General features: G+C 40.8%; 1 protein-coding gene across 4 annotated transcripts; it reads left to right on the plus strand.

The window, feature by feature from the left end:
• Nucleotides 1-298: 298 nt before the first annotated feature.
• Nucleotides 299-49,274, plus strand: CCSER2 (coiled-coil serine rich protein 2). 4 transcript variants are annotated; one of them, XM_087963839.1, is made up of 12 exons: nt 299-407; nt 6,007-7,425; nt 8,565-8,770; nt 15,733-15,823; nt 18,390-18,552; nt 19,397-19,586; nt 23,762-23,845; nt 24,942-25,028; nt 25,312-25,410; nt 32,583-32,667; nt 36,910-36,949; nt 44,231-44,444. In XM_087963839.1, the coding sequence occupies exons 2-12, from the start codon at nt 6,051-6,053 to the stop codon at nt 44,292-44,294; spliced, it is 2,484 nt and encodes an 827-aa protein (XP_087819965.1). In that variant the 5' UTR covers nt 299-407; nt 6,007-6,050; the 3' UTR covers nt 44,295-44,444. The 4 variants fall into 4 exon arrangements, with proteins under 4 accessions (XP_087819965.1, XP_026530006.1, XP_026530004.1 ...); XM_026674221.2 differs by lacking the exon at nt 36,910-36,949 and having other exon boundaries at nt 44,231-49,274; XM_026674219.2 differs by lacking the exons at nt 32,583-32,667; nt 36,910-36,949 and having other exon boundaries at nt 44,231-49,274.
• Nucleotides 49,275-72,089: the final 22,815 nt, after the last annotated feature.

Here is a 72,089-nt window from a genome sequence, read left to right on the forward strand (position 1 = left end):
CCTCCCCGCTCAGAGAACATCAAGGACCCCGCAGACATCTGCCTTTATGCCTCCCTATTTAATTTTCCCAGGGTGGCGGCTTAAGCATTGGGCGCCACTGCCTTTGGACGAGTCTGCATGGAGAAACATTAAACTTCTCGATTTGAATCCGAGCGGGAAAAGCCGTTGCGGGGAGGGGGCGGGGCCAATGGAACGTTCGCTGGGCGGGCGGACGGGGGCGGCCAAGCGCCAGTGCGCGTGCGCGTGCGCCGCGGGTGACGCGGCATCAGCTGTCAGCGGGGCGGGGCCAAAGCCGGCAGCCAGTTCCGGGGACGGACGAAGGCGGCTCAGCCGAGGGACGGACGGACGGGCGGGCGGGGCTCTTCCGAAGACGGTTGCCGGCTCGCTTCGCCTGCTCCGCTCCTGCGGTGAGTTGGGGCGGGGGGTGGGGGGGGTAGCTGGCTAAGTTTCCCGGGAAGGAGCCCTGGCTGGATGGGGATGGCAAGGGCCCCCTTGGCGGGCGGGAGCCAGGAATGCCGCCTTTCGCCTTCCCTTTATCTCTCCCTTCCTCTCTCTCCCCCTCTATTTACCTCTCTATCCCTCTCTTTATCCCCCCTCTCTCCCCCTCTATTTCTCTCTCTCTATTTCTCTTTTCTCTCTCCCCCCTCCATTTCTCCTTCTAACTCCCTCTTTCTCCCCCCTCTATCCCCCCCATTTCTCCCTCTCTCTCGTCTCTCTTTCTCTCCCTTGCTCAGACCCGGTTCATAGTCTGAAATATTCAAAAATACCTTCTGAATACTAGGTCATCTATCTGTCTATATCCTCCTTTTCTCTCTTTTCCTATGCCTCCCTTCTCATCTATCTATACCTACCCATCTCTCTCTCTCCCTCCCTCCCTCCCTTCCTTTTTCTCCATCTCTCTATCCCTGTATTTATATCTCATTTTTGAACTGCCCATCTCCATGAGACAAATGCACGAAAGGAGCCATTCCTTTAGGAGAGAAAGAAAGAGGCCCCCCTGGTCTTCCTGGGGCTTTGCTCTCCGGCTCCAGTGACTCACAGAAATGGCCGGGGTGCCTCTCTCCCCCCCCCACCCCACCCCCATACCTCTGCAGAAGGGGAGCCTGCTGGGATAGGCAGGCTTGGCTCTGGGGGGGGGGGTGTCTGCTGAGAGGGTCTCCTTCGCCAGGGCACAGGGAGGGTCTCCTTTGCACAGCTGGGGAGGGGGAAGCACCCGCCCAGCAGAAAAGGCTTCTCCCTCCAAGGATGAATTAAAGGCAACCTTTCCATTGAAGATTCAATTCAATTCTGGCCAGTCACTTCCGCTCTTCCCTGCCTTCTTCCCCAGGTCACAGGGAAGAAATACAAGCGAGGGGAAGAGGGGTGTGCATAGCTCCGGAACACCTTGGCAAAAGTGTGGGGTGGAAACCAGAAGGGAATCCTTTGCTGAAATTAGAATAGCTGAGTAGCCAAGGAAGGGCTTGTCTTCCTGAATAGGTGGTGATGGCTAAATACAATGCGACCTTTCGTGTCTACGGCAGTATTAAGAGTTATTACAAAAGCTGTCCTATTGTTTTTGGAAAAAACATGCATGCAGCACCCCACTGTTTCAACCCACTCTGTTGTTTGGAAATTTAGTTGAAAAACCCCATGAGGGTTTTGTTTTTTTTTGGCCTTTGTCGGGTTTTTTTTTTCCTTTGCAAACTTTTTGCTTCTCATTCAAGAAGCTTCTTCAGTTCTGAAGAAAAAAAAAAACAACTTCAAAAAAGTCCATGTATCTTTTGGAAAAACCAGCTTTGGCTCAACCATGATCTGGATGACTAAGAAGCTCCTTAGTAGACAATAGTTGAGAAACATCATTTTACTCCAACCGCCTTTGATATCTCTGCTTCTTGCCTTTAAAAGCCTTTAGAGACACTGGGATTTCCAGAATCCAAAGGGGCTTTCTAAATCATGGGGGAGACACTCCTTGGTTTCTTCCCAGTTTCTCAGAAGATGTCTCTGTGCTGTCTGGAATTAACTCTTCCATGAGTTCCCTAACGTAGGATCCAAGCTGTAGTCCTAGAGTAAAATCCACACCTAGCCCACAGATTAGTAGATACCTATTCCGTGACAAGGTATAATAGTTAACAAAATGTGGCTTCCTGAGTGGGAATCTTTCCATGCCACAGGTTTCTCTAAATCAATAACCAAGTGAGAAGATTTCCAGGGTAGCATAGCACAGCTCCTATTGCAGGGCCAAATAATCCCTCTACTAGATAGAGAAGATCTTTAAGAGGATTAAACATTGTTGTTTTTTTATTCTTCTTATTACAGTACTTGGAAGTTGCCTTTAGAAGAGCTGCTCTAATACAATGTAGGTTAGAATAATAACAAGAGTCATCATTATCTCAGTTTTAAGAATGCCTATCTCAAAATAGACATCTCTTATGCTCCACTCAATAATACCTTTTATTTAATTAAAAGTTGTATCATTTTAAGGATATGGCAATTTCTTCTAATGTATACAAACTTCTGATCAAGTGGCAAGAAAGAATCATAGATTTATCATTGGCTGGTTGTAAAGTGATCAACGTCAATAGTAATTCTGATGATCATGGTGATATGATATGAATTGTCAGAGTGTACATTAATAAACATACTGTAGTCTACATTTCCTAGTAGCTTTTCTTGTTTTTCTAGAAAGTATTACTTTAAATTTCATGTTCATTCCTGTGTTAGTATTTAAATTGCCTCTTCTCCATCCAGTAACATAAAATAATGGCTAAGTAACTGACCTAATTAAGTACAGCTGTCTAATGTATCTAATCTGTTTATAAAATGGTTTAAGTGTTAAAAGTAGAATGTTGAATTAGAAAGTACAAATGATATCCTGATCCTAATTGGGAGTTATTTACTTCAGAAGATTTTTTAAATGAAAATCATACATTAATTGGAATAAAATAGCCGAGAATCTGAGGGTTTTCAATTATATTTCCTAATCAGATTTTTCCCCTTCCCAACATAATTTGTTCTCTTGCTCAAGCTTAATAACCGGCTATCTTTCTAAATAGTAACGGTTAACGCTTAAAATTAAGTGAAGAAGTTGATTTGAGAAGAAGATCTAGTGTAGGCTGTGCAGAGCCAGTTTGAGGAAGGTATTTCAGAAGGTGTGGGAATGTGAATGTTGCTCTTTAAAGCAGCTATGTCATTGTTGAACATCTATCAGTAGAGAAAGGAAGATCAGCATTGCAGTGGCGTATGAATGGCACACTTCAGTCTAGAACAGGGGTCTTGAAACTTGACAGCTTTAAGGCTTGTGGACTTCAACTCCCAGAATTCCTCCTCCAGTCATGTTAGCTCAGGAATTCTGAGAGTTGAAGTCCACAAGTCTTAAACTTGCCAAGTTTGAAGAGCCTTGGTCTAGGAATTTGTGGGTCTTACTTGTCCAGTCTGGAAGTGCTTTGAGGAAAAGAGCATAGGAGGTTTTAATGAACAAGGAATGCAGGCTGATTTCTCCTTCCTTGTGCTTTGGAGATTCTTCCAGTTAATGGATAGGAAACAATGCCTTAGTTGTCATGTCTACTTTGAAATCCAGCATGAGGCCATCACGTGGATTGTTTTTATTTAATCAAAAAGTTTTCCTGGGACAGTTCAACTTTTTTTTAATCACAGATGGGGTTTGTTGCAGTTATTAAGTGAATGTGCAGTCATTAAACAAATCGGACTCATTCTTTGATGGTGGAAGCAGCTGGGAAGGTTATAGATGCTGATCATATCCTGGTACAGTGCAACAGTGCAATAAATACATAGGCATTGCCAAGTGCACACATTTTTTTAGTGTATTTCATCGAAAATAAAATACAAAACAGTAAAATGAAACCGAACAGAAACATACCTTCAACCCCAACAACAACAACAACAATGAAAAAATAGTGTGCAAAACAGATGGAAAAATTGGCCAATTAAATTTAGCATTTAACATGTAGGATCCACCCTGGCTGGGTGATGAAAGAAAAAATGGTTTCCCGGAGTTTAATCATGCGGTTATGGGGATGCTGGTGATGGTCATAAGTGTGGAAAATAAGGGGTCATAAGTGATTATTACAGATTACAAATTAACAGTTGGAAGTGCTTTGGAAAATAGCTTGACCCCCTTCTTTCTGTGGTAGCCCTTCAAATACTGGAACACTGCTATCATGTTTCCCCTGGTCCTTCTCTTCCCTAGACTAGCCATAAGTTACTTCAGTGCTGGTATACCTGTATTTTAAAGAGGTTACGTTTCCAGCTTTGGAGACCAAGCATGATGGAGAAGTTAGTGGCTGTGTTACTGGGAACATGAGCAAAAACCTGTGAATATATAATGCTATTAATTTCCAGTGCCTCTCCATAATCTATATGTTAATGCGTATTTATTTAAGCTGCAATCACATAAATCGTATGGCTAGTTTTGTCATGTATAGAGTGCTTATTTAATAATATAGATAAAATAATCATCTGATTCATAAAATGACCACCAGTTAGGAACTACCCTAATATGTGGACAGTTTAAGAATAACAACAATAATATTGATATAATAAGATATAATTGGATTGTTGGATTGTTTGTGTCCTCTGAATGAGATTATTTTCCTGCAGGCTTGTCATCATCACACAATGTAACATCAGTAAAAATTGATGAGTGAAGTTTGCTGGTGCTTTGTTAATTGTAGTTGACCCTGCCATCTTGCTGGAGCATCACTTCTTCCTTGATGGTTCCTTGGTTAGGACATTGCTTCTTTCACAATTGTTTCTCTTATTGTTGTTCCTGCCCTGGGTATTGGCTGCTGGGGAACATATGCCCTGATTAGTTGTTTCCTCCCTGGGTTTTTAAATGTTGCGTAGATAGGCTTACCTCTGTGTTTCTGTTGATGGATGATTTGTCAGAATGCCAAGCTTCCAGACATCAACTGGTCATTGGAAGATATGATGAGCATTCCTTGATCGCTCAACGCAATAAACAAATGGAACCACAGTTTCATTTCTGGAATTGTTGACATGTTAGACTGAAGCGGATTGAAAAATGCCAGCAGTAATTTGAAGCATGGAAGGATGACAGGATATCAGAGAAAATATATTAATGGACATCTTTGATTTGCAGGTTACTAGAGTGTAGAACAAAACTTATTCCAGAAACTTTTTAATTTGTTGTCAATGAAGCTTCTCAGTCACCCAGGTAGAGTTGTCTGGAAGTTGAGTCAGGGCAACTGGATTTCTTTTTCTTTGAAACAGGTACAGAATTTGATAGTTTTCTGTGGTTTCTTCCCCAAACCCCAAAAACTTTAACCTTAGATTGTCTACTATTGACCTTACCCCTTTCCTAAGAGGTCTGTAGGGGGCGTGCATAAGCGTACCAATGTACCTACCATCCCTGTCCTATTGTTTCTTTTTATTTTTCTTATATGTATCCATGTATTCATAACCATGTTTATACTTATACCTGTTATAACTGCTTGACAGAATGAATGAATGAATGAATGAATGAATGTTTTACTGCTTATCCAAGAAGCTTTTCAGTTTGAGCAAGTTGGTTGTGTGTGTGTGTGTGTGTGTGTGAGAGAGAGAGAGATATGTCCTCCAGGCAAGTTTCAATTCTTACCTAATTTGAATAGGCTCCTTGAGTAGACACAGAGCCCTTAAAGAGTTCTTGCTCCTAAATCCTTCTTTGTTCTAATCTGTTCCTAATTTTTCAGGAAAAAAATAACCCACAGACTGCTGGCAAACCTTTCTGTGAGCACAATGGCACTACACATTGTCTTCTGTCTTGTTTTAGCTGGAGAAAGTCTAATAAATACCCTCCTCAAATAGCATTAGTGGGATACTGTGTGTTTGTTATATTTAGCTGATCTCTTGGTAAAGTATTTTTTCCCCATTCTACCTAATGTGAAGATATTCCACTTGTTTAAAATGTCAGGTTTATTCTAAATAACATACTATGTATTTCTCTTCAGGGGCATGCTCTTTATCAATAATATCTCCCCGTGTTTTGGTTTTTTTTTTCCCCTTCAGAGTCAACGTTGGAAGGCTATATCGCATGGAAGGACCTATAGCACATGGAAGAAAAAGCTCAGACCAGGATACCTTTGGTTTCCAGGTTGCCAAGATATGGAACAAAGCCTGCTGGAAGTACCTTACAGCCTGTTCCAAACGGGAGGGCTCCTCACCTTTCAGGGAATGCACAGATCATTGACACAAATTTCAGCAAGCACAATGGCACCAGTCGTCTGTCTTCCTGTAGAAAGCCTAACAAATTCCCTCTGGGAGATCGGATCGGTAATGAATATAACTCCAGTCAGGATCCCAGTGAACGAGTGACCGGGTCGGGACGATGTCCTCAGTCTGAAGGATCCGTTGGTCAGGAAGAGCTTAGGACCAGTTCAAAAACCACATTTTCAAAAGCAGCGAAACAAGCCACCATGTTTGTATCGCCCGTGGAAGACTTCAGTCAGAAAGGTTTGTCTGGTGTGTCTAATTCGAAGTATGCCAAAAGTTCTTTGTTAAGCAGGATGTCCTACCCTGGATTTAATGCGCCCAAACCCCAGTTGAATGGGATTTGTGGCAGCCAGTCGATGGTAGGCTTGCAGAGGATTAGAGGGAACCATTTTGTCACTCGGAGTAGCTCAGGGGAGAGCCTGGCGAGACCCACCGACAATGTTCCACCCGCTTGTGAAAAAATGGTCCGGTCTCAAAGCTTCTCACATTCCCTTCAAAGCTCTCTCTTGCCTCGCACATCTCTTACCCGATCCCACTCGTTTAACCGAGCGGTGGATCTGACAAGGCCTTACCAGAATCAACACCTAGCCCGTAGACCATCGCAGAGGCCGACTCTCCTGTCGAGAAGTGCCCGCCAGTTAGATGTGCCCAACGGGAACGAGCCTTCGAGGTACGAGTTTCCCAGGTCATTGGCTGCTTTAGCACCTTCTCACGTCAAGAAACAGCCCCTCTTAAATGGCTCGGGGGATGCGTCCCCTGTGAGGTTCAGATCAGGCCGCCCGTCGTTGCTGAAGCCCATGAACCAACATTTGAGTAGAAAGATCCCCATGGATGGCAGCGCCAGGAAAGATCCTGCAAATAGTTTAATGGAAGACCTGATTTCCACAGAGGTTAAAAGAGGCGATGCTGATGCCATAGAAACCCAGAGCAATGATTTTGTGGAGAGTAGCTGTAAGATGTGTACGGATGGCGACGTGGATGAAATATCAATATCTTCCCTGTCCTCTTCGGAGAAAAATGACCTTAGCGAAGATTTTAGCGATGATTTTATAGATTTAGAAGATCCCAGCCGAACCGTGCTGATTCAAGATGAGAAAGTTCCTGCTGAAAAGCTGGAAGATAGAAATGGAATGCCACCACATCAGCTACTATCTTTTCAGGAAAATGAGAAGTCGAACTATAATAACGAGGAATGGCTGCATATACATGTGTCAGGTAAATATGCAGGGTATGGTTTTTCAGTACTCATTTTATGCGCTAATGGAACCCAAAAGATGTTGTTACCTCTTCTCAAATAACGTTCCACTGTTTAACTTCTTTATTCATGTTGTTAATCCTGAACATTTGGCATTTGAGAGCCCTCACGTAAATTCATTTTTCAATTAGTTATAGAGAATGTTAAAATTCAAATTATATTTAATTTAATTGTGCAACTTGGACACTTTGGAAAGCTAACATTGTCAACTTAAGGTATGCTTAATGTCTGTGAAGGTTCTTAATCATCCAGGTTATGGTTATCCCAAAGATGCTTTTTGTGAACGAGAATGGGGAAGGGCACAGTCCGGCTGGGCATTCAGAGGAAGACCCAGGGCCACCCCCTCTTCATCCTAGGGCACGCAGGGTGGAATGGATAAGGGAGCAACGTGGGTTACAGGGGGGAGAAAAAGGCCCCGATTCCCTTCATTAGATGCAGCTGGGAAAACAGGATAAAACGGGTGCTTGCACACAGAACCTTGCTGGAAGCAAAGCGTGCATTATCTTTGTCATGTCTTGTCTTATCTGGGTTCTGGCCTCCTCCCAACTGTGTATGTTTTGTTACCTTTTGAAGTCTGCAATTCCTTACCCTGCCCTATCTCGTTAATTGCTGCACCATGGTTTGTGTTGGTTTTTATATATAATTTATATGTACTTTGGGTTAGGTTTGAATTTCTTCTCTTTCAAAAACTGTTCTTGGGAGAGTTTTTTCTCCTGCCGATGATAACTGGACATTGGGGGCCAAGTTGGAGGAATTAAAGAGACTTTACCTACTTTTGTGACTTTGTTGCCTTTGTGCCATGCCCTGGGTCATCACAGTAACTAAGACAATGTTCCTTAAAAGTGTGATTGTTCACTAGGGTAGTACATTGTGGGTTCACAGCCTTTGGCTTAGCATGCAGTGGAATGGTATATGAAGGCTGAGCTAATGTGTTTTAGCTTCCTGTATGGGTCACAGAATGCAATTTGAGAGCTGCTTTGATGTGATAAAAAGTTTTCTCTAGTGTCTTAGTACCAAAAAGAAAAGTACTGAAGTGTTAAATTAAGAATCTGTATACTGCATTGTATTTAGGGTTTTTTTTCTTCTTCTTTTATTTAAGAAGTAGATGACAAGAGTGGAACTGCCAAACTTCCCACTGGGATCAATGAAATTTCTTCGGAAATGGATTACAGAGCTGGCTCCTCTTTTGAGCTTTCTCCCTCTGACAGCTCGGATGGGACCTACATGTGGGATGAAGAAGGGTTGGAGCCCATTGGGAGTGTCCATCCGTGCGGCAGTTACGATTCTTCAGAAATTAACAGCATCGTATGTATTCTTTGTTTTTACATATGAACAGCATTGTTTGTATTCTTTGTATGTACCATGTTTCACTGAAAATACGACCTACCCCAAAAGTAAGTCCTAGCTTGATTTTTTTTACATGTGCACCCAATATAAGCCCCACCCCCCAAAATAAGCCCTAATTAAGACCCCGCCCACTCCAGGGTGCACGGGTTAAAAATTAAGCTAGGGTGGAGATGTGGGTGGAGCTGCCCTACTACTTACCTTTGGACAGTTTACCCCGACACCTGCCTCGCCAGCTCATTTCTTCTGCAGCCCGCAAGGTTTTCCTGAAGGCCTCTGGAGCTGATAACAGCTCCAGATCGATCCAGTGTTCTCTTATTGGCTGCAGAGGCCTTCAGGAAAGCCTTGCCAGCTGCAGAAGAAGTTATTGAAGGCCTCTGACAGTGAAAAATACACACACAGACACAATATTATCAGTGCTGTGCAAATATCTGTATTGCATCTCACATTAACTCCATCCTTTTCTGGAGAATTCCATGGCAGATGCAGCATGTGCAAAGATCTTGCGTTTGAAGAAGGCAGGAAATGAGACTAACTGGAGAACTTAGAAATAGAGGGGAGACTGGTTAATATAACAAGCTGCCTTTATAAGCTTGGTTGATTTTTCAGTGTGGAAATAAGTGCCTGTGCTTATATTGCTTTTGCAGTTCTAACTTATGGTACTGTTCGATTGTATTAAGAACTTGTCAGTGAATTCAAATACTGTAAGTGTTTGTTTGAAATATTTTAAATAAGAGGAGTTAAAACACAGAGGCCCTGCTCTTCAAAATTCTTTGGAAGTGTTTTTGTTAGCTCAGGAGCAAAAGTGGTCAGTTTTTTTCAAAAGTCAGTTGCTTAGGATGTTGTTGTGCGGGGTGTAGTTATCCAAGCTATGGAGGATATTCAATGTTGTATAATTTTGACTTTGACCAGTGGCCTATGGAAATTGAGGGTGCACTGGAAAGATTGTAAATGCTTGATGTTAAGCAGAAAGTCCGGGACTGATGTCTTGTGGAAAGTATAGGAAGTTTGAAAACTTTAATTCTTCATTTGATGAAGACTGCTGATATCCCATGCTGGTTTCTTCAAAGCCCCACAGAAGCCTCCTCCTTATCATCCCAATATGAATTTGTGAGCTGTCCTTTTCTTTCTTTTAAAAAAAACACCTAATTTAGTTGGCTTCTATCAATAGGTAGTCCTCAACTTGCAACTACAATTTTGTTGTTAAGTGAGACAATTGTTAAATGAATTTTGCTTCATTTTACAACCTTGTTTGCCAGGGTTGTTAAACAGATCACTGCAGTAGTTAACGGGTTAAGTGAATTTAATTTTTTTTATTTTATTTTATGCAAACAATCCATCTTCCATTTAAACAGTGTGTTGTCTGGGTACAAATATCTTGTGCAATAATAATTACAGTTGATATTCATTACTATAGTATTAATACTTTATTCTTACTTTATACTACTTTTCATAATATAGCTAACAATCCCCATCTTGGCGTATTTGATTCTTATTCACATGCTTACTATTTTTCACCAGTTTTCTTTAATTTCTAGTTTCTATATTTATTCTCTATTGATAAAGTAGTTCCCATATCATATAATATTCAGTGAATCTGGTTTCCTCACTGAATTGTCAGAAGATCGCAAAAAGACGATCACTTAATCCTGGAACATTGCAACTGTCATAAATACATGCCAGTTTCCAAGTATCTGAGTTTTAATCACGTGACCATAGGAATACTGCAAAGGTCATAAGTGTGACAAACAGTCATAAGTCACTTTGTTCAGTGCTGTTTTAACATCAAATGATGAACATCAAACAGATGGTTGTAAGTTGAAGCTAACCTGCAATATCTTCCATAGTGAAATAAATGGGAAAAAATGAGTTTTTCTGTTCTCTGTTCGTCCTTTCTCTAGTGCTTCCATTTTTATTGATTTAACAGTACAGCTACCCCCCATTCTTAATTGTTTTAGATATATATTTGGGGGGAAAAAATCTGTCATTTATCCTTATAAATATATGAAACCTCCTCTGAAGCCTGGAAATCACATAGGAGGGAACATTAATATGAGGACATTAAGATTTCTTAGATTAATACTCTGAATATTTTTCATTTTAAAGCCTATATTGGGATTCTTGAAGAGTCTAGCTATAATATTTTATCTCTTGAACAGTCAAGAATTTTTATTTGGATTTCTGCAAGGTTCATCAAGATTATATTTTTTTAGAGTGGTTCATGGTTTTTAGCAGTTGTACCAATTTTGTAACCCTGTTTTTGGTCTTTGACCCCAGTACCAGTAAAGAAACACAAACACACAGGTTGAAATTGTCCACTGAAGAGATAAATTTGCTCCCTTTGAAAAAGTCAACTTTGTAAACTTCTACTAACAGCTTTGTTACCATCCACTAACTTTTCATTTTACTAAGCAGGCTTAGAAATGTAGAGTCGACTAGAATTCTTTATTGACCAAGTGTCACACAAGGAATTGTACACACAAGGAATTAGTTTTTAACATTGTATTTAAGATACAATCTTTCTCTTTTGGGAGCCGAAATATAAACACTAATGGGAATGCCCTGCATTTGAAAAGTGGTGTGCTAAGCTGTCTGAAAAAGTGTGGGTGATTTTTGGTGCAACTTCCCTCTCCTTCAGAAATTTAAATACAGCTGAGGCTGTATGATGTTGAATATTTTAAGCAATTCTTTAGAAATGTTGCAAGTAGAGGCTAGATGGCAGCACAACAGTGTGCAATAACTGGTGTAAACATTCCACGTCAGACCAGTGTCATATTTCCTGTTTATGATTATGTAATTAACTTGGCAACTGTAGTATTAATATTCACAACTGTATTTATTTGTTTGTTCCTGAAACAAATGAAGCTAACTGTATGCTTCACAGATTATGTGTGCTCGAGTTTGTGCCAAATATCCTCTTGCCTAGAATTTAGCATACTTTGCATGTCTATTTTTCTAAATTATACCCTGATTAAAATGGCCTCGTTTGTAGAATTCTGACCTTAGATACAAAATGCCATTAGTGCCATTTTGTTTCACCTAGAAAGCAATCTATGTTGTTATCCACAAGTAATACGAATATAATTTTCACATAAATAGCATAGATGCACATGTCACTTGAGAAATGCTTTTGTATGTAAATTTATGCTTTTGTAATTAAGCAGACGTCTTAACTGCTGTGTCAATGAAATGGTAGTATCTGTATCTGCCAATGCATTATGCGTACTTTGTTACATTTTACAATTTTGTTCATTCAAAGGTGTCCTGTGTGTTCACAGTATTAAAATGTAAAAACATGCTGTGGGCATGAAATAAATGCTTTCTTGTATGGAGCATCTGCCTAAAAAGTAGAGTGTTCTCTGTTTAATTTTAGTTTTCATTCTATAATGCAGATAAAGAGTATACATTTTAAAATATTCTTTAGGTGCAAATTTATATAAAGAGGCATTTAATGATCTCCAATTATTCCCCTGAAAATATTAATGCTTTGTGCATTAAATAATCAGGGGAGGGGATTAATTTTGATGTAGGAAAATTTGCAAGAGGGCAGAATGATCAACACAGGACAACAACGTGTAATTATAAAGGAGAAAAGGGAGTTGGCATAATCTTTATGGCTTATTATTCAATTAATTGTTGTATGAGTGATGAAGTAAGGGCCAGGGCATCCATTTTCTCAGGTATACAGAGATGGCTGGTTACAACAAGCCAGTTAGACAAGTCAGATAATAATAGAATTTAAAAAGAAGAAGAGAAGAAACATGGCTTCTCTTACTTTTTAATCCTCGTTTTATTGGTAAATCATGGGAATCCTAATTTCAGAAAGCAGAAATTCATCTATCTATTTGACAGTAGTAATATTCCTAGTATAAAGCATTTTTAGAGACTTTACTTTGTGAGACAGCCTGCTGCTCAAAAATGCAGTACCGGTAGTAGTTAAACTGAGTCAAAAGTCTTCAATAGTTTTTTGAGTATTTATTCTCTGTGGCTGCTCAATAAAAACTGAGCACAAATTCCAGATTTAATCATGAATTGCACCTTATAAAATATGGACCCTGAGATTTTTTTAAAATGTAGTTTCAAAAGCATGCAAGAAACATATGTATGATTAAATCCGGTTACATTTATGGGTTGGATATCTTAATTATCCATCAGCTGCAAGGCCTCAAGCAAGGCTTAAGCTGGTTTTCTGGAGGTTTTGTTTTATTTTGTTTTGTTAAAAAACATGTATTGCTCTGCTGCTTTTCCACCTAGAAACCTGTCAACATTTTTGTTTTGAAACTATTAAAGCTGTACATTTTTCTTAATGTTTGAAGATTTGCAATAAGCAACTGCAGGATTGTAGAGGTCATTCTGTGTCACACTGAGCCAAAGCAAACCTATAAAGAGAATGTGGCTGGAATCACAGTCAATGGCGATCAGCTTTATTCAGAATAAAGCAATAAATTTGTTTTTAGAAATTCACCCTGGAGTTAGCAGGGAAGAATGAAGAGAATAGATTGTTTTTATTGTAAGTGTAAGAAGCCGTAATGGAGAATATTTTAAAGTCAAGAATATTTTAATGGACTTATTTATAATTCCAAATGCTCTGAACTATTATTTATGAATTGCCTATTAAATTGGTATTTTTACAATAGATTAACAAAGTAGTAGAAAAAGAGGAAAATAAAAAAAACCAATTTTAATGCAAAAAGGTGATGATCTAATCGCTTTAAAGAATATCAAGAACACAGATATCTCATTTGATTTTTTTAATGAGACAGATTTTTTCCCCTTATATCTGAGGATGTATATCTGTAGCAATGGAAATCCTGCAGTAAATGTAGAATAAATGCTGGAGTTATGGAGTTATGAACTCCATAAATTGAGTTATGGCTAGATAGGCACAGCATCCCTCTGTGGCATCCTTGGTGCTCTCTGAGCTTGTTTCCTTGCAGACATTTCATTACCTGAACTAGGTAACATCATCAGTGCTAGAAGGAAGAAGCATTGGCCCTCAACCTTCTAGCATTGATGATGTCACCCAGTTGGGTAAGGAAATGTCTACAAGAGAACAACCAAGCTTAGAGAGCATCCTCATTTCAACCCCGCAGTACCAATTTATTTATATCTCTGTGCTTAAACAGAAACACATTTCAAAAGTATGGGCCCCAAAACCATGAAGAAATAGACTGAAAGCTTGCCAAAGCTTGGTTAGAGGAGTGATTTCCAGAACTCTAGTTTAGCAAAAGTCATTGTGCTTTTTTTTTTTTTTTTTTTGGCTTCCTAGAGTCAATAAGAGGATGAAAGGCTGAGGCTCATAGTAGGGTTTGTTTTTCACCATGGCAACTGACCTCCCTGTCCATGTGATTGTTTGGTTGGCCCCAGGCAGACTAGCAATGTGGTAGCAGTGTCAGTGGTTGCACCTCTGTGATTGGATACAGGCCGGGAGGTCTCCTTGAATCCCCCCAGGGGTTGCTATGGCAACTGCAGTAATAAGCCTAAACCCAACCTCTGCCTCTTGTCCCTGCCTGGTCTCCCTTCATTGGGAAGTAGTTTATTTTAATCATCTTTGTTTTCTTTCCTAAAGGTATGGCACCTGCGTCCCCCTTCAGCTGTGACGTAATGTAGAAGAGCAGTTCTCTGTGTATGGAAAGGTTAAAAATCCAGCGCTATTTGATGGATTTTTGTAAACTTAAATATGTTGACTAAGTCCTTTTTGTAAAAGAAATACTGCCGTTTTGACGGTCAACCTTTTAAAAATCAAATTACACAATGTTTGTAAATTAGTGGGCGAGATACAACTATCTGCTGCTTCCTCACCCATTTAGTACAAAGAGCTTGGAATCTACAATCCGTTAGAATGAAAGGAATAGGAGTATTAATTCAGTTTACCCTTTCCTCTTAAGGGAAGAGTGAAATATCAATTGCGGTACTGTAAAATATTAGTGGGACTTTAGTAGTATTCCATTTCTACATACTTATTACATACTTTCTTATTAACAAATTGTAATCTGTAAAGTTAATAACAGCATTCAGAGAAAGACGTATCACCTGGGAAACCTCAAACGTTTTAATAACTTAATAAAAGTTTTCATAAATGCCTTTTGTCCCAGTACTTGGGTCTAGGCTTACAGACATAATTCTATCCATATGATTGGAATATTTCTTCAAGGCCAATAGTCAAATATATGCAAATCAAATGAATTGCCTTCCAAATCCTTGGTTTTGTACCTGGAAAATACGACACATCTAACCAGAAATTATGGCTCCCTTATGCTGCTTTATCTGTTTTTATGTCCTTTATTTGGCTTTCATAGCCCCTCCCCTATTTTAGTCCAATAATATTAAGAACTTTCATAGAGATGCTTGATTAATTGTGTGTCCTCAAGTTGCTTTCAACTCTTAGCAAACACCTAGGTAGATTTTTCTCCATGAAGATCCATCCCTTATTATTGTGTTCTTTCAAGTCTCCCACTGGTGTCCCCATTGCCACCCTACTTGAGTCCCTCCTTGTTGCTGGTCATCCTCTTCCACACTTTCCTAGACATATTTTAGTATTTGAATATAATTGTATCATGTTAGTCATTGTAGCTTTAAATTATGTTTTATCGTTTACAAGTTTCAATAAGTTAGTACTGAAATGGGTGTAATTTTTTCTCATTGTATCTTACGCTGGTCTATGGCTGAAATAAAGATCTGTTTTAGCCTGAATACTTAGCACATATTTTAAGAGGCCCGGGGTTAATTATAATTTTTTTCACTTCAATATTAGCTGTCCTGGATAGTTGGAAGCTGCTCCAATCGTTGACCATGATAAAGTTCTCTTCTATAGTTGCAGAAACTGCAATAAAGAGTTTCTTTCAAACTACATGTATGTTAGTTGGACTTAAAGAAACGTAGTCCCGTGGGCTCGGCTTGAAGTCATTTCTTGTGCCTTGCAGGATATCTTGAACAACCTTGAGTCGTGTGATCTTGAAGATGATGATCTTATGCTTGATGTCGATTTACCCGAAGACACACCCTGTGATAATGGTTAGTGAAAGGATCCTTCTGAAGTGTCTGGAATCTGCATTACTGTTGCTACTTGGACCCCACCTTTGATCTCTATTAAGCCAAGAGAACCAACAACTTATAGAGTGAAATCTGGAGGACACCAAAGCTGTGCATATATAGTGAGGCATTTATCTCAGGGTACAGCAGGGGTGTTCAACATTGGCAACTTTTAAGATTTGTTACGTCTATGGAGATTCTCAGTCATCTAGGTCAGGGGTCGCCAAACTTTTGGACCTCAGGACCACCAAACTCATAATTTTAAATCCTGCTGACCAGAGACCCTGAGAAAATCCCCCAAACAGTCTACAGGAAAATTCCCCACCCTGTTTTCCTAACGATTGATCATTATTTGGGATCACAGGATACCGTCTCCAGCTCCATTCTCGGGGAGAGAGAGAGAGAGAGAGAGAGAGAGACTTTTGGCTTCATGCAAGGAAAGCAGCAGAAGTCTTTCTTTCTCTCCCCCAAACTCTGACCGGTGGCCAGGTGAGGCGAGTGAGGCAAGTTGCCCCCTCCGCCTTTTCCTCCCTCCCCTCATTACCTCGTGTTGTTCGCAATGCAAGGGACGCAAGCCTTGTGTTCCGGTGGGCCATGTGGCGGTGCAGCCTTTTGTTCCCACACAGCCTGGATTAATTGCTTTGGGGGTGACATTTCCCTGCGGACCACCAAAATTTTCTCGCGGACCACCAGTGGTCCCTGGCCTAGGTGATGGTTGTCCCAAAGGTGCTTTTTCAAGAGGCTACTGGACTTTCTGGTTTTTCTTTGAAGACGTTTTGCTTCTCTTCTGAAGAAGCTTCTTGGATGAGAAGTGAAACGTTTTCAAAGCAAAACCAGAAAGTCCGCTTGCCTCTTGAAAAAGCACCTTTGGGATAAGATTTGTGGACTTCAACTCCCAGAATTCCCAAAGATGGCTGAGGAATTCTGGAAGGTGAAGTCTACAAGTCTTAAACTTGCCAAAGTTGGACACCTCTGCCCGTACAACTTCGTTTTATGCTCAAGTAAGGCCATTAAAATTATCCCCACCCGTTTAATTTTTCTAAAGTTTCTGAACAGAGCAGTGCTTTTGAAACTCTGTTTGTACAGAAGCCCATTCAGAGGTTTCTCCGCTTCCATTTCTGTCCCATTTTAGAGCCATCATTTTCAGCTAGTCTTTTTTTAAACGAGTTCTCACTGATACTTTTGTTATAACAGGGTTAAAATTACAGTGTATCCTTTTGTTTAAACAACAAAAGTACCATACCAAAATCAACTAGCCAGATAAGTACACAGAAAACCTCTCTGAAGTCTGGAAATTAAGGAACCAAAGCTGTTATGTTTAGATCCAGAGCAGACTGATTAGAATTCCAGTGGAAGGTTAGGAAAAAGCCGAAGAGAGCCAGAGTTTGACAGTAGGTGTAGGCCGAGTTTCTTTTTTACTGCAGACATTTAAGTCTTGCTTTAATGTGGGTTCAGAAAACAGGACTTGGATTCAGTGGCCGCTTTCACCTCCCAAGATTGTGTGATTCATGAATTCAGCAGTTAACTACATCTTGCCCAAAGGCTGATTGACCCCATCAAGTGCTAAAGTAATTCATAGGTTTATAATTTTCTGCCTCCCTTTTGGAGTCTGTGATGGAACTTGCCCTCTATTTATAGCAATTGTTTTGTGGCAAGAAGTATGCAACTTGGAGGATGGGAGTTGTAAGTCACAGGGTCAAACTGGGCTGCTTTCCCAACTCTACGCAAGCAGATCAGGAAGCAAGGCCTATTTGTCCCTGTCTTCTGCAAAACTATGAGTAGGCAGCCGAGCAACAGCTAGGAAAAGGGCCACGCAGCCGAGGCTTAGCCATGAGAAGAAGAACAGTTTTAGGTAAGTGGAAAGCTGAGCGGGTTTCTTTCAAACTTTTCTTCCCCAGCTGCACTTCTTGGTGCCTTGGTTTGGCTTTTAAGCTCTCCAAACAATTGCCTCATCCAGTTGTCAGAAACCAGTCTGTTGTTTTGGGAGGCACTGATGGATGTGCGTGTGTGTTTTTAGAAGTTTCATGTTGCATGGTAAAATGAGCGTTCTAAAACTTTTCCTAAATTAATAAAGCTCTCCAAAAATCATGTTTCATCATTGATTATATAAGTGCAGGGGAAAATCCTTGTGAAGAATAAGGGCTGTTTTGTCTGCTTTAAGTTGCATTTGGGGAGATAGCAAAGGAACAGCTTGGTTCTTTATTCCTCATGCAGCTTAAAGAAAGAATTTAAGTTATTGAACTGCAGTTTTACTATACTGGAAGCCAGTTAGTTTCAGCATAACTAGAATCGTATTTCTGTTGTTTGATGTGTTATGGAGAAGAAAACTGGAGTTTTACATTTATATCTTGCCTCTGATCATCACAATATTGTGAACTAAAATTACCTTTTCTGTGCCCATTCTATACCTAATTTATGTGCAATTCCCTGACTTCGTTATGGCCAACTGTGAGTTAATTAAGAGTGCCAGCCGATACCTGTTTTGGTTTTAGTGTTGATACTAGTTCTACGTAAATCAATGCTGCTTTATTTTCTTCTGTTGGTACAGAGGAATGTGACAATATGAACCGTTATGAGCGCCCGGACAGAAATATTCGACAGCAGAAAGCAGAGGGACTCTGGAAGAGAACACCCCAGAGGTGGAATACTCAGGATCATTATCATCTTAGTCCCACTGAGCACTACTCCCACATCAGAAATGATCTGAACAGGTATGATACTCTGAGGAGGAAAAGGTTGAAAGTTGGGGTTTGGGATTACTTCAGGAGCCATTAAGCATTAGAGGGTTTTTCCCCCCAGAGTTAAAAATCAACATTTGGACACGGTGATTCTTAGAAAGAAAAGACAGCAGTCCAGAGAATTCTAAAATGTCCCTAACACAGACAAAAACAACACTCTACCTTGAGTTTGAAATGGCTGTTTTCTATTTCTGATGGGCTACTTTAATCTTTCTGAAATTATTTCAAACTTGGGGCAAAAGAGTTGAAACGAGGCTGTTTCTAGTTGGAGGTGAAACGTTCACCTTCCCATTTGATATATACCTTCAAAAGCCTAAACAAAAATGAACCTCTTTCTGCGGGAGTTGAGTCATGGGTATAATTTATCAAAGATTGCTAATATTTTAAGATTGCACTTTGTGTGAAGATAACTGAATGACCTACGAGGCAAGAGCAAGAGTAACCATATTAAAAGCAAAGCAATAAAATGTGAATAGGACAGAACAAATGTGACAGAATAAATAAAAAATGTACATGTACTTTTCAGTACCTGGGAAAATAGAGCTTGATCTGAGGGTGAAATACCAGTGACACCAGTGAAAGTTAAACTCTTGAGGGAAACCCTTGAAAGTTGGAAAGTCACCATAGAAGAGATTCTCTCCACTACCCCAGCCAGACAGATTTTCTGGCACGGATTCAGAGCAGAGGACATCTATCTGATCTTGGGCAGCTAGAGAGAATACTGCATTGCTCTTAAATTCAATACAGAAGTTCACTTCTCCTGTGGAGACTTAATAAACGAAGGGTCTTTACTAACATCCTCCAAACTCTGTTTCAGGGGTGGCAACTATGTCGATACTCCCCCTGTCAGTCATCTCGAAGGCTATGGGGCATCAGGCTTTTATCCACCACTGAGGAGCTTGCCAGCAAATACTGTTTTATTGGACGAAATGACCCTTCGGCATATGGTCCAAGAATGCACAGCGGTGAAAACCCAGCTCTTAAAAATGAAAAGAATACTCCATCAGGTTAGTGAGGAGAAAAGTAGCACGTCCTTACCTTTTCTATTATGAAACTAAATATCTAATATTTAAAGTTGCTTGAAGTTGGCTGCTGAAATAGTAGTAAACCCTATGTTCTGGATTGGAGCATCTTGAATTGGAAATCTCTTGTTTTGGGTGTCAAAGGCACCATCATGAGCAATATTATAGCTGTTTTCAGCAAGTTTTGGAAGTGTACCACGTGCACAAGCACTATTGTGTATAGTACAAAATATTCTATGGCAGGCTTAATCCCTGTGCCCCGAAGAGTCTAACTTGCATTTCAGGTTTGGAAATGTTTTGAACATCCCTACCTTCTAGTAGTAGCAGTAATAATAGTAAATATTTCCATTCCTGCAGGATGGAGGGTTGAGAGAAATAGAATAGAATAGAATAGAATAGAATAGAATAGAATAGAATAGAATAGAATAGAATAGAATAGAATAGAATACTTTATTGGCCAAGTGAGATTGGACACACAAGGAATTTGTCTTGGTGTAAATGCTCCCAGTGTACATAAAAGAAAAGATACATTCGTTAAGAATCAAGAATCATAACGTACAACACTTAATGATAGTCATAGGGTACAATCAGCAATCAAATCATACTAGGAAACAATCAATAGAAATAGAAAGGCCATCATGTCTGAGGAATGTCTTTTCCCAAACTCTGGGAATTTGGGTTTTCAGGTTCACGGGTGTTGCAGTGAATGGGGGCAACCAGGGCATCACTTGAAATAGCAATAGCATTTTTAATTCATTAAAATTCAAAATCTTAATTCTGTTCTGCTTGAGATTCAGCTGGCTGGGGAATTTGGGAAGTTGAAGTCCACATGTGTTACAGCTGCCAAGGTTGAAGAGCCCTGATCTAAAACAAGGCAGTTTGACTGAACTCTCTTTGAAAAGTAGCTGTGGCAGGGTTCCTCACAGTCACAAATGCTTTTGGCCTGGGAAAAGAGGATTAAAGTATCACAGCAATATAAATCTGTTGGGTTCCTCCAGAGCTAATGTTGCCGCTTGCTGATTATGCTAATTGGAGTTGGAACATCAACTTATTAAATCATTCATGGCTCCCATTGTAGCCCCAGCCAGGGAGAGGAATGTGGCCTGTTAAAAACAGGTTGTGATGTCAACAATGATGCAGTCTGTCTGAATACCAAAGGTCAGCCTTTGTGCTTCCACATGCAGCTCCGTAGCCCACATTGCGGAAGACTGCTTCTTCCAGTTACTGTAGAAAATACATGAAGAATTCAATGTAGACCCAATAGAGGCAAAATAAAATCAGTAAAATGGGTTGCTGTGTAAATAACACAGTTGTTTAAACTTTTAAAAACACAATAGTCTCCTTTTGAAAACTGTTTTTCGTACAGATTGAGAAGCTGATTTTTTTCTTGTGAAAATTTAAAAGAATAAAGATCAGGGGGCAAAGGTTTTCTACACATTGGCTTATTGGTCTAAGATCTTAACATCTTCTCAAGGCCAAGAGCCTTTTAGTAGGCAGTGACTGCTTTTTTTTAGTATCAGGGCTGCCTTTTGTAGACACCAAGATAAAGACCTTGTTCCAGACCCGGCCTGGCTTTTCCCTCTCTGGGAGAACGCTGAGATTTCCTCTTTCTTTTTGGTTCTATTTTAGGATGTGTCTGTGTTGTTCTCCAGTCACTAAAAGTCATATCCAAATGCTCGCGATCCTATGGATCAGGCCACCCCAGGGATGGGATGCTACCGGTTCTGCCCGGCTCTGAAGAACAGCAGACACAGAACCAGTTCTGTGTCTGCTGCTGTTTGGCCCACTTGCCCGCCCGGGCTTTTATCTGTCCTTTATTTCCTGCTTTTTCAACCTTAGATGCTTTGCGCGGCACAGATGAGGTTGAAAAAGCAGTAAAAAAAGTGGCTTTTTGAATGCTGCGCACCTGTACGCAACGCTTTTCAGCTGTCCAGGCGGCACGGCCTAAGGTTTTTTTTACACACGTGCGTAGCAGTCACCAAACTGGTAGTAACACTGGTTGAATCCCACCCCTGGGCCACCTCCATCCTCCCCTCCTGGACTCTGCCCAAACTCAAATTCTCTGCTACTGACTTAATCATGTCATCTTCTGCCGTCCCCTTCACCTTTTGCCTCATCTCTGTACGTGTTGCTTAAAAATGGGCAGAAACAAATCTCCCCCCCGCACCATTTCCAACCATTATGTTGCTAAAAATCATGGGTGTGTCTGTGTGTGTGTGTGTGCATGAGCCCCACCAAAACAGATGAGGAACCTCAACTTAAGCCCTCCTGGATCTAAACACACCCCAGATGGCCTTGTGTTTTGTTTCATTTTATCATCTTATTTTATTTATTATTTTAATTTAATTTAATTTTTATTTATTATTTATTTGCAACACCACTTTTACTTATTTCTCTGCCTTTGATTCCTTCATAAAAGTATTCAGCCAGAAACTATACAGATGTATGCCCTACCCTGCCTCACCCATGCGAGAGTTCAAGCTCCTCCCAGTATTTTAGACTGAAAACAGAGCATAGTTTTTTCCAAGCTTTTCATAGACAACCCGACAGGCTTCAGGAAAGAAAAGGAAGGAGGTTTGTTTTCTCAGTCATTAGGACAATGGAAGGAGCAGATGCCTGAGAGGGCAGGACTAAGGTTAATTTTCTTCACGGCTGTGTCTCGGCTCGGCTCTTCTCAAGAAGAAGAAGAGAGACCTTAGTGGGCTCCAGCTTTTGGAGCTGAAGGTCCCTCAGAAAGGAGAGAAAAGCCAAGGAAGATTAAACAGGAGAGCTGTGCAAGGAGGCTGTGGGCTTATAGAAAATACCCAGCAGAGGTAGTCAGAAGGATCCAGCCAGCTAATTGAGAAATTCGGAACAGAATAGTTTCAGAAACCTCAAAAGGAGCATATTCCCCCCAGAGGCCAGGTTGGAGAGGCCTATTTGTTGCAGAAGCACAGTAGGAAAGTGAGCCCCGGAGCAGGTAACCAAGACAAGGCTTTAAGCACTTGGCAAGCATCAAAAACAAACAGTTCTTTATATACTTAAAAAGAGGCACAGGCCTTTGTGCCGTTGAAGATAGGTTTAGAGCAGCCGCCAAGAAAAGGCAGACGAAAAATGAGTAATTATTAGAAGAGTCTTAGCTTGCTCCTAATCTTGCTTAACTTGCTCCCAGTCTTAACCCAGTCTTGGATTTGGCTAGTCTGAAGAAAAGAAGAATTAGGCAGGACAACGATAGCAGTTTTTCAGTATTTGAGGGGCCGCTACAAAGAAGAGGGGGATCAAATTATTCTCCAAAGAAACAGAGGGCAGGACAAGAAATCATGGTTGGAAACTGATCAAAGAGAGAAGCAACCCAGAATTAAGGAGCAACTTCCTAACAGTGAGGACAATTAACCAGTGGAACAGAAGTTGTGGATGCTCCATCACTAGAGGCTCCTTTTAAGAAGACACTGGACAGTCACTTGTCTGAGATGGTATAAATTCTCCTGCTTGAGCAGGGGGCTGGACTAGATGACCTCCAAAGTCTTTTCAGGTCTGTTGTATTAGCCCATCTAGCAAAAGCCAAAGTGTAACTTTTGAAGGCCCAGGAGAAGGATTTCATGCTGGCTTGTAGTTGTAAAAGGCTCAAGAGAAGCAACGCATCTGGCAATAATGAAGAGCTTAATCAGCCAACCAGAAATGACCCCCAGTGATGGCAGCAAGCCATAGGGGTTGTGAGGATGGACTTCCCTCCAGGCTGCCCCTGAATTGACAAGGTATTGGAATAGGTTGCTTTATTTCATTGCTTTGGTCAGCAGAGGAGGGGAGAGAAAATGTAATTCTTGCAAAGATATCAAAAAGGCCATTACAGCAACTCTGGGCAGTTGTGTTAAAATGGTTGGTTCCTTTTGGTTTTGTTTTTTGTTGGGTGGCTTGTGGTTTGGATTTACTGTAGGATCTGTCCCTCATGGAAGAATTTGTGAAAAGAAGGCAGCCAATAAAGATTTCTCTGATTTTAGTTGAAAAAAAAAATGAAATTCCTGAGGCATTCTTCATGCAAATATCCCCTTACTGTCCTTCCTTTTGTTTATAGTAGGTTGTTCAACTAGGGTTTAAATTTTTTAAGCCTTAATTTCGCAAGTCTGGATATTTTTGTAAGATTTAAGTGCTCAAAACCATAACAAAATGTTGCTCTTTTGCAGAATGATGAAAACATGTCACTACACAACATCACATTCACAGTGCCATCAAGTCCAGAAGAGCCAGAACCCGAACCGCTATTTAAGGTAAAATGACTGTTGACAATTTTGGAGATGAGACCTTAGAATGGATATTGAAGAGGTTTGATTCTGCTAGGAAGATCACACCAGACAGACCACAGATATAGAGAATCTGATATCTGTTCTAAAGTGTTTATACGTCTTACTTAAATAATTCTAAGCTGTATGTTTTTCTCATTACAGAATTATTTTTTTTTCAGGGTTGGGATGCTTGTACTACCATCTTAAATCTCCAAAATAGATTAGGTGCTTAAATAAAACTATTTTAAAAGGAGCCATGTAGAGATGCAGAATTTAAGGGAATAATGTAGAATAGGAACAGACTAATTAAAATAAATGGGCATACAAAATTATTTAAAAACCAGATAATATATAACAGAACAGACCGCACTAATTAATACTTTTAAACATGTGAAAGAGGGAGAAATCAAAATACCAGAAGGCCTTTAAAAGTTAGATTACAGCATGAATATAAAAAAACATCACAAACAAGTAATTTAATAGACTTGAGTGGGGAAAATGTCAAATTATTTAATTAATAATAAAACTGTAAACTCTCTAAATGGAGATTGTATGTAGGCAATCCCTAACTTATGTAACATTCAGTTTTGGAAAGTATTGTATAATCCAGTTTTTCAGAATAAATTGAATTATGCTTCCTACATTTTTGGATGTGCTATGTAAATGATCATATTTAATGGGTAGCTATAGATGTGGCCTCCACAAAAATGGCATAACTTAATTTTTATGTAAGTCTTGTAGTATATGGACTACCTGAAAGATGGTAGCATTTGTAGAATGTTCACTACACATAGCAGTTATTTTGTGAATGGCAAGCATCAGAAAATGTATTCACTGATTGTGAATTGCTGAGGTCTCCCAGCGAGATGGATGGCAAACAAATTTAATAAATAAGAGAACTATGAGGGTATAGATGCCGATAATGTCTGCAATTTGTATTATTCTTTGGTCATGTGAAATCAATTATTCAGTCCTGGTTTCAAAGCCATACTTTTTCCTTCCGCAGAAGATAATTAGACATTATAATGTTTCTCAAAACCCATTAATACCTTAATTTATGGGTTGTTTTTTTTAATGCCAGACTGACGAATTACTGAGCGAGATCACACGGCTGAAAGACGATTTGAAAAAGAAAGACGAGACCATCCAAGAACTTGAACGTCGTCTTGTAAGTAATCATGCCGCGCATGAAAATAAATGTGATCATAATAATGGCAGAAAATGGGTGTGCACCTGAGCTGCACAAAGATTTTAGAAAAGAGGCACTTGCATTTTCTCACGGGAAGGTTGGTGCTGTGGCGGTTTTGGTCCACTCTTAGTGGATCTGTTTAATTTGAATTTGTATCTGCACTGCCTTTGGACTGAAGCTGGCTTTGGATCCCCCTGTGAGGTAGCCTCAATGTGGCTGTTCTTGGTCTTCACTGGGCTGTCTCTCTTCTCTCTGCATGAAGGCTGTTGGGTGTGGCTGTCACAAAGGCAGCAAGATGCCTGAAGCAACCACGTGCAGCTTTGCTGACAAATTCACCCAGACGACCTGGAGAAGAAATGCGGTGAGTCATTTACTGGAAAATATGCTCCTTGCATAGAGGTGCTTCCTTACGTTTGATATCTTGTCTTGGTGTTTTACTTGCAGTTGTATTATTGGGTATCATACTTCAATATACATGTAAGAGTGGTGCGATGGTCTGGAGGTGGAGCTCTTGCCTCACAATCAGGAGGCTGTGAGTTTGATCCAAGGTAGAGACAGATATTTTTTTTCTCTGGGCACAATGAGAATATATCTGCTCAACGAAACTCCTCATTGGGGACAGAAAGGGCATCCGGCCAGTAAACACTCTGCCAGCTCCATTCACTTGCCCAGACTCCGGGATTATGGGGTCGTTAAAAGAAGATGATGATACTTCAATATGCAAGTAGTCTTTGACTTAAAACCATTCATTTAGTGATTATTCAAACTTGCAACAACACTGAAAAAATTTGACTTAAGGCCGACCAGTTGGTCCCCACACTTGTGGCCATTGTAGCATTCCCACCTGGGGCACATGGCAACCGGCCTGTATTTATGACGGTTGTAGCGTCCCTGGATCATATGAGCTGGTTTCTAATAAAGTTTTATTTGGGTTTTCACACATACAAAATACAAGTAAAACATCTTTTTTGAAAATAGCATGGTCCCGGGTTGAACTTCTTTATACAGACACAAAACTCAATTTCATGCTCCTTTTTGCATTCTATTCCATATCTTATACTATTTTACATTTTCTATATAGTTTTTCCCCTCTTTTAATTTTCTCAATTTTATTTTGATTATCTCATCTCAATTCAAATCATTATATTTATACTTTTGTCTGTTCTGTTTCAATTTCATATTATCTTTTCTCATTAAACAAATTTTCTCCTGTAGTTACTAATATAACACCTTTATATCTTTTAATTACATCCATTCAACTCTTATTTAAACTTCAATATATACCTTAAGTTTATGACCTTCAATATAATACATAACTTCCAATCGAATTCTGCTTGGTGTCATTCTTATAATACACACTATATTCTTTTTTAAAAAAAGATTGTAAATATATGTAATTATAAACCCTCATTCCATTCCAGTTCAGTTCTATCATTAATAATCATTAAAATCTTAACATCTTTTACACTTCTGTTCAATTAAATATCATACTTTCTTAAAAACACATATAATCTCCATAATTAATTTTTTCCTTATTTCTCTTCACATATGTTTTATAAATCATTAAATATACCTTTTGTTACATTTATTTATTGCCAAGCATTCCACTGAATTACGATAGCTATTTTATCAGACATTTTAATCATACATTGTTTCATATTTTCTGAAATTATTTCTGCTTCTAATACAACCATACTATCTTATGTACCTTTGCAGAATCCCTTTTTCCATTAAGTTTTCACCCATTATCTCTAAATAGGCCCTGTTTCTCTATATTTTGCTTCTGTCCTTTATAACTTCTTTTCCTTTCTTTCTTCCCTCTCATCTTCTCCCTCCCCTTTTTTACCCCCTTGTCTCTCTAGTTCTAATTCTCTCTTCTGCATTTCCCTCTTCTGTTGCTTTCTGATTTTATACTTATTTTTCACTCTAATTTTTTTTTGGAGTTTTTTCCCCCAATCTTAAACTTTCCATTCTCTTCCCCCCCTTTCCTTCCCCCCCCATCTAAGATTACTTGTTCATTAAAGATGGCTTCTTCTTTGTCGCAATCTTCTTGTTCTGCAAGCATTTCTTGTTTCTCATAATTCCAAATCTCCATTTCTAAAAACTGAAATACGAAGCCAAAAGAACCTCTCCCTTCTTGTGCATCTTCTTCATACTTTTTAAGTTCTATTTTCAGTTCTTCTAAAAGTAGAGCCATTTTAAACAGTTTTAAACATTATTTTCAGCATTAAATGCCTGTTGATGTCAAAGTGGATTTTTTTTCCAATTTCTTGCTTAAGTCTCTTAGCTTTCAGTACAGGAAAAGGAGAAAACCAAATCTTTTCCCTTTTCTCTCTCCTTCGCAGCTTAAAAATCTTCTTAGGGAACAATGTTATTGTTTTTTAACAGTTTCAATTCCAGGGTACCTTATTTGTTGCTTTTGCTGTTTGACCTGGTCAACCAAAACTTTCTCTTCTTCCTCCTGCACATTCTTTTCCGGTCGAGTTCTTCTTTGTGGTGGCCATTTCTGACCACCGCTGCAACCGCCTTCGGGAAAGGGAGTAATGGCCAGCTGGGGAGGAGAGGTGCGGCTCTCCTCAACCCTGCTGGCAGTCTCCCCCTTCTTCACCACCTCTACGGGGTGACTTAGCCCCGAAACCAGCCAGCTCGGGGCACTCCAGCAGCGAGCACGGATTGAAGCCTCGCAGAGACGAGGTTTCGATCTGTCACTGAAGAAGCTCAAACCGGAAGTTCCATATGAGCTGGTTTCTGAGGTCACATGTGGTGTCACAGTCAGTGAGGGAAGCCAGATTTGCTTAACAATTGTCCATGATGCCTAACAATCCCAGGGATTTGCTTGGCAAAAACCCTGTAAAGTTGGATGTGATTCAATTAAGGACTGCCTTGCTGAGAAATGGACATTTTGATTCCAATTGTGGGCGTAAGTCCATCATTGCTCTGTTGTGTATACTTTTTAGTGACATTTTCACTATCACTTCTTTTTTTATAATCTTTGTTTACAGAAAACATTTTATAGTCTTTTAAGGTTTAGAATTCTGGGCTTCCCTCATTCATCCTATTTTAGGTACTCGTTCAAAAAGCGGGTATTGTATTTCCTAGATTCATTAATACTGGATTTTATGCATTAGTCTACGTCAAGGCTCTTCAAACTTGACAGCTTTAAGACCAGAATTCAATGCCCAGAATTCCTGAGCTAACATGACTGGAGGAGGAATTATGGGAGTTGAAGTCCACAAGTCTTAAAAGCTGTCAAGTTTGAAGGCCCCTGGTCTACATGGCAAATACTGAAAAAATTTGGATTGATCTCTGAAAAAATTAGGGGTAATTCTGAATATACCTCATACCCCAGTCAGATTCAACACACTTTTTTCTAAATTAATGGGAAAAGTTTACTAACCAATACATTTCCTTGATAATTTTTTTTACCTTGACTATTTAGAAATCACTACTTCTAGTTTTCTTTGTGGTTCTGGAATTTAAAAAATACTACTGTATATTATAGTATAAAACCCTACTCCAGTTTTATTTTTTAGTAACTGTACTTTCATGTAAGATATAAACAACCCATAAAGTACATAAAGAGATAATTTACTGAAGATTTAAATGAGATGGATATTGCATAAAATGCCAGGACAACAAATGTCAGTATAATAAGTCAAACACAACTATGGAACATGTTTGGAAAGTCATGCTATTTTTTTTTTAATTAAAAAAGGTGATACGTTGAAAGTTAAAAATTTTACAAATGAATATACTAAATCTTTTTGTGATCACCTTGTGCATTTCTTTTTGTTGTTGCTTTTGGGAATTAGAAAGGAATGAGCACATTTTTTTTCTTTAAGATTTTTGGAGGGATTGTAACAGTTGGTTTATATCTACAGAATCCCCAAAACATAGTTCAACCCTAAAACTTTTAAGAAAAAAGAATTAACCTTTCAGATGAAGTTGAAAAGCCATCAGGTTTTTTTCCCCTCGGGCTCATAGCTTTTAATCATCCTTGCATTTGTGCATTCTTCTATTTTTGCCCAAAAATAACTAAACGGGGCAGCAAGATATTGTAATCTATTTTTCTCCAAATAGATAAAATAAAAACATGAAAATGTATATAGCCTGATCATTTCACTTCATTTATTTTTTAAATTATATTTATGTAATGACATATGCCAATAACTACACCTGGAGATTTACACAAAAGGTAAATCTAAAGTATGCTTCTGAGTATTGTTTTAAAGATATTAAACACCTATATCTAATTCCTGAAATAGGAGTAAATATGTGTATTTCATTTCTTTAAAACAATATGCTCAGAATTTCCAAATACAACCAAAGCTGTAGTTGCACCTGATAGATAAATCTGGAGAGATTTAATTAATCCTATTCCAATTTGTAAGCTTATTAAATTCAGGCTGGATGGCATAATGTTAGTTGGATGCCTAGAAGCTTGACAAACATTTTCAACATGTTTTCATAAATTATCCTTCATATCGAAGGAAATATTGAGTGAGATGATACCAAGAGTGGTTGGAGGCTGCTATTACTGTATTAAATGAGGACATGAAGGAAATAGAGACTTAACAAATTCGCAGATGGCAACAAGAAACAAAATTAAATGATTTTGAAAAGTTAGGGAAGAGACTGAAAATAACAAATTTAATCAGACAAATTTCAAGTTACTCTTTTTAAGAAAGAAAAACCAAATTCATTAATAGAGGATTCAGGAGAGATGAAGAAAGGATTCTAAGAACTGTGATGATTATGAACTGAATGGGTCAGGAGTCTGACCTTTGGGGTGTTATTAAATTATACTTTCTAAAGTAGGAAGAAATACAATAAAGTAGGAAGAAGTACAAGTCAAACTTCTTAAATTCTGTGTCCAGTTCCAGACACTTCACTGGAAGAAGAGTTACTTTAAATAAACATGAGGGGATGCACAAAAGATCATCCCAGAGAGTCAGCTCCAGGAAAGTAAGTCTTACAAGGAGAGATTGATGGAGGTGGAGGTTAGCCTTGTGAAGGCAGTTAAGATCCAACCCCAACAGAGATGTTGTTCAGTAGAGGATCAGGAACAGTCTACAGTGGTGTGTGCAAACATATTTCAGCTGAAGGCCACAGAAACTTTCCTGACAGTAAAAGCAATTTAGTAATGGAAAGACTGAGATAGAGAGTAGATAACTCTGGATGCGTTCAAGCAGAAAGGAATAACTGCTTCTGAATCTCTCTTAGAAGCAGTTTTAGGTAAAGGTTCCCCTTGCACATACGTGCTAGTCGTTTCCAGCTCTAGGGGGCGGTGCTCATCTCCGTTAACAAAGCCAAAGAGCCAGCGCTGTCTAAAGACGTCTCCATGGTCATGTGGTTGGCATGACTAAATGCTGAAGGCACACGGAACGCTGTTTCCTTCCCACCAAAGTGGTCCCTGTTTTTCTACTTGCATTTTTACATGCTTTCAAACTGCTAGGTTGGCAGAAGCTGGGACAAGTAACGGGAGCTCACTCCATTATGCGGTGCTAGGGATTCGAACCGCTGAACTGCTGACCTTTCAGATCAACAAGCGCAACGTCTTATCTACTCAGCCACGGCATCAGTTTACAGAGTTCAGGCCTGGGTAAAGATGCAGCTGCTTTAATAATCCAAAGAAGGGACTCTGTTTGCTGTGAAGGCCTTCTTTCAAAAGATTTATATTCAAAGGACGTGTCCTGTCTTCTTAACTCTTACTGTGGAGTCCCCTATCAGAAATGAGGGATGGCCAGGACGGAGGCATTCTTCATCCTAGGGCCTTGCTGATAGAACTTTCTTCCATGAAAATTCTTTTTTTAGTTTTCCAGATTTCTGAAGCTTATGAAGTTTGCTTGTTTTACCTTGATTGTATATTCTATGATTTACTGAAATATTTCACATACATTTCCTTGGGATCTTCCTGGTGGGTAAACCACTTACCTCCATTTAATTATTAATTTCATTCAAAATAACTAAAATCTCTGCAATTCCTTGCCCCATTTTGGGTTTTTGTTAGTTTGTTTGTTTAGAATTTCCCTATTTTTAGCTTCTGTGTTGAGCTAACAATCTTTGGAAATAATTTTAAAAAAGATCCCAGCAATGTTTATCACATTGGCTGTGTGACATGTTAAAACGTAAAAGGTAGTCCTTGACTTACAACCATTGTTAGTGACTGTTTGAAGTTGCAGTAAAAAGTAACTTGCAACTTGGTTCTCACGCAGACCTTTGCAGCATCCCCACAATCACACAAATATGGTTTGGGCACTCGGCAACCCTCATTCATTTATGACACAGTGTCTCACGGCCACCAGTCCCTATTTGCAACCGTCCCAGATCCAACAAGCAAGAGTGTCAGGGCTCCGACAAATCTACCCTCATTCAAATCATAAGTCTCTAGGTCAGGGGTGGGCAAACTTTTTGGCTCGGGGGCCTCATTGACTTTTAAAATTTGACAGACGGGCCGCCACCTGGTGTCGAAATGCCTGTCATTACAAGTCAAAATCAAATGAATGCAATCATTCAATCATTCACATCAAACCTTAATTCTGTACCAATCTTCGGCGGACCGGATTAAAAAGACCAACGGGCCAGATGTGGCCCGCGGGCCGTAGTTTGCCCACCCCTGCTCTAGCTGCATCTCAGAGTAAAAAAAAACCTATTTATTAGGAGTGACCATGTCGGTGTTACCAGGGTGCAGCCAACACTAAGATACATCATTCATTTCCCCCTCGTCCCTGGTCTTCCCCCCACTCCCGGATGTATATTCTCCAATGGGACACATCCGTAGCCAAGAGTCATCAATCATGCTCTCCAGTAATAATCTTGTGTGCCAACAGCTTTAGCTGCCTAGCAATTATCTGAAGCATTTGAGGAATGCACTACTTTCCCCCTTCCCTTTCTGCTAGCAACTAAAAAGACCAAAGAAATATTTTTAGTTGACACAGAGTCAATGGGGAGGCCAGCAGGGAAGGTCGCAAGTCATGGTCATGTGATGTCTCACTTAATGACCCTGATGATTCACTAAACAACAATGGCAAGAGCGGTTGTAAAGTCAGGTCCAAATCACGTGATGCCTCGTTTAACAACCACACCTGAGCACTACTTATAGTGTCAAATGTCTCTGTTCATGACATATATGCAGCCAGGCACCAAATTTTGATTTCATTGCTTCCCTTTCAACCTTTTTATGCATACATGGGGACCCTCTTGATGACATTCAGAAGCACAAAAAAAAAAAAAAAAAAAAAAGAAGAAGAAGAAGAAGAAAAAAATTCAGAAAATCTGGAAGGGGATGAATACTTTTATTTTTTCCCCCTGCAGAACTCTGCTTATCATGAGCTAATAGAATCAGGTCTCTGTCTGGAATAAAGAGAGCAGTCGAAGGACGCTTGGCAAATCCAACGACTCCTTTGGGATGGTTAGAATTGCAGCTATTTCTCGTTAAGAGAAAAGGAACAATGTAGCTTTTGGTACTGTTTTTTCCCCCCCACCTGGTTCTGTGTTTTATTTTTTCTTTCTCCCCCGTCTTTCTCCGCACAGAGTGGGCTTTCTGCTCCTTCCTTCTCTCCCTGGCAGGGCTCATTCCAGGGCATCCCTCGGACTCTTCCACCGCAGCGCAGACAGAGTGAGTCTGTACTCCTCACTCACCCCCGCTCGCCCCTCCCATCCCCCTTACCCCGTGGCTCCACTAGCAGTTCCCCCCTTGCACGCATCCCCCCCTCCCCCCCTCGTTGCTCCGCTCTCTCCGCTCTCCCTTGCAACAACACCGGACAATCCCTAACCCCCTCTGCGTCCTTCACTTACTATAAAACTGCCATCGACGACTGGATGGAAACAGTTGTATACAATGGACCTTAAATCGGTCTGGAAGGTTTATTCCTTTCTCCTGCAAAATATAATTTGCTTGCCCTCCTGCCTCCCTGTCCTTTCCTGTGGCTTTTTGAAATGTGTGGCCGTGTTCGTCCATGTTATTGGCATGCATACCCACCACCCCAATTTCCTTGCAAAATATTTGTGTAGATACATTCATGGCAAGCCGCATTTCAATAATACAGGACACGTTGCTTTCTTTGGAGAATTAAGCTTTGCTTCTAGCTTACGTGTGTATGTTTCTCCACTGGTCCTTCCCTCCAAAAAAAAAAAAAAAAAACCCAGCACGTAACAGCTAAAAGCAGCTTTTTCAATTTTGCATGTTGGATTAATATTACTTATTAACTTGTAACTGTTCGAACTAAAATGGGATGTTTTGTTTGTTTGTATTCTTGTTCTTAATGCGCAATAGAAACAACATTTTTTGCTGATTTGTAGAGTTCTAATATAGAGACTAGAATTTTGGGTGGGTTGTTAAATGTTTACGAGGGAAATTTTAAAAGCAACACTTCAGATTTTCAAAACCTAAAAAACAAAATCTTACGACAGGCTTCATGAGTTTTAACATACGCAGGTTATGGGAAACAGACCTTCAAAGTAAAAACAAAGGTCAGATGGTTTAAAATGTGAAAACCAAGGAATATAGTTCTTTTGTAGTTTAACAACTTGTGTTCCTTGAGTCACTCCTGCATTATTTCAGGGTTTTATGTCAGGGCATCTTAACTTGAGTATGGGGCACCCATGGCAATTGTCAACCAATATCTGACACAGTGCACAATATTGGTATACTTGTTTGTCATAATTAAGTACAGAAAGAGTTTCAGAATAAGTGGAGATTTCAGTTAATATGTTGTACTTAAGCTAATGTTTAGTTTGACCACAATTTGTTGAACAAACTGGAATTTTGCAGACAAATTGAATCATTGCCTGTTTAGTTGGGCTGCTTTCCCTGCAGTGTGTTATCATTGGAGAGAGAGGGAGAGGGAGGGAGGGAGAGAGAGAGAGAGATTTCCACCAGGATTTCTTTTGTTTCTGGATTAATGTTTTGCTTTTGCATAAGTTTTATGTGTGTGCCCTTTTAGAGTGAAGAACTGGGACAGTATAGATTTGGTTTGGATCTGGGAGGTTAAATTCTCCATGTCTAGTTTAGAAAGGAGATCAACATGGAGAATATGGACCTTCAGTAAGGAAGAATCAACAAAGTCTGTAAAGCTTTTTGTAATATGCTTTTTGGCTTCCCTTGGCCTGCATCTCTGTCAGTTAGCAAGGTTCTGTTTTTTCCATAGTTAAATACAAGCCAACACTTACAAATCAACCTTAGCAGTGATGGGATTCAATTTTTTTTACTACCGGTTCTGTGGGCGTGGCTTGGTGGGCATGGCAAGTAAAATCAGAGGTGGGATTTGCCGGTTCTCTGAACTACTCAAAACATCCGCTACTGGTTCTCCAGAACTGGTCAGAACCTGCTGAATCCCACCTCTGAACCCTAGACCATGGTTTCAAATGGAGTGTTGTCCATTTACAGATGGATTAGACTAACTGGAAACAGCTATGCAGAACAAATCCTGATGGTCAGGTATTCAGATCTAGCTGATATAATTTAAGACCTTTCTAAGAAGGTGCAAACTAAGTGACTAGCTAGACTGGATTAACGGTTAAAAATTTGGGAATTGGCAAAGACTACCCAAAATACAGTCCTTTTTCAAAGTTCTACTGAGGGGTAAGCATTATAGTGGTGATCCTTTCCCTGTCCATTCCTGAGCTTGATGCCATGCTGTGTACAGCAAAATCTGGGAACTGAACTGTAGAGGTGGCCATTTTATTTCATTTGGATCTGACCATATGAAGGATTAATAGCTGTATGGGTGTCTCCAAAGGGTTCCAGTTAGCTGAAGCCATATCCTGATTATAAATAGGTTTTCTTTGGCTAAAAGCAACAATTTGAAATATTTTGTAGCAGCAATTAGACTGAAAACCATTTTTTAGTTTACTGCCACTGCTTCTGTTCCGGAACAAATGAACAAAAATACAGAACATAAAGCAAAAGAAATATATGTAATAGTAGATAAATATATTCAGGGGTGGGTTTCTACCAGTTCTGTCCACCTCTGTAGAACCGGTAGCTCTGAAGAGCAGCAGAACCAGTTCTGCGTCTGCTGATGTTTTTGTCCATCCACCCACCCGGGCTCTTACCTGATCTTTATTTCCTGATTTTTCAACTTCAGCTGCTGAACGAGGCACAGCTGCATTTTAAAAAGCAGGAAAAGAGGGCTGTTTCACAGGCTGCTTCTCAGCACTCAGCATGCTAATGACGATTTACAGGCGCATGGCAGAGAAGCTCGTAAATCCCGAACCGGTAGTTAACCCTGTCGTATCCCCCCCTGAATATATTGACTTACCAAGACATCTGCAAAAACAAAAAAAAAGTCTGTTATTAATGTAGCTGAAATGATTCTCATTATTCCACAAAAAATAAAACTATTCTTTTTTTAAAAAAAGAAAATCTGCAATGTGTTGGCAACAGAGATTTATCATTGTTTACTTCTGTTGTTCTGCTATGTTTTTCCAAATTCCAAACTAGCTCCGAGGTTTTCTGGTAGACTTTCATCAAATCCAAGCCAGGCCTTATTATCCTGTTTAAATTTTGGGAATCAGACAAGATTGTCCGGTATTTGCCACCTAACCGCCGACTAAATGTTTAAACCACTCAGCTTTCTAGATTCGTTTTTCTTCCAGGTGACACAGTAATATTCTTGGTGTTTACTCAATCAGAAACAGAATTTAAACTGAGAATTGTCTTTGATTAGGGATGGGGAATTGGCTTTTTGCTTGTGTAAAGCAACATATTTTGCCACTGGCCTTATTGTCTTGCTGTTGTTGGGGTCTATTTTGGGAAATTTTAGAGAAGCAAGAACTGAAGCTAAGATGGCCTTTCAGAATTCCAGTGGTATGTTTTAAGACAAAAAAATATCCAGTGACAGGATCCCCAGACAGAAAAGGAAGACAGCAAATTTCCCTATCCCTTTCTTCTTATTTCAAGGAGCTACCCACCATTTAAATTTTATTTCTTAAAAATAGTAAACTGAAGTTTGCAATATTTCCATTAAAAGAGGAAATTTTTAATATTTTAAAAATGTTTTTAAAAAGTTGGAAAAGAGAGCTTGAACCAGTGCTAAGGAGGCATCTGTGGATCTATTTGGTGCTTTGATGCCCTTGTCTCAGAGATCCTAATTTTATCAGCTGTATTTGTTGTGAATATTATTAAAATTTATCAGGAAGAACAACACTTCTGTGCAAAATTGATTCCAATAAAATAGAACATCATGAAAACTTACAACTTTTCATTAGAGATTCTTAGCTCTTGTATGTACCGGTTGCTGGGAGACCTTATCCATTAAGCAGCTTTTCAACTTACATAAATTTAAAGGCAGAGAGTAACTCCATAGGAATTACAAAATCCACCCGCTCCATTGTCCATTTTGTCTGAGGCTGATGGGGCCTGTAGTTCAACAATATAGCATAGCAGATGTTCAGCTCAAGAAATTAGGAAGTTATCCAAAGATAATTGGAGGCCGAGTGGTATGCTTACACTGTAGAAAATTAGGAAGCACAGAAATAGTCTGCCTTAAGTGGAAAAAGACAAAGTGGAATATGGATTTGTAGTATAACACATTAAAGCTTTGTGACCTGGTGGACATAATAAAATTATGCAATGGCCCCTGAAAGCAAAATGTGAGGGCAGGATCCATTGGATGACCGGATGTAGTTGCATTCTGAGACCTGGGTAAAGGTGAGTAGCGGTATTGTTGCATTTAAAAGATGTCCTCCTTTTGCCTTTTTGACATTGGAGGACCTGCATTGTGGCTATCACAATGTATAAAGAGGATGTTCTTAATCATGGCACTGGCTCATTACTGTGTCTTGGCCCTCTGATATCACTGTCCTTGTCTTTTCTTTTTTTCTTTTTGTCTCTGCTTCCTATTGTGCTATTGACAAGGAGTTGAGGAGTTAGTCCATTACTTCTGTGATAAAGCGTGGTACAGTACAACTTTAGATTTTTTCCCCCCGACCTCTCCTTTTGTGTCTTCACCGTTGTGCTTTCTGCATGATGCATGCAGACCACATTGTGCATGCTCTTGTCTTGTTTTTTTTTTTCCATATATATATATTTCACTGTGTAAATAGGAAAAGACTGGTCTACACTTTTTAATGAAATTGAAAACATTTTAGGATGAGAGCGGCGTTAGCGTATGGTAGCCAAACTCAAAAGAATTCTACAAGCATATTGTTCGACTCACCAATGTGATTCAAAGGTTTTTGAATAACCGTTTATTAATCAAAAACAATGCCACCAGATTCCTTCTAAGTTTATCTTATCATTGATAAGCTTAAATCACATTTTCAGCTCATATGTTTTAAATGTCAGGATTCCGACAGTTACGCCAATTAAATCATGAGCCTCGAACCACACTCCCAAAACTAAAAAAGATTTATTTGAAGTTAACATTCTAAGTCCAGCATTTACCTGGCATAGCCAACTCTGAGATATGTAATTCACTGTCACCCTTGATCCTGCTTTACCCCCCCACCCCCACCCCTCTGGGTGTATCATCCAACGTAAAATATCCATAGCCAAGAGTCATCAATCATGCTCTCCAATTAGATTTTTGTGCTGCAGAAGCTTTAGTCATCTAATCAGTCTTTGAAGAAAATATGAATGGAATGTACTTTCGATTCCACACTGCTACCTGCTCTTTGAAATTCCCCCCTTCTTTCTATTGTCAACTATAAAATGTGTATACAAAATGTTTTATGAGTTGACATTAAACACATTATATACAAACATACACTCCACTACACAAGTTTTGAAGTAGTTCCCAAGTTAAGTGGTGAATCTGTTTGTTTATAAATTTTTTGTTAGGGAGCATCTTAATGTGGAACCAGTCATCACAGAATATAGCCATGCTAAAGCGTTTTTTAAAAAAAATAATAATAATAATAGTGCATCTTGAGCAGTGGTAGTATTCAAATAAAGTCGCCACTGGTTCGGGGGGCGTGGCTTGGTGGCCGCACTTTGTGAGCATGCACACACTTTGCGTGCATGCGCACGCCAAACACACACTTTGCGCAGGTGCAGAGGCGTTCTAACTTGCCTCCTGCAAGCCTGCATGATGGTGGTCGCAGCAGCTGCCGCACGGCGCTATTCTGCACCGCGCAAAGCAGCTGCGCTTTGAATTCTGGCCATAAAAGTGAGTATGGTAGCCCGGGCGGGTGGGTGGGCCAACCATAGAGCAGCGAAGAGAACCGGTTCGGTCTCCACTGCTCATCTCCACTACCGGCTCTCCAGAACCGGGCAGAAACGGTCAAATACCACCACTGATCTTGAGAGAGATGGGTAGATTTCTTTCTGAGAAAACCTTCTGCTTTTTCCCAGTGTCAGTAACAAATGTTCCCAAAAATGCTATCATTATTATACTCTTTTTTTTTAAAAAAATGATATATGACTTCTTTGGCTGCACCAAAGTTGAACTTTAGACTACAGTAACTCCACTGGAATATTCCAGTGCTCCAAATAGGTCACTGGTGTTTTCTTTCATCCTTACATTAAGGGAAGCCTGGGATTGTCTCCCTGCTACAAAAGCAGAAGGCCTAGACAACCTGCTTGATTCTGACAAATACAGTTTTGATGGAAAAAAGAGACTCATTCTCAGTTTTGGGCTTGTATCTCTTAAATTGTTGAACTCCCTCCATCAAATTCTCCCTACGTATCGATCGATCTCAGACGTTGGACAATTTAAAAAAACAAAAAAAAACAAATGAAACAAGCCACAAAGTAACTCACAGCTTGCACTCCATTGATATGTAGGTAGTCCTTGAGTTAACAATAGCAACTGGGACTGGAATTTGCCATAATGAAACAAGACAATTGTAAAGTTCAATGTCACATGACAACGACCCTTAGCAACAGCAGTTCTGGCAGCCCTGGTTGCCAACATGAAGCAGGGATCTTGCTTCCGCCTTCTTGCAGCCTCCCCAGTGATTTTGATCGTGGGAAGCTGGCAGGGAGTATGAGAAACCGTGACGATCACGTGACCCCCCCCCTCCCCCCAGGCAGGCTGCAGTGGCCGGAACTCCAAGGACCAATCATAAGTAAACACTGGTTTAGCATCCTCACAAATTTGTATGGATGCTGAACAGGTGGTCATAATCCAAGGACCACCTGTGTCAAATAGACCTACATGAGGCTCACTAACATGGTCAGAGATGTGCAAAACAATTCAAAGATCCAAAGGGGGCAAACTGCTGCTTTTATCTATACAGGTCATCCTTTGACTTACGACTACAATTGAGAACAACTTTTCTGTGGTTAAGTTGAGACATTTGTTTACGGGGGTTTTGCCCCATTTTTTAAACTTACCTACCTTGCCACAGTCTTTAAGGGAATCACTGCAGTTGATAAGTTAGCAACCCGGTTGTTAAGTGAATCTGGCTTCCTCCTCGACTTTGCTTATCCAAAGGTCACAAAGAGGGGATCGCATAACCCCGGGACACAGCAACCGTCATAAATAGGAACCGGTTGCCAAGCACCTGAATTTTGATCACATGATCATGGGGATGCTTCAAAGGTCATAACCCTGAAAAATGGCCAAAAGGCTGGTGCTTGGTTGCTCAGGAATTGCCCTGAATTGGATTTATTCCTGTTCATATAATGATTACTGAGCTTCAAAAGGCAAGAACAATTATGATAGAAAAACAGAGACATTTCCTAATGTTGTTCTGACCCAAACTTGGTTCCAAGGAAGCAAACACGAGACAATGGTAACAGCACAACCTTTTAATGTTTCTTAATGAATCCCGTTCCTTCACGGGTAAAAGGCTGCTTCAAACCAATTAGCTTCGATAAGAAAGAGCCTTGCCAAGGTTTTGCAAGGCTGTCAAGAATACCAGATAAAGTTACTAAGCAATAATTCAAACACCAACTCAAATATTCCTAACGTCCACCAGGCTTGAGTATAAAACTTCTTTGCTTCCTGCAAAGAACTCTGTTTTCTCAGCTGGCTTTTATCTTTTAAGGGAGAGGCCATCACCTTCCAGCCTTACTCCCGAGTCGCCCGTGCTGCTGTAGCTGCTCTTTCCTTCGAGCAGCCCTTCGCGCACACGCACTGGGCACAGGCTCCTCGGGGACCTCTTCATCACTGCTACCAGCCTCCACAAGCTCCGAAGGCAGCACCCCACTCCCTGATGGTCCTGGTCCCATCCCTGCCTCACACGCAGGCCCCCCATCTGAGTCCTCGCTCTCTGAGACCTCAGCCATCCACACCTGCTGCTGGCGAACCACAACAAATGTGATAAATTGTCATTCAGCACGTTCCAACCATTTTATCACATTTGGGCTCAACCAAAACCAGTTTGCTGTTTTCAAGCCATCAGGTTTTGACAAGGGCTTAATTATAAGAAAAGGCTATCTTGCTAATTGTTTAAATTAAGGGTTTTCAGTCAAGAACCATGACTACAAAAAGAAGACACATCAGGTCTATTCTGTGAATTGTTGTGCAGCAGTAATGCTGTTGTGCAATAAAGTCTACAAGTCCCCAGGCTGCTTTTTCCAAAAGGCAACTGGACTGTCTTGTTTTTTGTTTTTTATTTAAACCATTTCACTTCTCATTCAAGAAGCTTCTTCAGTTCTAGCTGAAATTAGAACTGAAGAAGCTTCTTGGATGAAAAGCAAAATGTTTTCAAAGAACAACCCCCACCCCCAGGAAGTCCAGTTGCCTTTTGGATAGAACAAGTTTAGGACAACCATGACTGAGACTGAGAATCTCCACAAACATAAAGCGTTTAAAACTATTTGCACAAAATTGGAAAAGTGAAGAGATTCCGACTGAAGAGAATGTGGTTAGGATAATATTAGAATGTGCAGAAATGAACAGGCTAACACTGGCAATTAAAGAGAAGGAACAATTGGAACATTATATGATATGGGAATTATTTATCAATGACTGGAGAATAAATATGGAAATTAAAGAAGACTAGCGAAAAACAGTGAACACGTGAAAAGAATTAAAAATGTTAAGATGGGGAATGTTATAAGAATTGTATATATTTTATATATATCAGTATTAAGGAAGAATAAAGTATTAATACCAAGCAATCAATATGTATAAACTGTAACGGTTATTGCACAAGATATTTGTACCCAGATGACACACTATTTAAATGGAAGATGGATTGTTTGTATAAAATGAAATAATTTTTTAATATATATAAAAAAGAAACACATGATTAGTGCAATCCTTCCTTCATTTTCCCAGCCAGTGGAATTCTGGGAGCTGCTCTCACCACCCAACCAGACCATTCCCAGTTGAGTTAGAGTAGAAGACAGAAACTTTGAATGAGGAGATGCAGAGGGTAATTCAAGTGTTGACACAACTGTCATGCCGCCATCAGAATTGACAGTTCTTGTCTTCAACCCAACCAGGAGGGTCTATATGTGCTCCCTGGCTATTTTTGACCAGGGTTGTGAAGATCACTGGATTAAAATAGTGTCCGGAGATTCTGCCGTCACAAGAAGAAGGTGCACGTTTCTGCATTTGGGACAGTAATTTGACTCGTTAAAGCAGCAAGGATTTGCTGAAGGAAGTGAGTTCCTTCCTGGCACAAAACAGGTTCTGCTTTAACAGACGGGAGCTGAAAACCAGATGGGAACTTTTCCACCATACCCAGAAAGCAAGATTTCCTTTTCTTGTCTATATAAACTTGCAGTAACTTCTTTCAAATGCTAGAGAAGTAGAAAGTGACTCAAAGCAGTAATTTAATCAAGGAGGAGTTGGAAAAGTTGAGCCTATATTTTCCGTATTTCCCCCGCCCATTGCTTTCAGAACTGGGTGAGGGGGAAATAACTTAGGGATACTCCTCCTTATACAAACCCTTTTATCTGTTTATTTCCTTCTTTTCCTCCACTGTCCTGTCGCTGACCTGATTAGACACACTGTCCATTAGGAGAAAATTGATCCGGTTATGTTTTTTCCCTTATTTAATTCTCCCTCCAAGATAAACTCTTTATAAATGTGAGTCAACTAGTTTTGTCTCTGGCTTTCTCTCTTTCAAGGAGAAATGTTTTGTAGATCAAGTAGAAGAGAGAGGAAAAAATTCTAAATAGATTTTAATTGGATCAATCTGTGAAACAGTGCAAACCTATCCATTTTTATTTAGAAATGAAGGCTGCTTAATTTAACAACTTGGGTTTAAATTATTGCACTTGATGTTGGACCTGTCAAAATTTTGCACCTGGCCTTTCCTCCCTCTTCTCCCAAAATTAGATTTTACTAGGCAAAAGTCAGTTCTAACATTTTCGAGGCTTACAATTCCTTTCGATCAGAGGTCACCTCACACTGATAACTAGTTTAGTTTTATTTTAGTTGCATTAGGCACACTTTTTCCTAAGCAGAAGAGATTCTTTAAGAACAGAACACTACATGTGGATCTTAACTCACATATTTGTGTAAGAGCACAAGTAATTAGGCATATGTTTTGTTTTTCAACATGTAAATAACATTTACTTTGTAGCATTTTTATGCATTTTCGGGAATTGGTGATACAGCGAGGTTTGCTGTAGTGTTTTATTCTGTCCCATTTACTGTTAAATATTAGTATATAATGTTCTTCCTTGTACTGATCAAATTCCATGTTGTCACCCCTCAGTGGTGGCGATATTTTATTCAAGAGTAAGGTAGACTTCAGTAAATGTATATATATATGGTAAGAAAGGATCTTCTGTAGAAAAATCATTTTTTAATTTGTGTGTAATGCTGCCTGGTCCATGGTGAGGTAAAGGGGTTGAACAATTATTTTATTATCTTCCATTGGATAACTGTTAAAATCCTGAAATGGAAGAGAACACTTTTTATATCAGCAAAAAAATAATGCCCTCCAAAGTGTTTAGGGCTTGAGACAAGCAGGGGGATTGTGTGGGACTACTGTATGTTGAGGACAGTTTGCATTTGTGTTGTGTTGTATGTTTTCTGTCTGCAAATCATGCTGGTCTGTATTTGCCATCTGCAACAGTTGCATGTCTTCTAACATCACATCTCTGCAGGTGGGTACATATAGTGTATAGAAAACCTCTGTTAAAGTCAAGCCACATGCACTGTGCTAAAATGAGACTAAAATACAGGGAACGTGTTATGTAGCTTACTGTCCGTTTTATCTTGTGATAACTGAGATCTCAGACCTGTACCCTATTTACTCATTCACCAAGTTATGGAATTTTTCCTTACATTTATTATTGTGTCTGAAAGATAATGATCATGAAACAGAACGACTGTAGTAATCCCAGGTTGCATACTGTGCATTAAAACATAGCTTATTAACCCAGCCTAGATAACCTCCTACCTAAGCCTTGCATTCATTAACAGCTGAAGAACCCAAAGACTTTGAAATACATTATGAAGATTTCAAAGTCAGATTAATCTAATAAATCAAATAGCCTTTAGCCAATGGATCTTAGGAAGACGGTGTTCGTGTGGTTAAATTTGCTCATACAGTATTTAATTGTGACACAGTTACGTCTGCTATTGTGGCAAAAATTAGGAATAGGCTAATTTTTCTGCTCTAATGCAGGGATCTTCAACCTTGGTAGCTTTAAGACTTTAAACTTCAAGCATGGCTGGCTGAGGAATTCTGGGAGTTCAAATCCACAAGTCTTAAAATTGCCAGGTTGGAGATCCCTGCGTAATGAATGAAATATTTGGAGAAGTTGCCCAATTCATCTAAACCGGTAAAGACCCTGTCAAATGAAGACAATCGCCTCATTCTCTGACTGTTGTTTACTGGTACAATTGCTGCATTGCTCCTCAACTATGGAGGATATTTGCCTTGGGAGTTGCCTTCAACTGGATCACTTCAGGAAGAGTCTTTTAACTGCATTTAGGAAAAGAGTCCAGTTCCTCCTTTTTACCCACCCTTTTCCAGTTTGAAGACTAGTTGATTTTAACCGTTTTCAGCTGATATTCAAGTTTTAGTATCAGTCCCCTTGAATGACCTCTAGACTAGAAGGCAAAAATACAGGTGATAAGAACACTAATAAGAGTCCAGTTGAGTGTTGGCATTGTATAGATTGCATACAGATCTAAATATAATAATGGATTTTGACTGCAATAGTTTATTCCTTTGTTGCCCTTGCAGAGGCATGGAAAATGTCGGTTTCGTTGCCCTTTGCTCTTTAACTTTAAAGACAGAAGTTAATTTTGAAGCAGATACCAGTAAGGTTCCCATTCTTCCTTATCCTAATCTGTTGGTCTGAAATGTTTCCTCTACAGCCTCAAGTACTACAGCCTTCCAGCCACCTTCCCCATTCCGCAGACTTCAGCCAGGGAAAACTAGCAAAAGCATCATCCACCGTGGCTCGCAGTGAACCCCCTCCTCAGGACCAACCTGTTGGCCACGAAGGCGACAATGCTGCCCTCGGCTCCGGCACGGACAGCAGGCGTGAACCAAGCACTTTAAACACACAGCGGAACGAGGACAGCTCCCTGGCGAACGCACATTCCATCAAGAACGAAGGGGTCAGAGAAAAAGCTAAAGACCTAGCCAGTCGGAAATCGAAGGCCTTGCAACCCCTTGGACCCTCGGCCAAGTTGAACGCGCAGGACGGGCAGGCCAAGCTAGCTCTCAAAAGTCACAGCTCCAGGCCAAACCAGGCTTTGCCACCAAAGATGTCGAGAGCTCTCCGAGCCCCGAAGCAGACCGTGCCAGTGCCTCCTCCTCATCCTCATCCAGCAACCTCTTCGAGAGTCTCCCTTGTGCCTCCACTGAGCAGCCAGGCGCAACCCCTGTCGGAGTCCAACCTCTCCCTTCCAAGTAGCAGGAGCCAGAGGGCCTCCAAACTTCGCCCTCCAGCCATTTCCTTCCGCCCCAAGCCGAGGACAATCCCCCAAACCATCGTAGCTCCTGAGCAGCAGAGGTTTCAGGCTAGCACCTCGAAGCCCCTGACGCCAGCGAAAGATGCCCCCCAGAACCGAGACCCAGCCCTTCGCCCCGGGGAGGGCCTGACGTTGCATCGTCACTCCCGACTCCCTAAACCAAAGACGTAGCCCAAGCGGGACTCTCTCCAATGTCATTGCCGTGGTCCTTTTCCCATGACCCTGCTTGCCCACGCCTTTCCTGGCCAGGAGGCCCCAGGGAGAGCCTGGAGGCACCAAATGCTGCACGTCTCCTGAGTAGGCTTCTTCTTATCATCTCAGTTTTACCCTCTTTAAAAGTGTGCATTGCTCCTTCAAGCCTCGATCTGCATGAGCCTGTGACCTCTCCTGAGGGCACCAATGGTCTTCCCCTGCCCAGGAAGTTGCTGACGGAAATTGTATCCTTTGGATGTCTCCCCCCCGCTTCAAAGAATAGACGAGTGAGGCCTACCTTCTGGTTCTGGGAATTAATTATAAGCGATGGACAAATGATACTTGCTGATCTCTCTCTCTCTCTCTCTCTCTTTTTTTTTTTTTGGTTGTGTAGGTTTCTTCTTTCCATGTTGCTCTTCAGCCATAAGTCTGTCTCTGTATCTCAAGAGGCCTATGCAAATCGTCTCTATTTATAACCCTCAAACTTTGTAAAAGATGTATATTTAATATTTAATGGAGGTTGTATGTTTTCGCAAGAAAGATCCCAACTTGTTCTCTGTGTTTTTGGGGTCCATATTCACAAGTGGCCACAAATTTTCACAGGGTGAAGTGGATATATTTATATTTAAATTCTTACCCGTTCCTTGTAGATAAGCTGTAGAATATATAAATGTTTAATCAGTTATCATGGCGTAACTGAAAAACTGTATTTAATATATATCCCAAGACTTTGGTTTATACCAACGGTTGTCAAATGGCTTTGTGATGGGACTCTGGAAATGATGAGTCCATGACCGCCAGCTTGTAAATTTTCATTTCAAGGCTTCCTTAATGGTAACACTATTTATTGAGTTCTGTTACAACTAAAAATCTCAAAGAAGCCAATTTGGAATGTTTGCACAAAATTTTGCCATATGTGTAGGGATTCAAAAATTATTTTTCATAATAAAGCTTACGTTTTTTAAAACCCTATTTTTAAAATGCAAATGCATTTATGTACGCGCACACACACTTGGGGAAACCTTGGGAAGTCATAAAAGAACAAAAATGTTTTAAACTTTATCGAAATGATAGAAAGTCACTGGAGACAGAGAAATTCTGTCAGATATAGGCCATCAATGGAAGGAAGGCTTAACGAGAACCACAGAAACAAACGTTGTATATGTGGTTCAATTGTCTTAAAATCTTATTCCAGTATCAATCTGAGAACACTTGTTTGAAATGGCATTTAAAAAAAACACTTAAAAGTGTTAAATAAAACTTGAAAAATACACCACAGCATTCATTTTGAGCTCTGCTGACTATTACTTATAGAATGCTTCTTATAGAAAAACACATCCTTAAAAAAACAACAATCAAAATAACCTTCCCAAACCTGGCACACTCCAAATATATCGGGCTAAATCTTCATCGTCCTCAAATAATCTGGCTAGCTAGGAACTGTGGCCTATTTGGAGGGCACCAGATAGGCTAAATTAAGCCAGGGAAAAGTAGCTTTGGTTTTCTTAAGAAGGATAAGTAAGAAATATATGGAGCCAACTTAAGTTTATCATCAAAAGACTGACCCAGGAACCATTAGCTGGGTTTGTGTCGCTTGTAAACCTTGACGGTGTGCAGTGAAATGTTCTTGATGTTGTTGGCCGGAAAATGCTTTCTTGGGTGGGTGGGTAGGGAACAGTTTCTTCAAGTGGCAGACATGCTCTAAGCTTCAGTTGCCCCTTTTTTGTGATGGTGGTTGAAGGAGGACTGTGTTTAAAACAGGCAGGGTTTTTTTGTTTGTTGTAACATTAGCTCCATGAACCTCAACGAGGATCACAACCTTGTTTAATCCAGGCCGACCAGCACATCGGCCCAGGTAGTTGCGGCTGAACCCTTGGCCGATCAGTCTGGCACCGTGGGGGTGTGTCAAACGCAGCCTGTCCAGTGAGCCGTTGTCCAAGCATGCCCACTGACCCAATGGGACCCAAGGGTCTGCCTACTTTCAACACTATAAATATGATGGGATCCTATGTAATCGCACAAACATCGGCTGTCCAGAGGGGGATCAAAAATAAAAATTAAAAATCTACAACCACCGTCTTGCTCTTTTTGACACCTTCTGGATGCCGATGATCGAGCTGTTTCTCCCCCACTCCCCTAATATTTAACCCCATCTTCTTGTCCCTGTCAAGATGTGAATGTACCATGTCAACAGAAGACGCCTAACCACTAAGGATACCTGTAGAGTTAGACAAATGAAAAACAGGGGAGAGAGAGGAGAGAGAGAGAGAGAGTTGTCTCACACTTCTCAATGGCAAGTAATAACTGTAATCTGGCTTACAAAAGCACAACTGCATCAGGTTGAACTACGTCTGTACCATGGTATGCATTTAGGAGGGCCTTCAGCTAGCATTTTTAAATTCATGTTCCTGGCATTAACTTTAAGCACTTCATGAGAAGTAACCCTTCGAGGTGGCCTGTTTGCTTCAGGAAGATACAGCTCTTGGAAGGGGGGAATTTCTTTCCCAAGATAACACTAGCCTTTTGCTCCCAATTTCATTGTCAGGCTGGCCATGGCGCTAGAAGCAAGCTGATGGTAGCAGATGGCAGCGTGTAAGGTTGGCACTCAACCTGTAAACTCTGTCTTGAGGCAACTTCACTCACCCAGAGAGGGTTGACTGAGCTGCCCTGAGTCGTAATTTTGGGCATTATGTTCGGGCAAAGCGAAGGTGGGACCTGGTGGGTTTTTAAGCATTGTTTGTGAGTCTCCCTTATACAACTGAGAGGGCCACCCCTTTTGAATGCAGTTGTGTCAGAGAAAGTTCTTGTGTATGTTTAGGGCCGAGGTCTCCAAACTTGGCAACTTTCAAGACTTGTGGACTTCAATTCAATTCAACCTGGGAATTCAATTCCACAAGCCTTAAAGTTTGGGGACCCCTGGTTTAGTATGATCTGAAGGCTCATTCAAGTGGGTAGGAGTCTCAGATAGGCAGCCAGATTCACAGTGGCCTTAACGATTTCTTTAAGGTGGAAAAAAAAGAATCTTACGGGATTTTATGAATTTTTGCTTTTTGTTAACATGCATTGTGTCCATTGGATTCTGCTGCAATTATTCCTAAGGTGTTAAACCACTCCAATGTGTATCATGAAGTGGAAATGGAACAAAACAGATTTGCACTTGATGAGCGTGGAGTTGTGCCTAAATTTAAAGGTCCACGACTGAAGTAGTGAAATAGTTTTTCACTACATATTAATGTTCATGTTTCAGGTTTTGTTTTTGTCTTTAAACATAAGCTTTCAGCCCCTGAAACGCTTCTCTGCCTCTTCACTATCCCAAAGTATTCCTGGAACTGTGGCTTTGCATGCCTACACAACCTGGTCTCGCAAAGCTTTTTTTGTCTTGTTAAGCGTCTTCTTTCTGAACCCCCACTTTCTTCACGCTGTAACTCAAAAAGAGAAAATTCCTAAGGCGTTTGTCAAAACTGAGGCTTGCCTTTAGAATGGCTTGATTTGATTATTATTATTTTTTAAAAAAACATTAGTCAGCAATAAATGCCATCTGCCTTGTGCAAACAAGGAGCATCACATATTTCAAGAATCCAGGAATAGGGAGTTGCAAACCGTCTACACCGCTAAGCCTTTTGTGCGATGGTGCATTAAGCATCCTAAGGTTGATTCCCCCCCCCCTCTCATTTTTTTGGCATTTTTACTTTTGGTAGACTTTCCTGCTTACCACCAGAAGCATCCTGGAACCAGACTGACAATTCCATTTGGTCTCCCCGTTATCTGATAGTAGCGGTTCTCCAAATGCAACAGACCTGGTCCAGTTGAATTGTAACCCCATTGGAAGACAACGCCCCTAAATTTAAACCTGTCCTTGCCTTTGGCTGGTTCAGCCTCTGTGGGATTATCGTGTCAGTGAGTAGTGCCTTTGTTGAAACGCAATCATGGTTAGAGAAATTGAGCTGGGTCTTTCAGAAACTGAAGTTTAACGTTGATCAACTGCTGCGGTCAAGCTGCTCACTGCCTGTGTGATTCTCAAAAGCACCATGATTAATCAAGATTAACTGCAGCCTTAGTCTTTGTACTAAATCAGTACTAGCTGCAAAATACTCTTTAACAATGTAGTCTCTTTGCCTAAAGGGGAAAAAGAAAAAGAAAAAAAGAGAGAAATACTGTATACTGGAACCTGCTTGTAAAGATAATTTAAAAAGCCTGTATGTAAAGACTTTCCTCAGTGTTGCTTTATTGAATAAACTTCCTAATTCGAGTGGGTTTTTGTGTGTGTGTGCTAGCTGTCACTGGTTGTGTTGGGGTGTGTGTTTTTGCTGGGCAATCAAAGAGAAACTTGAAATGAATCCTGTATTTTGAATGGATCTTCTGCCACCTAGTGTGATCAGTGGAAATTACTCTGTAAAAGGAGATAAATTTCCAATCCAGGGGAATTTAGCTTATTCTCAAGACGTGAGATTGATTCTATCTTTTATATACCAAGGGTGTCCCACCTATCTTTTATATACCAAGGGTGTCCAATGCTTGTGGACTTCAAATCCCAGAATCTGGGAGTTGAAGTCCACAGATCTTAAAGTTGCCAAGATTTGACACCCGTTTTTGTTAACTCTCTTAATTCTTGCAGGATCCAAAACGAAACCTCTGTTTCTGGTGACTGACCCAGATTGGATCCTGCAACATTACCCTGGGACACGTATATTTGCCTTCATTTGTGTCTTAATTGTTCTCTTGGTCTAATTGCCTACTGCTGCTGCTGCTTGTGCCAATCCGTCATCAGACATTGGCGATCCTACTTTTATCAACAGCCGCACGACAAAGTGCTGCTGAGTTTTGTCCCTGAGATTTTGAAGCCATGATGTTCTTCTGCCTGGAATCTTCCATCTTTCCTTGGAGGATTAAGTGAAGTATGCCACATTTTTCTGGGTGACGCATCACATGTCCAAAATAGTCTGACTATGGTTTTGATTATTTCCCTTGGCCTCCCAGGCGGCTTATCCAGTGGTGGGATTCAGAGGTTTTTTTTTAACCACTGGTTAGGTGGCTTGGTGGACTCGCTTTGTGTGCAGGCACACACTTTGCGTGGCAAATACGCACTTTGCGCAGGCGCAGAGGCGTTCCAACTCGCCTGCTGCAAGCCTGCACTCTCCCGGTTGGTTCAGCAGCTGCCATGTAGCACTCTGCTATACTGTGCAAAGCAGCTGCGCTTCAAAAGCAGAGGATAAAGGTGAGTATAGGAGCCCAGGTGGGCCCAACTGGTTCTCGGCCGCGAGAACCAGTTCAGTCTCCGCTGCTCATCGGCGTTACTGGCTCAGCAGAACCGGGCCAAACCGGTAGAATACCACCACTGGGCTTATCCCAGGTAGCCTATTTACTAACCCTAACCCTACTGGCTATATTCCAAATTATACTCCAATCATTTTCTATATCTTTCTTTACTTTATTGTCATTGCACTTTGCACAACGAAATCAAACACCGTCTTCATTGCACATCCTAAGTAATACCTGAAATGTGTGTTTGCCCTCTTGGCTCTCAGCCTCTTTATGAAGGGTTTTCACAGCACACCTGTTGGAACAGAAACAACATGAGTTGAAAATATGTAGCACACACCAACAGCTCTTCTGCTCAAAGGCTGCTGTGACTTTGCCTCCTGGAGCTTTCAGGAACCCTGCTTGGTAATTTTCTCAGCAGAAAGAAGTCTTTCCTCCAAAGACAAGGGTCTTCAAACTTGACAGCTTTAAGACTTGTGGACTTCAACTCCCAGAGTTCCTGAGCTAACATGACTGGAAGAGGAATTCTGGGAGTTGAAGTCCACAAGTCTTAAAGCTGTCAAGTTTGAAGGCCCCTGTCCAAATACATTCAAGGCCAGCCTGCTATTAGCTCCTGCACCCAGGTTCAACAGTCGAGTGAGGCTACCATCTGTGGAGACATCTTTAGTACTGTTATGCTATTCCCCCCAAAAAAAAAAACCCTTAAAGGCCTAGCCATAGGCAAGCCCAGAGGTCTCCAAATTTGTCAAGTTGAAGACTTGTGGACTTCAACTCTCAGAATTCCTGGGCTAACATGATAGGAGGAGGAATTCTGGGAGTTGAAGTCCACAACTCTTAAAGCTGTCATGTTTGGAGACCTGGGCTTGCCTATGCTTCTCTGGTATAGCCTAAGGGTGAAACTGTTCCCATCCCCAGCTGAATCTCAGAATGGCTCTGATCTAATCATCAGATAACCCAGTCAAGGTATTGGTAACTCAGACAAACAACAGCCAGATCAAGGAACCATCAAGAACCCTCCCAGCAACGCTGACGGGGATAGCCACTATAAACAGCAAAACCCCGGGCCCTTCTAGTACTGATGATGTTGCCTAGTTGGGTCATGAAATGCCTGCAAGAAAATTGCCAAGTTCGGAGAGCATCAAGGACCCCACTAATCACCCCTATTTTAATCTTGTACCTCTTAATTCAGAGTGAATCTGGGCTTACATGGTTTAATGATTTATAATCTTTCCATCTTTATTTCCCAAATCACCAAATGGGCTGTGCGCCAGGGTAGGTAGATCAAAAGACAATCTTAAGAAAACGGGGCTTCCCTATAGAACTGGGGTGTCAAACTGGCAGCCTGCGGGCCAGATGTGTCATGCGCAGGCCACGCTTACCCCAGCTCAGCGAAAGGAAAAAATGTTGCATGATGGCAACGTGACACCGCAAATTTGATACCTGTGCTATAAAAGATACTGTGTGAATGTGGAGGAGAACAATCCATCTCATGGCGTATACAATATCCCCCAACCTATTCAGTGATGCTGGCAACAGAAAATGCCAGTGACATGGCCCAATACTGGGTGAATTTAGAATAGAATAGAATAGAATAGAATAGAATAGAATAGAATAGAATAGAATAGAATAGAATTAATATAATATATAATAATATAATATAATTGAATGGAAACAGAAACAGAACAGAATAGCTGGAAGGGACCTTGGAGGTCTTCTAGTCTAGCCCCCTGCTTCAAGTGGGAGAACCTATATTATTTTAGATAAATGACTGTCTATTTTTTTTCATATAGTTTTTATCCTATTTATCCTACATATTTTTACACCTGCTGTATTTCTATGTCCTATGTTGTACCTATTTTATTCGCTCAGTGTTGAATGTGATATGTCTCATTTGTAGGTGCTTCTGACACCAATTTAAAAAAACCCAATTACCAAAAGCTAGGGAAGCACCTTTTTCCATGCTGTGGCAGGTTCCGATTGTTGGCAAAGGTATCTCCATTTAGGTCGATCTAGGACGTCTTCAGGGTGACACCCCGTATTTATTTGTCCTCCTTGATGCGGTCCATCCACCCTTTCTTGGTCTGCCATGGGTTGCCTGCCATATAAGTATGAAGTCTTGAAAACTTTGTATTTCAAAATGAATACTTTATTGAAGAGGAGTAAAGCAGGTCAAAATTCAAAGCAGGATCTGAGGCCCCTCAGGCCATGCAACTATGATAAAAGGTGTTAGAAACCCCTCCTAACAGTGTGATGTGGATTCCGCCAATCCACAGGTGTGAAGATGTTATTTTACCAGCGCTTCTGGGAAAGCAGATAAAGGAAGATTCCCAGGTGTGATAAAAATCAACCATTCTGATACGCAGACAACTGGAGACACATGAACAATATACAGTGTAAGACATGGTTCCCAGGAAGGCTGGGGTTTATATACAGGTTCAAATATACAGTCTCTGCCCCTTTCCGTGTTCACAATCTGTCCAGCTACGTATCTCCCTATGCAACATTATTATTGTTGCATTACATCTGTTTCCTTGTCCTGTTTACCCATTTCCATTTCCACTAATCTCCATCATGAACATGACACTGGACAATGTGACCGCCAAATATGTGACCTTCAAATACAAAACAATAGAGAATTCTTATATAATATTCCAGTAAATTATCTTAGGTTAACACTAGAGGTTAAAAATGGCATTACCATTGCTTTATATTTTCACAGGTATAATTCTATATATCATACCAGGCTATCTTCCAAGTGTTGCAATCTACATGGACCCTTCTCCCCCAAGAGGTGAGAATTCTCCAGGCATCTGGGGCGCCAGGCAACGGTTGTAAATCGTGTAAAAGCTTAATACAAAAGATAATGTAAGAAATAGGCTATTTAGGATACATAGCAAGGCAAAGAATTAAATGTATCAAATTCAAACACACACACACACACACTCCTTTCTTCCACCAAAGAATGGCAGATACACGGATCTGATAGTAAGTGACAGAGGAGTAACACCTTAGAAAACCTTGGTCCAGCTGGCCTGGCTGGTAGCACCTTGTAAGGGTTCCAGGGTTACTGGAGTACTAATACTTGGCAGTTGTTGTGGTTCGCCGGCAGCCTGTGCAGACGGCAGCGGAATCGGACAGTGGGGAAAAACAGGGACCGGTCAGGGATTCTGGAGAGGACTTGGACGAGGGTCCTGTGTCCAATGAAGAGATGGGACCAGGACCATCTGGGAGTGGGATGCTGCCTCGAGCCTCTGGAGTCTGGCAGCAGCAAGGCAGAGGAACAAGGGGAGCCTGTTCCCAGTGCGTGTGTGCGCAGAGCTGCTAGAAGGCAAGAACAGCTGAAGCAGAAGGGGTGACTCAGGAGTAAGACTTGGAGGTGATTGCCCTCCCATAATGTATAAAGGACAGGCAAAGGTGACAAAACCTTTGCAGGAAGCAAAGTCGTTCATTCTGTTCTGATTAATCCTTGAAGCTCTGTGTGGACTTTGTACTTTGGTTGGTTTTTATAATTCATTTGGCACTCCAGTTGTTGGTAGCAATTCAAAGAAGAGAAAGGTGGGTGCTTATCTCAAGGAGCTGTTTGGGACTCATTACAGGCTAGGAATGAACATAATTCCCAGCGTTGGAATAAAACAAGAATTGTTTTAACTAAGCGTGTGCTTAATTATGGTCTCGGGAAGCCTTGGTCAGAACAGCAGTAGGTATAAAATGCCTTCAACTACAGATGGAGTGACACATCAGTTGGAGTACCTCAAGTCATATCAATGGCACTGCCTAGTCAAAAACTAGGGAAAAAACATACTTATGCCAATTAATCCTCGTCTTATGGCATCAATTGAGCCCAAAATTTCTGTTGCTAATCAAGACATCTGTGAATCCCCCCCCCCTTTTTAAACCTTTCTTGCTACAGCTGTTAAGTAAATCACTGCAGTTAAGTTAGTAACCCAGTTGTTAGGTAAATCTGGATTCCCCATTGACTTTGTTCATGAGAAGGTTGCAAAAGGGAATCATGTGGCTCTAGGATGCTGTGTTGTCAGCGTTCCAGGATCCCTCCATTCCAACCAATAACTCCAAGACAGACATATCTCAAAGGTACCTTTATTTGGATAGTAACTGGTACACCTGTGGAATCCCGAAACTGAAAGTTCCAGGCTTCCTTGCAAAAGTCAAAACTACAAATCCATCCCCCCTTAGCCATCATCACATCACATGGTCCAATCACCGTCTGTCCTAAAGTAAGATTCCCATTTCATTATACGCTACACCAGTGATCCCCAACCTTTTTTATGCCGCAGCCCGGTACCGGCATCAGCTGGGTGCCGCGGCCCGGTACCAGCATCAGCTGGGCGCCGCCATCTTTTTTTGATGAAAAAGTGCTTCCGGTGAGCTTTCTACCCGGAAAAGCTCACCGGAAGCGCTGGCGCCGCCATCTTTTTTGATGAAAAAGTGCTTCCGGTGAGCTTTCTACCGGAAAAGCTCACCGGAAGCGCTGGCGCCGCCATCTTTTTGATGAAAAAGTGCTTCCGGTGAGCTTTCTACCGGAAAAGCTCACCGGAGCGTAGCGCCGCCATCTTTTTGATGAAAAAGTGCTTCCGGTGAGCTTTCTACCGGAAAAGCTCACCGGAAGCACTTTTTCATCAAAAAAAGATGGCGGCGCCCAACAACCAGAGGCCCGGTAGGACTTGTTCCGTGGACTGGTACCGGTGGTTGGGGACCCCTGCGCTACACTCAGTAACCTTGAACCAGCAAAAGAATTTTATTTTGTCTAACTAGATCAGTGATGGCGAACCTATGGCACGCGTGCCACAGGTGGCACGCAGAGCCATTTGTGCCAGCACACGAATCGCAGGCAAACTTACCTCACTGCACATGTGCGTGCCTCACAGCTGATTTTCGCCTGCTTTGAGGCCTCTTTCGGCCTCCCAGGCATCCTGAAAAATAGGCCCGTTTTATCACTTCCTGTATTTCCGAAACTACTGGAAGTGACAAAAGGAGCCTATTTTTCATGCTGCAGAGGCTTTCCTCAAGCCTGGGAGGCCGAAAAAGCCCTCAAACCAGCCGAACATCAGTTGGGAGGCACCGTGCAGGTAAGGGGATGGGGGATTGCATACACATGCGCAGGGAGTGTGGTGGGCATGCGCATTGCCTTTCGGGTGCTGGCGCACACGTGCACAAGCACGTGCGCAATTTTTGGCGCAGGAGCCCCAAAAGATTAGCCACCACTGAACTAGATATACTCAAACGAATTCCCCCCACTTTCTCAGGCTCAATTGTGGCAGCATGGGAGCATCGGATCTCAATATGGCCTCGCAAAGTGTGAAAAGTGGTCATAGTCACTTCTTTTTTCCCAATGCCGTTGCAACTTCGAACGGTGAACAAACTGTTGTAAGTTGAGGACTACTGGTCCTTAGCAAAGCTTGCCTTCCTATAGCAATGCAAACCACATAGCTACTTGTTTGGGTCAATGAAGCTGAGGAGAAGGGCAGGATCTGAGGTCTTTCCTGATAACATGTTTCTTTTCTTTTTAAATAAATTGTATTAATTTTCTATTAATTATGTTCCTTTAAAAAATACTTTAAATAAATTTGATTGAATAAACATTAAAAACAATTGAACCCAGTGCGACTTTCTTGGCCATCATTTTGGCCATACAAGCTATAGTATAGAGATACACATAACAGTTAATTTCCTTTTCCCCTTATGTTATTAGTATAGTGCTAGCTGCATACTATTTCTATTTACATTTATCTACAATTATATACATATTTACAACTATTAATTACATTCCTTAGTGCTTAATAAACATCGTGTTGTCTGGGGACTTTGCTGAACAATACCACTGCCATTCTTACTCTCCACCCCCTTTCCCCCCCAGCCATTGGTCAAATAAATTCCAAGTTTGATAATATGCTGTGGCTTCTTTCTGTTTGATTTTCAGTGTAAGTCTATCCGTTTCTGCGCAGTCTAATATATCTTTCTCAGAGGTCTTTCTCTTTAGAGGAGCATGTTTCAATGTTCTTCCCGTTTCCACAATGCTGGCCTGCTCCTTCAAGAGTTTTGCAGCAGAGGGCACTCGAATGCCGGCAAATGAGGAAAACGTCAGTTCTGCCAAGATGGGAGAACTAGTTGCCGCCTCTGTGAAAAACAGTTTGCAAGCCCACAATCCGAGCTGTTGTCAAAAAAACGTTTCGGCTGCAGCCCATCCATGCTTCTCCTATTTGCAGTGGTGGGTGGAGGGGACGGTGTAGCTCTGACACTTGGATTGGCTCTGGATTCTTTTCCACCTCCTTTCCTTTCCATCTCAGCCGTCAACAGTGTGAGCTGCGGTGATAAGAATTCAACAAAAACTACCCGGCCAGCCCGTGTTCTGGTGAAGCATGCAAGAGAGACAGCTCGGCTTAGCCAGTGTTTGTGTGTGTGTGTGTGTGTGTGTGTGTGTGTGTGTGTGTGAAATGAGGAAGAGAAGGGATATTAATTTATGTGATTCTTTGCTTGCTTACCTCTCGAGCCAGTTGGATATATAATTAATTGCTATGGAGATAGGAGAAATAGAGACGCATAATGCTGCAGGAATTTATCCCTTGCTTTAAACAGAGCTAACAGAGGCCTGCCATGCATTGAAACGCTGGCCTTCTGCAACCCAGTGCTCTTCAGATGTGTTGAAATCCAGAACCACCCCAGGTAGAAATGATGCAAACTGTATTCCAACACAAGCAAAGGTGAGAGAGGCACGCTACAAAGTGGTGTGCATTGCTGGCTTGGCAGGAGCCCTTTTTGAAGACAAATGAGAAGTAAGGGACATAGAAACTGTAGGGGAAAAAAACACAAAGAAGTCATGGACTTCTTCACAACTTTGCGTACTTGGGAGGAAGCCAGCATCTAGACCTACTTCAGGCCTCCATTAGACAATGTGGCCTTGTCCTCAGAGGCAGATCAAGATGGACCTCAAATGCACTGTTGGTCCAATGCCCAAGATAAAAGGCCTTTTTCTGTCATGCTACCAGAGGTTGAAGCTGGAGCTCAGATTTTCTTCCATGTTACACTTCTTTACACTTTCGTGGAACCATGCTGGCTCGGACAACAATCAGAGAAGAATCAGTAGAGTAGAATAGGAACAGAATAGACATAGAATAGAATAGAATAGAATAGAATAGAATAGAATAGAATAGAATAGAATAGAATAGAATATAGAATATAGAATATAGAATATAGAATATAGAATATAGAATATAGAATATAGAATATAGAATAGAATAGAATAGAATAGAATAGAATAGAATAGAATATAGAATATAGAATATAGAATATAGAATATAGAATATAGAATATAGAATATAGAATAGAATAGAATAGAATAGAATAGAATAGAATAGAATAGAATTCTTTATCCAATTGGATACACAAAGAATTTGTCTTTGGTGCATAAGCTCTCAGTGTATATAAGAAAAAATAAAATGCATTCATCAAGAATCATAAAATACAACACTTACTGATAGTCATAGGTTACTAATAAGCAATTAAATCATACTAGGAAAACAAACAATATAAATTGTAAAGAGACAAGCAACACAGTTATAGTCATAAGTAGGAAGATGTAGGTAATGGGAAGGATGAGAAGAATAACAGTAATACAGTCTTACTAAGTAGTTTGACAGCATTGTGGTAGTTAGTTATTTAGCAGAGTGATGGCATTCGGGGCAAAACTGTCCTTGTGTCTAGTTGTTCTGGTGTGCAGTGCTCTATAGCGTTGTTTTGAGGGTAGAAGTTGAAACTATTTATGTCCAGGATGTGAGGGGCCTGTAGATATTTCCACAGCCCTCTTTTTGACTCGTGCTGACAAGGGCAGGACGCTGGCTAAATTGATTGAAAGTAAGGTTCAGAAATCATAAATGGAATGTGGCACATCTGATTTCCAAGAAAGGTGCGTGGCTTAGTTATATTTGTATCAGTCTATTTGTGTCAGTGACTCTGTGAAGCACAAAGACACCAGCAGGACCAATTGTTCCGGCAGAATAATCTGGCAAAGTTTTATCTCCACTGATTTTCATTTGATCACATTCTTTTATCAATAGACAATTATTATTTTTAGATGGGAACTATTTACAGCAGAGGTCTCCAAACTTGGCAACTTGGCAGACTTGGCAACTTTAAGACTTGTGGACTTCAACTCCCAGCTATGCTGGCTGGAGAATTCTGGGAGTTGAAGTCCACAAGTCTTAAAGTTGCCAAGTTTGGGGACCCCTGATTTACAGGAATCACAGGCACTAAAAAAAACAGAGAGCTATTCTGGGTTGCAATACTCAGTTCAAACTTCAGTGTTTCTTCCCTGGTTTTGAGGGTTGAAAAGAAAGCATGAAATTTAGCAAACAGGAGAGAGGTCAGTTGGTTGGGGTCTTGATTAGGAGAAACCCTGGCAACACTGTCTATTCAAGATTTGGACATGACTTTCAAGAGCTCCCCAAGCATGCTAAGGTTGGAGCTTCTAATTCTTTGCTACTTTCTTTTAAAATCTAAATTGCGAAGGAATTCCTGACTCTTCAAGTTTTACTGGGCATTGATGTTCTTTAAATTTTTCCCCCCTTCCCTCTTTGGTCTGGATGAGAAAGGCCTGCTGGTCTTTGGGCATCTTCCTTAAATCTAATATGTTCAAGCATGAGTTTCCTGCTTCAAGCCCCTTGCAAAAAGTCAAGCATATGCAACTACTTGACTGTCTGCAGTGGAGAAGCCGGTAAGAGAAACAAATCAAAGCTGACACATTCATGATGATGTAGATGATAACTTAGTGGAAACTTTGTCACTTCTGTTCAACATTCAACAGCTCTCTTGGATGATAGGAAAATAAAATTTACGAGCAAATAACATCAGCTGCAACTATGCATGCACATCAGACTAAGCCAAGCATCTCAGTTCTTGAGTTCGTGTTCAGTTATCCATCAACTGTGGTTTTAGGCTTATTACATTATCTAAATCTGGAGTGGCTGCCAGAATTTAAATCAAAAGCAAACCTATCATGCTTGATATTTATTCCAGGATGGCGAGATCCAGGTTTCTATCCAATTTCAGTCCGGCAAACTTAAGGGGTGACATTAGGCTACACTTTCAGCCAACCTAATTATGGGATGGTTGCTTTAGTGGCAATCTGTTGAAAGATTTGCATGCTAGCTAGAGAAAAGGTGTGATATAAAGCCAACCAATCAAAAACCAGTCATGGTTTCATATTCCAGCTTTCATCAGTCCAAAATGGTGGTCCTATCTTGATTTGGACAATCCAGGAAACCTAAAGTCCAGTCAAAGAGCATCTAGAGTTGCAGTGGAAGAAACAATTAAAAAAACACTGATTTACTAGGTCTTTGTATCATAGCCTAAATCAAGGGTATTCAACCTTGGCAACATTAAGACGTGTGGATTTCAACTCCCAGAATTCCCCAGCCAGCCCTGGCAGGTGAATTCTGGGAGTTGAAGTCTACAAGAAAGTTGCCAAGGTTGGACACCCCTGTCCTTAAATAGTAACAAAGAGAGACAGTTATTAAGAACCGAAAGATATTCTTCCTGTTTGGGTATGCATTGATGTTTTTTCCCAAAGAAGATGTGACATTTAATAATACTTCAGTGATGTTGTGGTGAAACTGAAGAATCAGCCTTCCTGACACTTTGCCTGACACTCTTTTTTAATTTATAGTCTGCAGAGAACCTAAGTGAATCAATAAATCCATCATGTATAAGATATTCTGATCAACATCAATTCATTTCCATTAGAAACAGCTACACATATTGCTTCTTCAGAAGACTGCTGATCTTCTCAAAAAATCAATCCTCTTTATTCTGCATTACAGAGATTCCCTTCCTAAAACAGGGCACTAATTCTTAGAAGAGCTAAAGTAGTAATTTTCTGATACACATAAATCTGAATATGATCAAATCTTCCCGCCCTCACCATAAGTTTCATTCTCTCTTTTTAAATGACTCTTAAGAAATTATTAACCACAACCTTCTCAAATGAGCTTTGAGGAAAAGGAAGTGTTACTCTAGTGAAGTGATGGATTTCAACAACCATTCACAGAATAAGGGTTTTTGTTTTTTTGTTGGTGTGTGCACTGCACTTCAGCAGCATGCATGTTACTTGTTTCCCCTCTGAACAATCCTACTTAGTTTCAGTGGGAAAAATGTAAATATACAGTACATGAACGTAACAGTTCCAGTTTTAGTTATTAAGAAAAGTGGATTATCTATGGAGATTCTCAGTCATCCAGGTCATAGTTGTCCCAAATGTTCTTTTTCAAGAGGCAACTGGACTTCCTTTGTTTTTCCTTGAAGACCTTTAGCTTCTCATCCAAGAAGCTTCTTCAGAACTGAAGAAACTTCTTGGATGAAAACTCTGTAGAGATTCTCAGTCCTCCAAGTCATGGTTGTCCCAAAGGTGCTTTTTCAGAAGGCAACTGGACTTGCTTTGTTTTTTTTTCTTTTGAAGATGTTTCGCTTCTCATCCAAGAAGCGTCTTCAGCTGTGATTGGATGGTGGGGAATGGAAGGATTTATATTCCTTGCAAACAGCTGGTCACTTGCGTCCTTTTGAAGGGTCATTGAAGTACTTGGAGGTTTCTCAGTGCCCTCAGGGTCACCTGAATAGTGCTTCTGCTTCCTGTAGTCTGCATTTCCCCCCCCCTCTGGAAATCCATTCCTACTCCCACACCGTTCCAAGGGTGTTCCTCCCAAATTGTATTGCTAAAAGCCTGTAGACAGTCTGTCATCCAAGTCATGGTTGTTCCAAAGGTGCTTTCCCTGTTTTTTCTTTGAAGACATTTCAGTTCTCATCCAAGAAGCTTCTTCAATGGTGTGAGAGTAGGAATGGATTTCCAGAGGAAAAAGAAAGGAACTTCCTGCAATCTTGGGTGCGAGATCTCTATATGCCATGCCCATATAAAAATGGCCAACCCATTTTCCTAGTAGATGTCCTTTTACAAATGCCTTAGATTGATGTTGAGCTCAATGCCATTTTCTTTTTCAGAGATTCATCACAGTTCAGATGTTCCCAAGACCCACTTTTAAAATTTAATACTTTGCAACTCTTAATTTATCCTACGGCACAGTAAAAATGGGTGTGTTTTAAATAGGGCTGAAGGTTTTTTTCCTTCGAAATTTGGGTTGAGACTAGACTTTCACTCACATTGGATAAACTCTGAATTAACCTCTCCTAAACCTAATCCACAGTCGTCACTTTTCAGCTGAGATTTTGCTTCCCCCACGTATAAGTTTGCTGTCAGAAAGCAGCGCAGCCCATCATCCTTCCATCAAAGTTATGGTCATAATTAATTTTTCTGTGCTTTGGAGGTTTGGGATATTTTTTAGGCAAACAGAATGAACCTTGTCAGAGTTTATTTTCAGTTACTCTTCTCATCTTTAGAATTCTGCAGCTTTGATAAAAGGCTCTCAACTCAAACTGCCAACTTTAATCTTCGATAAAATGTGAGCAGCCCCATCTGCACTTTTAGAGACCCAACTGTACCCAGCTGGAACACAGCAGCTTTCTGTTATGACTCTCCCTCTTACAATCCATGGGCAAGAAGGCCTATTTCTGAAGGGTCCTTGATGCTCTCTGAGCTTTGTTGAAATGATGGGTCCTTGGAGCTTCAACCATCAGCTACAAATACAACATCAGCTACAAAAACTGTAACAGCATAGCCAAAAAGGCATTAAGAGTTGTTAACCTAATCCTGCGCAGCTTTTTCTCCAGTAATATTTTACTACTAACTATAGCATACAAAACATTTGCTAAACCAATTCTTGAATACAGCTCATCTATCTGGAACCCGCATTGCCTATTGGACATTAACACGAGTTAATTAAGAGAGTCACAAGAAGAGTCCTCCACTTCTCTATTTGTAACAGAATACCTTATGCCACCAGATTTTTAATTTTAGGCTTAGACAACCTAGAACTACGCTGCCTTTGGTCTGACCTAAGCGTAGTACATAAAATTATCTATTGCAATGTCTTGCCCATCAATGACTACTTCAGCTTATTTTTATTTATTTATTTATTTGATTTGTCAATCACTTACAAGATAATAGGCATAAGTATAAATATAGTTATGAATATATGAAATGGATACATATAAGAAAAATAAAAAGAAACAATAGGACAGGGACAGTAGACACGTTGGTGCGCTTATGCACACCCCCTACAGACCTCTTAGGAAAGGGGTGAGGTCAATAGTAGACAATCTAAGGTTAAAGTTTTGGGGGTTTGGGGGAGAAACCACAGAGTCAGGTAGTGTATTCCAGACATTGACCATTCGGTTGTTGAAGTCGTATTTCCTGCAATCAAGTTTGGTTCGGTTAACCTTGAGTTTGTGTCTACTGTGTGCTTCAACCACAATAATACAAGAGCACACAATAGATACAAACTCAAGGTAAACCGCACCAAACTTGATTGCAGGAAATACGACTTCAACAACCGAGTGGTCAATGTCTGGAATACAGTACCTGACTCTGTGGTTTCTTCCCCAAACCCCATAAACTTTAACCTCAAACTGTCTACTGTTGACCTCACCCCATTCCTAAGAGGTCTTTAAGGGGCGTGCATAAGTGCACCATTGTGCCTACCGTCCCTGTCCTAATGTTTCCATTTCATGTACTAATAATCATGTTTATACTTAATGTCTGTTATCTAATACATGCTTGACAAAAATAAATAAAAACAAATAAATAGTTTCCTTTATTGGAGCCATATTTCTATGGGTAACTTCTGGCCAAACTTGGGACAGAAGACTTAACTTGGGCACACAGTCAAGCAGGATCCTAGCCCAGGTCAAAGTGGAAATATGCACTTCCATGTATTCTAGACAGAAGAGTCTCCAGATGTATGGATTTCAATTTCCAGAATTTTTAGAAGCTAGAAACGGGTTGAGAATTCTGGAAATGGATGTCCACACATCTGGAGGTTCTCCCGATTGGGACACCCTGCTTTAGGCAATCCAGCCACTCAATCACTACATTTTGGTTTTCCTAGCCATCTGTGCTAGGAGATGCTATCACAATGCATTAACTTTAGTGTAATGGGATATATTGGATGTGTTCAAGTGCCATCATGCAAAATAATAAATACATAAATAGGTGCGTGCATTTCTGTATCTACTTCATAGTTTTCTTTATCTTCTCAAGACCCAAGGCTCAGAGTGGGCCATTTATTGTTGTGTTTGTTGCTGTTTCTCAGTGAAGATGACATCAGGTCATCTTCCAACTACTGTTGAGGGATTGAAGAGCAGAAATGGTGGCCAAGTAGAAATGCCATCAAGCCTGTTTCACGGTGTGTAGGTGTTCTGACCTAGGCTTCGCAAAATCCCAAAACAGACTCCTCGTTCCGACAAAACCCCTTTTATTTAAGCTAATGTGAATTCCTATCATTCATGTCCAGCAAAGTCCCGGCAAACAGTCTTTCAAGGGTCATTTACAACCACAGACCTTACCAGGCTTGGAGAGTTGCCAGGCCGATAGCTTCCAAGTGCAACGCTGTACCAGAAAATACTTGGCAAGGAGTCACGAACAAATCTTCACCCTAATTAAATGAACTAATTGTCTCCTGCAAACACCACTCCCCTTTTGCTCCTCTTTATTCCCTATGAGAGAAGCCATTCACCGTCCACCTGTGGTTTTACTCCCAAGTCGATCCTTGTTCCTTAGCAGTTCCCTTCTTCTGGCAGCTCTGTGCATGTGCACATTGGGAACAGGATCCAGCTGTTCTTCTGCCCCACTGATCTCTGACTCTGAAAGCAGATGATAACTGTCGAACGGCCCTGGCCCCATCTATTCCTCTGACACAGAGCACTCATCAAAGCCTTCCCCAGACTCCAGGACTGGCCCATGTTCCTCCCCAACCTCCTCACTGTCTGACTCTGCTGCCAGCTCTGCTGGCCGCTGGTGGGCCACAACGGTAGGTTGAACAGGAAAATGCAGACACATCCACTGTATAGCTGACCCAATGCCACAAAAAGAATAAGGAAGACAACAGCCTCACACATGCAATTATACTTTTCTCATGATCCTGTCTGGACAACGAAGGGGAGAAAAGGGGCTGCAAGAGAAGCTTAGATTTCTGCAAAATCTCACTCCAACATTCATCACTGTAGCTCTTTTTAAGCTCAGGGTGGGAATTGGGTCAGCAGTTGCTACAAAAAGGTCCATTTCATTACAGAAACTTTTCTCATCTGCTCTGCCTGTAATCCTTTAATTGCTCTATTAAAACGATTTCTTTTTCTCTTTTGCTGTTACGGCCCAAGCACCAAATGAATTAATCTGTTCATTAACATTCAGGAGGCGCCCAGGGCTATTTCAGCATGGGCCACCTTCATCACTGGTTAAACAGGAGTTAATGGGCACTTGGAAGTCAGTGACCTGGTGGAAAGTGCAGTAATATCTTTTGACCTTAGTTTGCCAAAAGTTTTGACACATCACCAACCCAGGGAATGGAGTAACTAGATCTCCATGTTACCCATTATCTTTCATTCCGTACGTAACCAAGCCTTTCCTTTCATGCACGTCTTCTATTTTTAGGAGGATTTGAGAAAAATGAACTTTTGATTTATGGTTTCGGTGATGAGACAGGATAGATTATAGAAGGAAGAATAATTTGATGTAATTTTAGAGAGAGAGGTCAAAATGTATTTGTACTGATAACTGGTGAAGAATATCAGAAGCCAATCTTTCTGTTGTTTTTTTCTTTTCTTCTAATTTCCCTCTCTTCCTTTACATTTTTTTCTATTTCTTTGATTTCTTTTTTTCTTTTTTGTATTAGTTTGCATTAGTTTTTTATCTTCTTGTTTAAAAGTTTTAGAATAGTTTCATAACTTGGGGAGTTGCCATGGAAGAGTGATGTCCAACTCTCCTATTTGGACAAAGGTGGACAAGTCACAGTTGTTGTTTGGACAAAGGTGGACAAGTCACAGTTGTGGTTGGGTAAAGAAATGAGGAGAGTCACCAGTTCAGCCCAAGACATTTCACAAGGACATTTAGCTCCCACCAGCTGCAAATCCAGCACTGTGACCATCTTAAAATATCAAGGCAGGGGAAAATGAGACATATGTTCTTGTGATATTACCCTACTGCCCTACAAGGGTCACCTGAACAGCATTTGGGCACTGAAGCAGGGATATCTGAAAAGCCAGGAGTATAGCAATCACTTTAGTGATGGAGAATGAAGATCCTAATTAATTTGCTTACAAAATGAGCACGATTAGGCCAAGGACAAATAATTGAATTCTAATTTAATGAGCATTGAGTTAAATGCACTTTACATAATTTCCCCCTTCTGTTACATAAATATCACAATGGCTTTGTGTGGAATTCGAGGAACTGGATCCAAAGTAGAATAGGTTTGCTTGCTTGCTTGTGTGTTGTGTGTGTCTTTGGGTTCTTTGCAAGTCCAAAAGATGGAATAACTACACAGATACACCAAAGTTGTCTCTGATATTGCAGTTAATTTATAACCATTTTGGTTGGTAGCTATCAATAGTCTTAAAGACAATGTCAAGTAGAGCTTGAATACTGGTGACCCCAGGGATACATCCATGTACTCTCATGTACTTCCATGAACTTGGCAAGATTTGGAAGCAGACGGTCTCATTGCCTTCTTTTAAGATGTTGTGGTTGACCATCCACCCTCTAGGGCTTCTCGATGCCTCATCTAAGCAGTGAGTAGTTCTAAGCCTGCTCAGCTTTTTAGATCCACCAAGACTGACCAGGTGGCACCATCAAGGGGGGTCTTGTCCTCCTTGAACATAATTCCTCCTCCCTCTTTTGTTAAAGCTGAAATGACTGACAGAGACTGTGAAGGGTTGGTAATGGAAAATGCACATAGTGCCACTGAGATCAATCCCACTAGTGATTTGAAAGATTGTATAATCACAAAGTAAGAAAAAAGAGCTCTCTTCCCCCAGGCAGACTGCCTGGCCACATCTGAGCTCAATATGGGTCACAACAGTTTGTCTGCAGTGTGTCTTTATACTTGACACCCAAGGCAACTGTTGAACAGAGCGGTTGTTCTGACCTAGGCTTCCCCAACAGCACGAAGGCAAGTCCTCATCCCGATAAACCTCTTTTATTTCATTTATAATGAATTTCCTCTCCAACAAAGTCCTGGCCTACAGTCTTTCAAGATAGTTCCCAATTACAGACCTTTATCAAGCTTGGAGAGTGGCCAGGCTGATATCTTTCAGACGTTGCAATACTTGGAAAGCATGCTGGAATGAACTAATTGTCTCCTGCCAAGCCCCACTCCCCTCTTTTATTCTCTAGGGGAGGGGCCATTCACTGTCCACCTGTGGCTTTACTCCCAAGTCAGCCCTTATTCCTCAGCTGTTCCCTTCTGGCAACTCTGCGCATGCGCACACTGGGAACAGGCTCCTGCTGTTCTTCTGCCTCACTGATAGCTGACTCCGAAGGCAGCTGATAACTGTCAGATGGCCCTGGCCCCATCCCTGCCTCTGATGCAAACCACTTGCCAGAGCCTTCCCCACACTCCAGGATTGGCTCCTGTTCCTGCCCAACTTCCTCACTGTCTGTTGTGGTTATCTGGCAGCAGGTGAGGATGACTGAGGAGAGCGAGGACTCAAATGAGGGGCCAGGACCATTAGAGAGTGGACTGCTGCCTTCAGAGATTATGGGGGCTGGCAGCAACGATGAGGAGATTCCTGAGGAGCCTGTGCCAAGTGTGTGTGTGTGTGTGTGCAGGGCTGCTCGCAGGAAAGAGCAGATGCAGCAGCATGGGCGACTCGGGAGTAAGGCTGCAAAGTAATGGCCCCTCCTTCAAGAAGATAAAAGCCAGCTGTGAATTGGATGTTCTTTGCAGGAAGCAAAGACATTTTGAAACTTGGGCCTCATGGACATAACAGATAACAGATAATCAGAGTTGGAAGGGACTTTGTAGATCATCTAGTCCAACCCCCCGCCCAAGCAGGAGACCCTACACCATTTCTGACAAATGGCAGTCCAATCTCTTCTTGAAAGTCTCAAGTGATGGCACTGGCACAACTTCCGAGGGCAACTTCTGTTCCATTGGTTGATTGTTCTCACTGTCAGAAAGTTTCTCCTTATTTCCAGGTTGAATCTCTCCTTGTTCAGTTTCCATCCATTGTTCCTTGTCTGGACTACAGGTGCTTTAGAAAATAGATTAACCTCTTCATCCCTGTTGCAGCCCCTCAAATATTGGAAGACTGCTATCATGTGTCCCCTGGTCCTTCTCTTTACTAGACTAGCCAAGCCCAGTTCCTGTAATTGTTCTTCATATGTTTTAGCCTCCAGTCCCCTAATCTTCCTGGTTGCTCTTGTCTGTACTTTTTCTAGAGTCTCACCATCTTTTTTATAGTGTGGTGACCAAAATTGGATGCAGTACTCTAGGTGTGGTCTTACTAAGGCTTTATAGAGTGTATTAGTACCTCCCTTGACCTTGATTGTATCCCTCTGTTGATACAACTTAGGATTGCATTAGCTTTTTTGGCTGCTGCTGCACACTGCTGGCTCATATTTAACTGGTTGTCCACTAAGACTCCAAGATCCCTCTCACAGTTACTGCTATTAAGCCTGGTTTCACCCAGTCTGTATGTGTACTTTGTTTTTTTTTTTTTTTTTTTTTGCCTAAATGTAGGACTTTACTTTTCTCTACATTGAATTTAATTTTGTTAGATATGGCAATATTGTATTTGAAGACTCTTGTGTTGTACAATATTTCTAGGTAACCTTATCTGTTATTCTTGGCAGCCTTGCACAGTTTTGGCGAGGGTCGTGTTTATCAAAGTTAATTAGTTTGCAGCAGCCTTTTAACCGGGGATTCGTAAGAATCATTAAAAGGTTTCTGTTCCTTTTGGTTCGTGTTTGTTTTATTGGAAAAGGGTTTGGGTCAGAACACTGTCTGAGTCTGCTGCCAGCTCCACTGTCCACTGTCAGGCCACAACAGCTGTAACCAAACAGAGGGAAGGCTACATAATCATAATGACGAAGTGATGGAGATTCTCAGCTGTGCCCCATAACGTATTCCTGAATGTGCAATAAGAAAAAAATAGGAAAGAATAATTTGGGTTTCTCCTCGCTTTGTTCACCCGGAAACTCTTCATGTGTGTCAGCCCAGCACAGCCATTCAGGCTGCTGAGACGGATCAGTGAGAGTCTCTGAATTCATAACTGTGTTTAGCAGAGGAATCCTCCAAACCTTGCAAGATCAACTCAAGGATCCTTTGTGATCCACTCTGAATCACAATTGCTTTAAAGATGAAGAGAAATGAGGGGAGGGATTCCTCCAAAAACCAGTGCCATGAAGCGGTTGATTCTTGGAAATGCTAAAATTGGGCTAAAAGTGCCCTGATGCAAAACTTCCAAAGCTGTTCTCCTCTAAGCCATTATGCTTCTGACTAGACAGCACAAAGAGGTATTCGATTCACTGCTGAGTTAAGTACAATGCATCTTAAAAGAACCCCACCTTACATGTATGTAGATCAACAAGGACAAAGAATCAACCCTGCATTGCAGTCTGGCAACCTGGGAAGTAAATTCTCGAAAACATGCATGTTGTCAGCCTTGGAAGCCAGTTTTTACTTGGAAGCTTTGAGGCTGCCACATTCAGTACCTGGGAATTTGGGAGGAGGGATTTCATAGTGAGGTAGAAGATCAGAGACAACAACATTCTTTCTCAGAGAGTCAAGGACATGTTGCCCTGCACCTGGAGAGGAGTATATGGAGTGACTGGAGGGATGTCTCCAGTTAGGACAAAGATTTGATTGGCCAGGTGGGTGCAGGGAATGGGTCCTTGATTTTCTTTTGGGAAAGGAAAACCCGGGACTCTGAGATTCAGGTTTTCCCAGGTGTGCCAATATGACAACTCTAATAAAATGGAACTTTGAGGAAATGTTTGTTTTGGAGTTTCTTGGTTTGGAGTTGGTCAGTTGGAACACTTGACACATGTCATTTATTTTATAATCCAGAGCAAATCCATCAAGCAGGGGCTACAGTTCCTCACTGTCCTGCTCTCTGAGTAATGATGTCTCCATGCCACAAGAAGGAAGTGATAGCCCAAACAGTTGGGATGATTAATAACTATTGGCACAGATTGATTGTGATGGCCCTAATCTTTGACCCACCAGGCAAACTTCCCACTGGTGATTTGACTCTGGAGTCAAAGGGGGTCTCGCCCCAGCTAAGGAATAAATGTTTGAACATCTCAGCTTTGAAGAGCCTGCAATAATTAATCATCTCTACATGCAGCAGGAGCTAACTCTGAAGCTGCAAGAACAGCTTGTAGCCTAACCCCCTTCTTCCCCCAAGAGAGCTCTTTGAACTTGGGGGCTTGTTCAAGGCAAGGTCCAGCAAAGAAACACTTAGAAGAACATCTTCCAAAGCTGCTTATCCTTTCTCCAGAGGCCATTGCTCCTTTCCGGCTCTGAAATTCATAATTATTAAATGGTGCATTCATAACTCTTCCACTGCTGGTCCTTCAGGCATATTGATCACAAAGGGAGAATGTATTGAATTGTAGAAACATTGCATTTCTTCTCTCCCCCCCCCCCCCGCAGCCCCAAAATGCCTTGGTTTCCAATAATCTCAGACTTGAAAAATGGAAGGAGCATCCTAACTTTAACAGCCCCTACCATCTCGTGGGGATGCTGTTTTCAGAGGACTGACAAGGGATCTTACATACATCTAGCAACACTAACTCAGTGAAGTGGAAGCCAAAGCTCTTAAACAGGATCCATTGGCTCAACCGCCCCCCACCCCACCCCACCCCAAAAAAAGATTGAGGCTTTTTTTTTTCTTTTTTGCTTTTCAGGGGTAAAATAAGACTGCCTGAATTAGATTTGGCTTGGAAGTGTAGAATTCAGTTTGAGCATGCTTCAGTTCAAATCTGCATTTTAAGCAAAGGAGATACATCTCTCTCTCTTTTTGTTTTAAAAACAGCAAAGCAATATTTGCAGGCTTATTTGCAGATATTTGCAATATTTGCAGATGAAGGAGCAGTTCCAGTTATGGGATGTGATGAGCCTTCTGATCATTCAGCTGTTGTAGCCAGGGCTGCCTCTAAGCAAAACTCAAATGTCAGTTGTTTCCACAAAGAACTATTCTCTTCAAAATTGCCAAACTTTTTTTGTTTCGTTAGCTTCGAGGAAAACGGACAGTTCTTTGTAATCTCTTGCTAATTCATCCTGACTAAAGTAATTCTGCTTGTTTTAGGGTGGCCAGCCTGAGCAGAGAAAGAGTGTCAGAGTAAGATAGTTTTGGGGTGCAGTATCAAGAGTAAAGGCCTTCTTATGGTCTTTTTATGAGGAAATATCTAAAGACACTTCTGCGCAGAGCTCCTGAGATGGATCTAGGACAACTCACTACAATCAACTCACTCCAGCCAACTCACTGTGGCCACCTTGCTGGGACCAATTCATCTCTGGCCAGCTTGCCACAGGACAATTCAGCACTTTATTAATCGTTTCATTCAGATACTTTTATTATTGGTGACCACACTTTTGTCAAAATTATTGTAACTCTTGTATTTCTGGATTGACTTTCATTGTTTTATTATTTATGGGCCACGGTTTCGTCAAAATTAATTTAACTTTTGTATTTGTTGAATTGTCCTGTGGCGATTCTTCCTGAGATCGACACAAGCTGTCCTAACTTTCCTATGAGTTTGGTATCAAGTTTACTTACTCATTGCCTCTGAATCAAACTGCAAATTGTATTTTTTTTAAAAAAGGTAGCTTAGTCTCACCAGGTCCTGAGGGATTTCCATGTTGGTTAGATTATAATGCCTGTGAGCATTTGAGAGAAGGGCAGAGTGACAGAGAGACACTATGAGTAACCGTCTGGATGCCAATTCTTCCAACTTCCAATCCATTCTTAATTAAAAAGGATGCTTCCCAAGCATGGTTCTCAAGAGCTAATTAGCACATAAATAAAATGGTGATAAAAGTCACAGAAAGAGAGAGAGAAAAAATGGGAGGGAAAGATGCATGCTATCTCTAAGCAACTGGCTCTGCTCAGTTGTTGCTGCAAATTGGTTAATAATCGCAGCTTGAGCCACAAATCACACTCTGCAGTGTGGCACTGCAAGGTTGCCTTCCTAAGGATATATGCATCGAAGTTGGAAATAATGGGCCTGAATAAATGCTAAGTTTTCCAATGAAATGACCATTCATTCCAAGGGACGGTTTTGTGGTTGAATTATGCCCCGTGCTATTAATCCTGCACACAAGGCTCCTTCGGCTTCCAAATAAATAAGCAAAGCATTTAGCACAATGATTTTCTATTTAACACACTCGTAGCGTTTGGCATTTTTCCTTCAGCTTTCATATTGCTGTGCATTCTTAGGCATGGATATTCTTGCAGAAGCTCTAACAAATGCCAGGCACCTGCGCTCATCAGAGATTCCAGAATTGGCTTCAAAAATAAAAGGAAGCTCCCATAGCTTAAATGCAATGCAAACTTTGGAGATGGCATTTTTCTCTCTCCTCGTGCAATAAATTCACTACACAAAAGCAGGATCAAAATTGTTTGTGTCTTTTGGATTCTCCTTCTGGGTATTTTATCCTTTCAGGAGCATCATCAATCTGTCTCTGAGTCTTCTGTCACTTCTTTGAAATATTTATTAAGCTGAAATTCTCCTTTGAAAGAAGTTGGTTCTACAGATCTTCCGGGTAACCCGTTCACCAGTGCCAGAAAACCCTGCTTCCCTATGCTTTATGCTCCAGGCTGCATAAACTCACTCAGCCAATATGTCTAGTAAAAGTTGTCTAGGTTTTTGTATCATTTTTGTTCCTTTTACAGCCCCAATTCT

The sequence above is a fragment of the Notechis scutatus genome, chromosome 4 (genome assembly GCF_049901735.1).
Source record: "Notechis scutatus isolate UNSWTSFEM ecotype Mainland chromosome 4, rNotScu1.2, whole genome shotgun sequence".
NCBI classification, from domain to species: Eukaryota; Metazoa; Chordata; class Lepidosauria; order Squamata; family Elapidae; genus Notechis; species Notechis scutatus.

What these genes read in the sequence shown, in the direction of transcription:
- CCSER2 (XM_026674219.2), top strand. Translation starts at nt 6,051, where the DNA reads ATGGAAGAAAAAGCTCAGACCAGGATACCTTTGGTTTCCAGGTTGCCA. An exon ending in AACCCGAACCGCTATTTAAG is followed by an intron (nt 23,846 to 24,941) that starts GTAAAATGACTG and finishes TTTTAATGCCAG; the next exon opens with ACTGACGAATTACTGAGCGA. An exon ending in AAGAACTTGAACGTCGTCTT is followed by an intron (nt 25,029 to 25,311) that starts GTAAGTAATCAT and finishes CTCTGCATGAAG; the next exon opens with GCTGTTGGGTGTGGCTGTCA.